Source organism: Rhinolophus sinicus, chromosome 13 (assembly GCF_057876585.1).
Source record: "Rhinolophus sinicus isolate RSI-liver-muscle chromosome 13, RSI-T2T, whole genome shotgun sequence".
NCBI lineage: Eukaryota > Metazoa > Chordata > Mammalia > Chiroptera > Rhinolophidae > Rhinolophus > Rhinolophus sinicus.
Window position 1 is genome coordinate 2947452 of NC_142513.1, and position 71639 is coordinate 3019090.

General features: G+C 49.5%; 1 protein-coding gene across 2 annotated transcripts; it reads right to left on the bottom strand.

Moving 5' to 3' along the window:
* Window positions 1-21114: 21114 nt before the first annotated feature.
* On the bottom strand, window positions 21115-43430 carry EDN3 (endothelin 3). Of its 2 annotated transcripts, none has more exons than XM_019757146.3 (5): window positions 42723-43430; window positions 41843-42107; window positions 25740-25910; window positions 24594-24671; window positions 21115-22791 (listed from the first exon to the last, which is right to left on the bottom strand). In XM_019757146.3, exons 1-5 carry the CDS (start codon window positions 42772-42774, stop codon window positions 22788-22790), a joined length of 570 nt encoding a protein of 189 aa, XP_019612705.2. In that variant the 5' UTR covers window positions 42775-43430; the 3' UTR covers window positions 21115-22787. The 2 variants fall into 2 exon arrangements, with proteins under 2 accessions (XP_019612705.2, XP_019612703.2); XM_019757144.3 differs by having other exon boundaries at window positions 21115-22787; window positions 42723-43428.
* Window positions 43431-71639: the final 28209 nt, after the last annotated feature.

Here is a 71639-nt window from a genome sequence, read left to right on the forward strand (position 1 = left end):
CTCTGGCTGGCAATTTCAAGGAAGGCTTCTTGGGAGACACGAGTGGGAGTCTCCCAAGCAGAGGTGAGTGGGAGTGAGCCAAGCAGAAAACATAGTCCAAGCACAGGTGTGTGCCCCACCTCCCCAGTGTCTAGAACGGTAGGTAGCACACAGCAGGAGCTCAGTAAGTACTTGTTGGATGAATGTTGGGTGAAAGTGAGGGAGAGAGAGTGATGGTGCCTTTTGGGAATTTAACAATCCTGGTTGGCACAGGGTCCCAGTCATGTTTCTAATGGAATGAAAGGATATTAGAAGGCACAATAGTTTGCCCATCTGTAAAATGGAAATAATAGTATCTGCCCCATAAGGCTGTGATTAGAATTATAGCTCTCAAAACACGAGTGGCCTGGCACATAATGGGACTCTATGCGACGTTACTGATAAAGGTTAATAACAATTAATCATTAATAAAAGAAATAATACAATGTAATAATACTACTTAGTACTCAATGATAGATACATTATTAGCACACAGCTATTATTACTGTCATAATGTATAGCCATTCACTACAGGGGATGCTTTTCTGCGCTCATGCTCAGCTTTGCAGGTGAAGTTGCTCAGGGGGCCGGGAACAGGCGCCCTGCCCCTGACTTTTCTCTGTCTCCAAACTGCGCCTGAGAGAAGTGCAGTGGCCCTCCAAATGGAGGACTCACGCGGCCATTAGGGGGCCTGCCATGTGCCTGGCCGCGTGCTGCTGGGGGGGTGGCTGCAGAAACGTGTGGGCGAGCAGGTCCCCACCTGACCGGAGGCCGCCAAGACCCAGTGGGTGCCCTACTCTCCCTTAATAAGGCCATTATGGCTGTTACCCATGAATTTTGCTAAAACCTTTTGGGAAATTGTTTATATTTTCAGCTGAATGACCTCCTGGGGTAATGAGTTTCCATAACAACTAATGGGTGGCCAGCGTGCTTCCTCCCTGGGCTGGGCACTGCGGTTCTCTTTGATTGGCATCAGCAGCTGTGGGTGGCAGTTCCTGTTTGTCAGTCTCCGGCAGGCAGGTGGGAGGGGGGCGCAGGGGGCTTTGTGCCCATGGGGAGAGGGTTTTGGGGGCGTTGCCGCTACCATCCTCTGACATGAGCCTGTCCCGACTTGGGGGCAAGGGGACAAGCTTGTGGCTGGCTGGAAGTTTACAGAAGGGAAGTGGGAGCACCTGGCCAGTGGTCACCTCCACAACCAAACAAAGGGAAAAGTTTGCAGCACAGAAAAAACAAGGACATAAATCAAAGTGTCAGCATCCACAGCTGGCATATTTCTCTGTCCTATACGGTGGTGGCAGCTGGGGCAGACGGCAGATGAAGGGACCCAGCTCTGGCCCTGATGTACAAAGGGGGGACATTACCAGGACCTGCCGGATTGCCTCAGGTGGGAGCTGTGCATTAAAATAGAACGGGTGTGTCTCTGACTTGCAGTAAACACACCCAGTGTTCCAAGTCTTTAACTGGGAGGCCCCGGGCGCCCCCACCCCGAGCCAGAGCACAGCCCCAGGGGAGGGGAGGCTGGCTTCAGGCTCTCACCAGCGGGGAGAAGTGATTCTAAAATAGTTTAAATGTGCAGAGATGAGCTGATGGGCAGCTCTTAATGAAGGATTAAGGGGCCCGTTTGAGAGTCTGGGAAGCACCAGGCAGATTTCCACGGCCTCCGAATAACTCGTTGTCTCTGACCTTTTCTATCTTGGGAAATGCACGGCTCTAGCTGGAGGAATGAAGCGATTGGCGCCAGTTTCAGCCCCTCACTTCCGGGGGCCTTGGTCATGGACAAGGCCAGGTGGTCCCATTCACCCCAGAGGATGCTTTTGCTGGACTCAGAGGCCACATGTACCAGCTCCCTTCTTTTCAAATCCACAGGTGCCTGGAGGTGCCCCCAGAGTGGAGAGGGAACAGCCTGAGGACCCCGCTAACAGCTGCGGGAGGAACCCCACGTTATGATCAACCCCACTGGGGCCTCTGCTTCCTCATGTGGAAAATGAGGAGCTTTGAGAGAGATGAATCCAGACTCATAAAATGTCACAGCTGAAAAAAAGCCCTTAATGAGCGTCTGGCTCTGCTCTAGTGCCTCTGAAATGCATCTGATCACAGAACGCATTCATTCATTCATTCATTCATTCGCTCAGCTGACATATCTCTGAACACCTACCACATGCCAGACAACGGGCTGCAATGAAAGAGCATTTCCTAGTGGAAATTCAGGTAAACAAACAAAACGAACAAAATTCCAGACCATAACCAAGGCCATGAAAGTAGTGCCAGGCTGCAGGAAGGAGATGATTTTAGGCAGCATGACCTGGGGCTGTGACAGCTGAGCTGAGGACAAAGGAATACAGTGGGGTTGGCCCTGGACAGGTCAGAGCAGGCCAGGCAGAGGACACAGCACGGGCAAGGGCCCTGGGGGGGAACCAGCTTGGAGAGTACCATCAACCGAAGAGGCCAGAGTGGCCTAGCAAAGCAAGAGAAACAATGCCTTGGGTACAGGCAGAGACAGAAAGGGAGCACTGTGGCCACAGCCCCAACTCCAGTTTCACTCCAAGTGAAGCGGGAGCCCCTGGGGAATTTTGAGCCGGGGTTTACACTTTAAAGTCCACTTTGGTAAAGAGCAGATGTGGGGGCCAGAGAGGCGTCCCCTGGAGATTCTGAGTCAGTCACCCCGTGCAGGGCCAGGCTGTTGATATTTCCGTACAGTTTAGTATTCAGCCAAAGTGGACCACGCTACAGCCTCCAACCCCTTGGCAGTGGCGATGGGGAAACCAAGATTCCAAAGGGTCTGTGACTTTCCCAAGGCCTGCCCCAGGCTGCTGACTTTTCAGCATTTCCTTAGCGCAAAAGTGAAGCTGTGCCGACAAAGGCAAGAAACTGGAAGCAAGAAACTTTCTGAGCCTCTGTTAATGGTGCCTCCAGCAGACGGGAAGCGAGAGCTCAGAAATGACGAAGGGGGTCGATGAGCCGCCTAAAACCGGGCTTATGAAAGAAAAATCCATTTGTGCGCCTTCTCAGGAAGAGGCCGCATGTGGCCTGAATCGCTCTCCAGGGTTATTTGGTTTTGCCTTCAAATCAGAAAATTGCAGTTATTACAGCCCTAGGATTGATTGGCGTGCAGGCACCTCTGTCTTTGTCTGCTGAGGTCTGAAGTGAGAGCGGTTCTCATTTCCTTCCTGGTGGATGGGGCGGCTCGAGGGTGGTAAGGAGGGAGGGCAAAGGGCTGGGCTTCAAGGCGCAGATGACCTGGCAAATGGCTTCCCTAATGCATCTGAGCCATGATTCTTCAGGCTTGACACACGCGCGCTGACAGACCGCATACTTTCGATGCTGGAAGGGGTGCGTCCCCACTGCCTGCTGGGCTTCCTGCAGCCCCTGCCCCCCAAGACTGCAGAATGCTCACCAGCCCCTCCAGCTCAGCGGTAATTGCCCATTGATCATGTCAGGCTTTCACCTTAATCCCCTTAAGCTTCAGCAAATAGCCCCTAATTCACAATCACCTGAAATGCTATTGATTTTTTTTCTTTTTAATTTAACTTGCCATAAGTTTTCACCCCCCTCTGCCACACAAAGGGAAGAAGAGGGGGGATTTCCAACCTCCTCGCTAGAGCCACTAGACATCCCCCCCCACCCCGTCCACGTCTCCCTACCCTTCCCCAAGTACAAAACAGACACTCTTTCCATTATTTATTATAGCTCGATGACCTTTTAAATTCCTAACAACTCCAAGAACAAAGAGAAGTCCCCAGTGTGCATTAGTTTTGCAATTTGTTATTAATTTGAAGTCCTCAGATCTGAACAGCTTTGGCAGGTGGGGGTTCCCGGTGTTGCGGGAGGTGGGTTTCCCGCATCAGACAGCCATGTGCTTCTGTCCACATGACCTGACTAGAGACAAAGGTAAAACAGCCCCTCCTGAGCGACTCACCATCTGCCCAGTCACATCAAGGCCAAGCAGAGACAGGAAGATACTTTGCGCCATACTTTTTTGGGAAAGCTCTACCCTTTGTATATTATCATTAGAGGAGGTCAATTAGCAAGAAGACATTTTTACCACCAGCTGTACACTAGCTGTGTCGTTTTTTTCAAGGGACACACACACACACACACACACACACCAGTGATATCTGAATAAGGGCTTCGGAGTAAACTGGTGTCAAATCCTCTGCTATCGTCACATAAGATGTCAGTCACCCTGTGGGGGGAACAGTGGGTAGCGTACCTGGGACCCCTCTGTACTATTGTTGCAATTTGTGAATCTATAGTTATTTCAAAACTAAAGGACGTAACAGCACCTACTTCGCCAGACTTTGGAAGGGATTCAGAGAGCGTGGTGTCAATATGAGTCTAATAAATGGGGTTTATTCTTCACCTGTCCATCTCTTGACTTAAACCCCCAGTGCCGCCTCTTCTTAGGAGAAGCCAGAAAATCAGAATGGTGTTTGTTGAAAGGGTGTCTGTGGAGTGTGGCAAAAGCCAGACTTTTTCTTTTGTGATGGTTCATTTAGTCTTAAGGTAAATTGTTGCTAATTGGATTGCCAGCAGAAGTGTCAACACAAACCCAGTTAAATGTGCTGGTGGTTGAGTGGTTCCAGCGAGGTGGGCTAGACGCGGATCCTGTAGCCGAGTTTCAGGTCAAGACTGTGACGTCTAAACCAGACGGGGGCACTGTGGCTGCTGGCCTTCAAGGTGTTCAGTTGTCTCGTTTTGCCTCTTTGCAAAGCACAGTCCATTTTGGACATAAATGAAGTTCCGGCATCATTTTGGCTCTTAGGCGTCTGACATCCCTTTTTGCAGAGAACTCCAGCTCTGCTCCTGAGTTCTGTGGTTGTGTGACAAGCACCTGCTCCTTCTTTTTAAGTCCTTTGATAGATAGTGGTTTACACTTGCAGGCAGCTGGGGTGTCACGAGGAAAACGGTGGGGTTCAAATCCCACCAGTGCTGTGTGACTTTGTGCACGTTTCTTAACCTCTCTGGGCCTCAGTTGTCTCTTCGATCAATTGTTGACTAGAAACACTTACTTCAATGTGAACACAAGGGAAAATTGGATGGGGGGCCTCCAAGGACCCTCTATACAATTTTTGCAACTCTTCTGTAAGCCTAAGTTTATCTAATAATGAGTAAAAAAAATGTAACACAAACACATACTCCCTAGGTTGTGTGAGGACTGGAGGTGACGAATGTGGAGTGCCTGGCATGGACTTGGTGTTCACTAGGTTTTACGTAGAGGCAAACAACCCAACCATTGCTTCAACTTTTTCCTTTCCCCCTTTCCTTCTCTGCGGCATCTGTGTCTCATATTATGGAAACAGACTCATCCAGCTCCGAGGGGTGATAGGAATGGGAGACGGTTATCGTGCGTAAAAGAATATTCTTGCTGCTATGGAGCAGGGAGTGCTTCTCCTTTTGGAATTACAATCCCAGCCTTAAAAACAAGCTCCGGGGACTGCAGGCTGTGCTTACTACCCTTTCTCTCTCACACTGAGGGTTTGAGGGTTCGAGGGCACCGCTTCCCCAGGGCCATGCAAAGCTCAAGCTGCTGGGACCCGCGCAGGCCCCATCCTTAGGTCTCAAGAAGAAAAGAAGGAGCAGCGCCCCCCTCTGATCACCCAAATGCGCCCTGGCAGGCTCAACACTTTGTGCCGCTCTGGAACCCAGGGAAGGTGACAAATATCTTGCATCCATTTTTGCTATTAAAGCAGGAGGAGGCTCGGATTATACTTACAGGGAGCTCTCCTTTCCAACGGAAAGGCAATTCGATTTAACAAAAGGCAGGACACTGGGGGAGTTTGGAAGGAAGGACCATGGCTGAAAGGTTTCATCCAAATACAGTTCCGTCCCCAACCTGGAGGCTGCATGAAAGCCGTGTCCAACGTAAGATTTACTGCCCGAGCATCGCCTCCGCTCAGCAATAAACTGTGTCTTCTGATCAATACTGGCTCTGGGCCGCCTGTCTGTAGCCTGGCCACCCATTTAGCAAAGTCACTGTGTAATGGAAAACGCAATCAAATTGTATAATGAGTCTGGGTAATTGGATGGACCGGACAGAATGGTCCAGCTAAATATATTCAGTCCGGTGTATTAATTAAAAGCTTGACACTCCAGGCACCATCCAAAGTGGCCCATTAATTATTCTTTGAATCCAAAGGTCAGAAGTAGTGGATGAGTTACCAAGACGATGATAACATTGCTCAACGCATGGGACTTTGCGCGAGCGCACTGTCGGGGCCTGGGTTTACCTGTATCTCCCACCTGTCCCACCTGTGCACCCTGAGCCTGCAGCTGCACATGCGCAGAAGAGGCTCAGCCCCCCAGCCCCGGGCCACAGCCACATAGGCAGCAGCCAATGATTTTTGCCCTTTGACCCCAGGGCCTTAGCTCCCATCTGTCTCTCTTTGAAGACACAGACAGGTGCCCCTGGAGCTCACCACGGCCCCCAGAGAGCCTGGGACTCAGGATCAGACAGGGTCAGTCCCACATGCCGGCTTGTTCTAGGTGCACCTGGCTTGTGGGACCCCAAGTCAGTCGTTGAAGTAAGTACCACCAGTAACCCCCATCCTCCAGATACATAGTCGGCAGCAGCCAGAAGAGCAGCTGGACCCCCTCCAGACTGACTCCAGAGTTTTGCACACACTGTGCCTCCAGGCCATGAGAGGGTTGCATGGAAAGAATGCACAGAACTTTGGAAAAAAAACAAAACCATGCCAGGAGTCAAGGAGGAGCTCTCTCCACAGACCGACCAGGTCAGCAATCTGACAATGATCAGAATTAACGACAAGTACCCTCTGCCTCACTTGTAGGAATGTCCCCTCCCAGTCCCCAGTGCATGTGCCTGAGATGGGGGCATTCCATAGCAGGGCTCTTCCAGCCACCCACACCCCAGCTCCGCGGGCCCCTAACGTAAGTGGAGGGTGTCACACCAGGAGAACGCCACAGCAGGTCAGCAAGGAGCCTGCTTTCTTTCATTCAATGCGAATATTTCCTGGGTCCCACGAAAGCCCAGGGACTGAGACAATGACTAAGGTAGGCGGGACCTCACCCCCCATGGAGCTGACACAGCAAGTGTCCGAGTGGACCCACAGGAGAAAAGCTACTGCAGACCAGCACACCAGAGGGTCCATGGCAGTTGTCCCAATACCAGGTCTACACACACGTGTGAGTACACGTGGAAAACTTCTGGGAAGGGCAACATCACGGTGCAGGAGGTGGGAACACTTTTTCTTTTACGGTATTTCCTTCCGTGTTTTTGCAGTGTCATAACCATATATCATTTTATAATTATAAAGAAAGAGTTGGGATTTTAAAACGTCCACGGCCGGCTCTGAAGTCAGTGGACGAGACGGAGTTTCTCGTTGCTCCTAGAACAGCCCCCCACCCCTGGTGCTCTGAGAGAACCAACCTCGTGCACGTCCGAGTTCAGAAGCCAAGTGCTGTGCGAGGCAGTGTTCTGGGGCTGTTTGGCCCTCGAAACCGCTAGACTGTTTATTTAACGGATGGCGGCTGTCTTCATTCAAATGACGTTCCCCTATAAGAAATGAACACCCACTGAATCTGTCCGCGTGACAAAGTGCACCTGTGTGTATCTTTCTACTGCCAAGCTGAGAGTTCAAGATTCTGTTCATTAATTTTAAACACCTTTTAAGAGACGGGCTTCAGTGAGGGAATACAGAGGACATCCCTCTCCTGGGTTTCGGCCAGAAGTAAGGCAGAGACACAATCGTGGGCCCTGCCATTCAAACGAAAGTTCTACTGACCCAAATCTCTAGCTGAACCAAGTTACTTTCTAACTGCAAGGCGACACCCCTGCTTATGCCCAGAGGTGTGTGGCTCCAGTAGGAAAGTCCCATTGTACTTAGAAAATGCCCAGACCTTGCCTAGATGTCTGGGCTGCCTTTCTCCCTTACTCATCTCACACCATTTGCCCATCCCCTAACCCAGCCTGCTCTGGCCGCACAAGTGCCGTTCTGGTTCCTTTCTTTGTCCTCTCAACACGTTCACTAGGTGAACTCATTTCTTCCGTTTCCATGAGGCTCTGCCAAGGTTTTCACTCCGACAAGCTCACACCCTACAGACAAGGACAGAGTGGCCTTGATTGTGAGTTCATTCATTCATTCATTCACTCATTCATTCATGCATCAACCCCTACTAAGCTCCTGCTGAGTGCCGAGTACATGCTGAAACTGGGGGATGTAGCGATGAATCCTTCCCCTAGGACCGTCCCCATGGGTCTCAGCTTAGTGCTGTTGCCAAGCAGGAAAGGTCAGATTTCCCAATAGGGTGGGCGCTCAAGGTGCCCATCCCCTCGTGGCACCGGATGCAAAATGGCGCCAGCACACACAATCAGGCGGGATGCGAAGGCCGGAGAAGACTGCCAAGGTGCCTGCCAGATTTTAACAGCTTCTAGGACCTGGGGCGCAGAATCCAAACCTGCGTGCAGCTCAGTGCTGTGTTTCTGCCATTGTCCCCTGTGCCCCTCTCAGGAAATGCGCCCCACTCCTTTCCCTGGCACAGGCCTGCTTTACTCCTTGAATCCTTGGGGCCTCCATTTTCTTTCTCCAGCGGGGATGGAACCCTACCACTTTGGAGCAACACTGTGGCCAGGCTGTCTCCTAAGCCCTGTCTGGCTTTACCCCTGGTGGTCACCCCAGTAAGCTGGGGCAGGCTCCAGGCTGTCCCCCACGACCTCAGTGGGAAACTAAGACTCAGAGAGCTTCAGGAATGGTCCACAGCCACGCGGCCACTGAGATTCAAATGCGGGGAGGTTTGATTACAGCCACATCCGCCTCGAACACCAATGCCCTTGGCCACCCTGCTTCCTCTCAGGATGGGAACGAGGATGTGCTGGACTGCTGTGTGTGAAAGCCAGGGCTGGGCCCAGCCAGGCTCAGTTCCTGCTTCCTTCCTTCCCTCTGAGGTCTGGCTGGGAGACATGCCTGCCCGGGCCTGGTCAGCATGAAATACACCACTGATGACCTCACCCCCAGCTCCAGCCATATCTGGGATGTACCCAGAAGGGGGTCTCCTCTTCAGTTCCGAGGCTATGCCACACCGTAGCCCCGGACACCAGGCTCCCTGAATTTTCCCAGAGCAGCTGCAAGCCCACGGCAGATGCACGGGACACCTCCACCCTCTGGAGAAACTCCTGGTGTTCATCACAGCATTTTGTTCCTTAAAAGGTGGGCCCTGGTCCCTGTGAGCAGGTTGGGGGCCGGGGGTGGGGGGCGGAGAGAGAGAGAAAGAGAGAGAGAGAGTTGCATCTGTCCCAAAGACAATGGGAAGCAAAGCAGAGGAAGCGTGACCTTGACTCTGTACCCCCCACCCCCAACTTCCACGGTAGCTGAGTGGGGTGGGGTAGACTGGTAGAGGTCAAAAAGGCCTAAGCAGCATTTCCCTTTTGCTTTCCTGGATCCCAGGAGCCACTTGGCAAATGTCCCTGAGGTTCTCTTGGAACCATCCCCGAGGCCCTGCAGCCAAGAGATAAACCTGTGACAATGGGGTTCCCCGGAGGCCTTCTTCCTTCTTCTCCACATACACTATGAATAATAATAACACTGAGGATATTAAAAATAGTCACTTCCTAAGCTCTTGGCATGCCCTGGGCATGGTAATTATCCCACTAAAGGCTCACATCAGCCCCATGGGAGAAGCTATGTGGTTACATCCATTTTTCAGATGAGCAAACTGAGGTTCCAGGAGTTCAGTGGCCCGCTGCCCGAGGTCATGTGGCAGCACTGGAGGGCTGCAGCTCGGAAGCCCAGCCGCACAATCGTTGGGGTTCATTCACTTGTTTCATTTGCTTTATTTGTTTGACTTTTACAAGACGCAAGGAATGCTGGGTGTTGTCAGCTCTCAGGGTGGCCACCCTCTGGGAGGAGACCCAACAGCAACACATATGTGAGCACACAGTGACAAAAATGCAGTAGATGAGTCCTCAGACCGTTTCATTAGAGAGGCCCACCTACCAGACTCGGTAGACCTACCTGAAACAGGAACCTCAGGCCCATGACCGCCCCCGGGGCCTGGCACAAGGAAGCTCTAGAAACCAAAACCCAGACTGTTTACATCCAATCTCAGTCTTATCAGGAAATACAGTACCTTTGTGTAATTACACTTAATTGAGAGGGGAAGTGGTTTTTATCACAAAAGGCATAGATCCGATTTTGCTTTTTAATTTTAAAAATTCCATTCATTTAAAAAGCCAAACAAAAGGTCTTCAGGGGGATGTTTAGGCTGAGACAGGAAGTAGCCGGCCAGGGGTGTGGGTGGGGGGAAAGCATTCCAGGCAGAGAGAAGAGCAGGTATGCATCTCACACAGGGCCTGGCGGGGCACTGGGACCAGGCCTCAGGTACCACCAGTCTCTGCCCTGTGCAGACAGAATGGAACAAATGCACCATAGCAGGTGGGCTTCCGGCCTGGCCCACGCTGGGGTCTGAATCCCAGCAGCATGACCTGGGGCAAGCTTCTGAGACCTGGTATCTTCATCTGTCCCCTGGAGTGGGCCCAGAGTGACACAAGAGAATGGCTGCCACCCCCATCAATAAATCAAGAAATGGCTGCCAGCCCAGGCAGACACGAGCCAAAGCCCGTGGACCACAGAGCGCAGGAGAAGTGGCCCTTCTGCTCCCTGGGGCTCTAGGTCCCTTGTAGCCAGTAAGAATCTCAGGCCACAACTCAGTGGGACAAGAAATGTCCCGCTTACTTTCGCCATCACTGAAATTCACTGCCATGTGCCTATCCTGCCAGCTGGAGGATACCACGCAGCTCCCTAGGGCTATGCTGAGGTCTGCACAGGTTCCAAGTGTAGGAAAGATCCCTTGGGCTGGGTCCACCACCCACAAAGGAGTCCATCACCCCAGCCAGTGAGATTGGGCCGGTGACCCCTCCAAGCTCCTGACCTCCCTCCTCTGGCCTGTCCTGGCCTCTGACTGAGGAACGAACGCTCACCCACTTTCTCAATCTCCCCTCTATCTCCACCAAATTGCCCCTACCCCTCTCTCCAGGACACCTAGCCTTAGTTCTGCAAATGTCCGTGATCAGGTGGGGCAGTGAGATGGTCTCAATCTGACCCAGACTCTCACACCCAACGTGTGCGTGTCTCCTGTTCGTCAGGGACATGCAAGGCCTGGGATGCGATGGGTTCAGAACGGATGGAAACCGGGAAGGAGAAGGCCCCATCCTTCACGTAGCGTCACGCAGGTGGGCAGACCTGCCCCACAGAAGGTGGCAGATGGACCCCAGCTCCAGCCCATTGGTGATAAATGAGGACACCCAGATTACCCAGTTCCCCCAGACAAACCAGGGTCCTGGGTTTTGGGTGCAACCTGCGAATTCCATATGGCCAGTTTGCAGTGGGCTGTTTTTATAGAGGGGGAGATGCTCCAGCAGGTGACTCTACCTGGGTGCTTCTAACATACATCTGCCAGGAGGCAAGGGATGCAGACGGGTCCAGCGAGCTGCCAGAAATGGGGTGAAATATGAGGAAAAACAGCTTGAGTGACTATTTAAAGAAACAACCAGCTACACTATCAGGGAAGGCCAACCCCTGTGACAAGCAGAGGAGGGGGACCCGAGAAGAGTCTCTGAACCATCATTGGAGAAAAACTAGAACTGTCCAGAATCAGGTGGGTCCGAGGGAGGTGCAGAGGGATGTGTGCTCTCAAAGGGGGATGAAGAAATTTCACCATTGTGGAGATTCTGTGAGTCCTGCCATCTTCTCCTGGAAACCAATGATCAATTTCCCTGGTCAGTCCAGTGAGACAGCCTCGAAGTCCTTTGACGATTCAATATGATGTCACGGCTCAGGTGGATACACAGCTCCCACCTGGGTAGGAAGGCACAGCATCTGCCTCTCTTCAGGTGAGACACTGACGGAGAGGTAGGGCATTGTCGGTGTCACCACGCTCCCTAGGTGAAGCAAGCTTCGGCTGTTCCAAGCCCTCGGGATTGTGACACGCTGCCCCAGTTTCAGAAGGAGAGGAAGTCATTTCTTGTTGATTTTTCGCTCTTAAAACTTAGTTTCACTTGGAGAGGCCTGCACTAGAGTTTCCTTCAAACTCAACAAGCCGGCACACAAGCACCACCGCCCCCGTCCCTCCCCAGGCCCCAATCACCTGTTACCACCCTTAATCTGACTGGGTTGCAATGCAGGTATTTATTTGATTATCTTTTCCCACCAGGGTCCTGGTCCCCTTCCTCCATAAAACGTACTAAAAGTATTTTACAATTGCATTAGTTTAAAAACTAATCTAATCCAGGCTGGATTTGTTATTAGATATCCATTATTATTATAGTATTTATTCTTCTTCCGATTTTAAAAGAAATGACAACATTTTTGCAGGACCCTGGAAGACCTTGTGCTTACTGGGTCTAGTGGGCAAGCTGGCTGTGAAACTGCTATGGGTTTGCAACACAGAGGAGGAAGGAGCCCCTCCTGACCCCTGCGCCTGCCCCTGGGTGGGGGCAAACCTGCATGAGTGGAGGCTCTCCCATCTTGTGCGAAAGGCACCTCCTTCAGTCCCTCGGCTCTTTCCTTGGGGGCTCAAGTCCACACGACAATGGGAAGGTAGGGGAAGCGGACCCCACACAATTCTCCTGCATTGTCCCTTCCTTTAGGATGCCTCCCTGAAACTCAGCCCCCCCCCCCAAAGGTCTGTGGGTGTCAGTTCACACGTGTAAATGTCCCACAGACTCAACAGCCCATCGGCTCCCCAAGTATCAGGCTGGGAATTCTATCCTGGGCTTACCTAGGCCACCACTCACCTACCTACCACCCCAGGGTCTGGCAAGCACACCTGGCTACCCTGGCAGAGAAAGAACAGCATGTGGTGCCATGTTGCGGTTGAAACCACCCCAGGCTTCTTGCAGTGTCTGGTTTCCTACCTGACCCTAAGCATTTCTGGAGCCCGTTGCATGACCCCACACGCTGTCAGGAGCACCTCACTTTAAGCAAAGATGGTATTCCTGCCAGGTGATATGTGAAAGATATTCTGTATGAACTCCGTGTTTCCTGAGACTTCAGTCTAACACTGTGACTGTGAGTTTCTCAGAGCACCGGGTCCTCAAAGCAACCAGAGCCGAAGGTCCGTGAGTCACCTCAGAACCGCAGACGCCGATGCCAGTGCCCACAGCGGCGGTCTGTGCATGCGCAGTGACCTCCAAACGTCCGCTCCAGGGATGACTACAGCCAAACGAGAGGATAACACTTTTATTGTTTATTTTTTGTCACTCCTCTGAGACCTTCAGTGACAGCCATCAGAGAACGTCTGGCTTCTTGCTGGGAAACTTAGGGGAGAATTTCAGATAATTTGCATTCCTTAAGCAATGGGTTTTTTCCCCAAGTATTTTGCTGTTTTAGGTAACATTGTAATAAATACCTTCATCATCAAAGTTTTGGGGATGCATGTGTTCAAGTCCTTCAATCATTTTGACAAACTGTTTACACGAGACTCATTTCAGCTTACATGTCTCCTGGAGATGTGCCGAGGATGACAACCCCTCTGTTGTCGCTAGGTACGGTAATTGCAAAAATAAGTTTCAGTACTCAGAAACTGCTTTTTTTTTTTCACTTGGGGAATAAAGGATGAGCCACACCAGAAAGAAATGTCTATTGGAATTCGACGAACTAAATCCCCTCCCTCTAGGATGGCCAGCTAAAATACAGGACACACAGTGAAATTCGAATTTCAGATAAACAATGGATCATTTTCCAGCCCAGTATGTCTGAACTATTGCATGGGACATACTTGCACTAAAATCTTATTTATTGTTTATCTGAAATTCAAATACAACTGGGTTTCCTGTATTTTTATTTGCTCAATCGGTAACCTTTTGTCAGCATGTATATTTTATCGGCGTGTTCCTTTTGCCCAGCAAACCTCGCCACGTCTATCGTCCGTGAGCATTCAGTAAATGCGAAGCCCATAGGAAACACTCTCTGTGCATCAACTCATTTCATCCTTAGAAGGACCCCACAGGTTGGCGCTCTTACTAGCAGGATAATTTTCCTTACCACAGTAAGCACTTAACCATCTTAAAAGTTTCCGCGAGTCAGGAATTCCGAGAGGCTGGCTGACGGGTCCTAGCTTGGGGTCTTTCATGAGGCTGTCGTCCTTGGAAGGGTGGCACGGGCCTGGAGACCCACCTCCAGGTGGTCCAGTCACATACCTGGCACTTGTGGTGCTGAGTGTTGGCAGGAGGCTGTGGGTACTGCTATCATCCCCATTGTTCAGGTGGCAAAATTGAGACTCTGAGAGATTAAGGAACAAACCAGGGCAGCAAGCGACAGAGCTGGGGCTGGAGCCCAGGCCACCAGATTCCAGGCATGAGTCCTTAACTCCCTCTCAGCTTCACTGTGGGCGAAGATGTATGCCACACACGTTATAAAGGACACAGTTGTTCTTAGGTACCTTAAACGCTACCGCATGTGACCTTAGGTATGACTTCAAGCACAGCAAAAACCCAGAAAATGTCCCCTGCAGAATGCTGGTAGACCTGGAAAAGAATCACTGGGCATTACCTTATTACTTTATGACATAGTGACAGATGTTCTGGAAGGTCATGGAGTTTGTTCCTGTGAAAAGGTTAGGCACATCCCACCCATTCAGGATTATGCTCTTAATTTGCTTTTTCATAGATAATTCGAAGAGAATATCCAATCCATGCCCTGTCAGAACGATCATAAACTCTAAATTTATGGAGTCCACATGACCAAGCGTTGACCACACGATTCTGCAGGTGCAAAAAATGTGATGTCAGAGGATGATTTAGTTGAGGCATCAGGGTAAACAGCACACATTTTGCTGTTCCTGGCCTTTCTTGGTAATTCACCCTGAGCCTCTGGGAGGTTTCCAGGCTGAATGCCCGCCTCCCTAATCCTTTCAACAATTGGACCCCTTTCCGTCTTCTTCCACATTCCTGGAAACTCAACTGAGAAATGGCTTGGCCTCCCTGACGAGGCTGGGAAAAATGTGCTAACTGGAACAGGTGGTACCACCTGGGGTTGGCTCCAGTTCCAGGCCCACAGCTGCTGCCCAGCTGCGGAGACCCAAATCCCAAAGATTTGGGAGGATTTTCCCACCATTTGGGCTCAGGAACTCCCAGGCCCAGAAGCATCCTTATGAGCCATGCTCTCATTTCAAATGCTACCAGTGCCTTTAGAGGATCCACTCACAGCCCCTTCTTTCCCTGAGAACAGTCTAATCCTCTCTCACCTCCTGCAGCAATTACGCCCATCTGTCTTCCAGCACTGGCTGTCCATCAGAAAAGGGAACCTCTCCAATAATATCCTGTCGCCCTTTGTGGCCTGAGTTCTAAGCTGGGGTCATATTTAAACTGCCTGAGCCAGTTGGAAGTACCTCCATTATTATATAACTTTGGAGAAGATTCAATAGCAATTCTGATGTATATTGGTGTGTCCTTATCGCTAACCCATGCCTATAATTAAGGCTCCTTGATCCCAAGGTAAATCAACTAATAACTAGGAAAATGTTTCCCTTGGTTTTTTTTTCTAAAAATCTAAGTGTGCAGATACTTAAGATATTGAAGTTTCAGCTTTGAAACTCCACACACTCTGACTGGGATACAGTTGTAAATGATGGTTTCCTGGGCATCCTTATAATGTTTTACACACACACACACACACACACACACTCACTCACTGGCCTCAGACATACTTGCATTGCAATTTGGGTGGCAGTCTCCTCTAATATATTTTTTAAAAGGATGCATATTTTCCCTTTGAATTCTCTTTCCCCTACTTATAACATTAGACTGTTTGGACCACAGAGCATGGAGAGAAATGAAGATGTCACCAGGTCTTCTGTAGTGAGCAATGCTGGGGAGACATGGACCTGGCAAGGAGTCTCTGAATATGCCTGTCAAGATACATGTCAGATGGAAATTGATGAAAACCATGGTTTCTCTCCGAAGAAGCACATAAGTCACTTAACCCGAGACAGGAATGATGTCTTAATCAAGGCCCTTGGGTGACTAGACACGCTTGTGGGGTTTGCTGCCCACCACCCATTTTCCCTTCTTCTGGAAAGAGCATCCAAACTTTCTCTGGTCTAAGAACTGAGTGAGTATCAGACCCCAGGCCCATGCTTGCACTGTATCCTCCTGGCCCAGTGATTGGTTCGGGGATGGACATGTGACCCAGCTGGGCCCAATCACAATGGATCCAGGATTTGTACAGGAACAACTGAGGACAAACCCCTTTCCCTTGGACTTGAAGCAATAAAAGCTGGTGTGACTGGATTCTCTTTGGTCAGTTAGAAGAGGGTGTTCACATAGAATGCTTACCCGTAACATGAGCTTCAGGCACTGGAGGGATTTTGCTGAGAGGAAAATGTCTTATTGCATGACATCCAAATATAAAGTAAGCCAGTCCTCACAACAGGTTAAACCAGAGATAAAAACGTCACCGTGAACCAGGCTGCACGCTGTGCAGTCTCCCTTCTAGGAGTGTAGCTTCCTCGTTCCTCTGGCTGTCTCTCAAGAATGGCTTCTTCAATGCTCTACATACGAGGCAGAAAAGGGAGTCCCTTCCTGAGCTGCTTTATCACCTTCAGCTCTCTCACCTCAATATCTGACCAGCTCACTCATGCCATCCACTTCTAAACTCCTGGCGGACATCTTGCTCAGGTACCCAGCGCTGGTACAATCAGGTCTGGCCAGAGCAGAGATCTACCCTGCAAGGAGGGGCTTAAGCTTTTAAAGAATGGGTTTGCAGACCCCCCAAAATGGCTGGCATACATGAATATGGACCTTGGCTTTTGCATTCTCAATGAGGAAAAGATTCTCATCTTGGTGAAAAGATACAAAGGCTATTTTAATGAGATGGGGGCCTAACGCTTCTGAAAATGGCCCCCGTCCTTGACAACCAAACAAATCAGTCCACTCTGAAAGAAGTCCCTCTGAGGGAATTCACTCAACAGTAAAGAAGAAGAAACACAATCTGGTTTGACTGGCTCCCAATGCCCCTCCCAACGTTACCAACATTCCAAAAAGGAGTCAACCACCTTCAGGAACATGGTGGCACAGGGGGAGATTCTCAGCAACCTTCAATGGCTCCCACTTCCTTCCGTACCAGTCCTCACCCCACTGGCTGTTTTCCATAATGTTCCAACTCATAAAACTTTCTTACCTCACCCACAGCATTCTTCATTCTAGTCCACCGCTCCCTGTCTCCTAAATAGCTTGTGTCCATTTTTACCTCCTTATTAGCTGGGACACAGTGGGATAATGACGTCACCTTTGGAGCCCCAAAATGTGATGGGTAAGGATAATAACAACACACGCCTCAAATCTGACACTATCTACCAAAAATGCAAAAGTACCTTTTAACACAGTGATATCATTTCCAGGAATCTATCCCACAGATAGACCCGCCAATGAGGGAGTATTCATCGTAGTATTATTTGTCATAACAAAATATTGAAAGCAATCCAATTGTCCACCAACGGGTATCTATTGGACAAACCATGGTATACTCATCTCCTAAATATATTAATCCAAAAGAGCAAGGCACGAAAATGTATGGGTTTATGGTATAATAAAAAATAAATACTTGGTCTTTGTTGCCAGTTCCGAGCACAGAGCTCCTAAACCTTGGGAATTTATTGTCTTTTGTATGCTAATGAGATGACTCATGATGGGGGCCTACATATCTTCAGGATGGGGGCTGATGCCAGAAAGACCAAGCCATGATTAAAGGGTTGGGACTTTCAGCCCCCCGTGACCTCCAAGGAAGGGACTGGGGCTGGAAATTGAGTTCAATCACCAGTAGCCAGTGATGTAATCAATTATGTCTACATTATGAATCCTCGATCAAAAAAACAAAACAATGCAAAAAACTCAAAACCCTAATGGGGTTTGGGAGTTTCTAGATTGGTGAGTACAATGATGTCATGAGAAGGTGGTGGGCTTGGAGAGGGCATGGAGCTCTGTGCTACCGTGACCCCCCACCCCCACCCCGCCCAGTAACCTGTCCTCTGCGTCTCTTCCATTGGCTGTTCGTGAGTTGTATCCTTTACAATAAAGCTGTAATCATACAGTGTTTCCCCGAAAATAAGACCTAGCTGGACAATCAGTTCTAATGCATCTTTTGGAGCAAACATTAATATAAGACCTGGTCTCTTTTTACTATAATATAAGACCAGGTCTTACATGAGACCTGGTTTTATATTTATGTTTGCTCCAAAAGACGTATTAGACCTGATTATCCGGCTAGGTCTTATTTTCGGGGAAACGCAGTAAGTACAAAGCTTTCCTGATTCTGTGAGTCATTCTTGCAAATTATCAAATCTGATGGGGGCAAGGGTTGTAGGAACCCCAAAATTTGTAGGTCAGGCAGATGTATAGGTCACCTGGGGACCCCATTTGCACTGGTGTCTGAAGTGGGGGCAGTCCTGTGGGACTGAGCCCTTAACTTGTGGGATCTGAGGCTCACTCCAGAGAGAGTGTCAACATGGAATTGAATTGTTGGACAACCAGCTGGTGTAACAGAATTGGAGAACTGGTATCGAAAAATGACATATTAGTTGTCACGAGAAAACTACACATTTGGTGTAAAAAGTGGTATCAGAAAAAAGTCACACAGTGTTGTATGCTAACTTTTGCCTAAGCAAATAGAGAGAAGCAAGACTGTGTTTGCATTTGCCTGTATTTTCACAATGAAACAGTGAAAGGGTAGACCAGAAAGCAATACAAATTATTACCTAGAGCAGGGACGCGGACAAGACTTCCCTATATATAATTTTTTTTGTAGTTTTAATTTGTAAATCATGTAAGAGTATCACTTCCACCCTCTTCCTGGAGCTGGTATACATCCAACACCAAGATAACCAAAGGGGACAGTCATTTGCTATGAGATTCACTATGGAGGAAGAGGCAGAAACCCTTTGACCCTCGTGACATGAGCAAAACAAGCCCCCAGGAAGGGTCTGATGTTCCTACAGATGGTGACTGTCCCCCTGCACAAGGTGGTAGCCGTTGAGCCAATACTGGGAGCCAGACTTGGGTCTGGTGGTTCTTGTCAATTGTGTAGATAAATGGGAAATTGACATCAAGTAGCCTCATGACGGAAGTCCATTCAAGTAAAGATGGAAGAGGAGAAAGGGAAGAGAAAGAGAAGGGGAGGCAAGGAAAATGCAAAAAGGAAGGAAGAGAGCGGAGGCAGCAAGCTCACGTTCATTGGCACCACCCGCCCCGAGACTCTTTCTGACATGAATTTTTAATACCTCCGCCTCCGCCATTTATCCCCCCACCTCTCGTCCTTTGCTTCAGGACTACATTGTTCTGGAATGCTGCAGGGATGGATGAGCCACGCCTGGCAGAAGGGCAGTGGCCTTCATTCATCCTGGTCCCTGACAGTTACTAGTTCTGATAATTTCCCTGCACTAAAAACCACACAGATCTCAACAACTCTGAGTATTCCTGCCAGCAAAGAAAAAAGAAATTGCATATTCAATGACTGAAAGACCCCAGTGGATTTATAATGGTCTGAATAACAGGTAACTTGATTTGCTTAAGCTTTGAAATACTTAAGAATTCATATAAAAGAATTTTAGAGAATACATGTCTTCCGGGGGGAAAAAGCGATTATCCTGACAATTTCTATAAATCAAATTCTATTACTGTGAGGAACATTCTAAGTTCAAAGATATGTTTCCATGAGAAACTTTTCGTAAAAATAGGAGCTGGTGACTTGAGTTCAGGGCAAACTTTGAAGACTTGAAGACTGTATCTGATGCCTTGCGTGAGTTCAGGATTGAAACATGTTTTCTACGTGGGTCGTTTCTTTCAACTTGACCTCTGGATAGAGCGATGAGGTAGGCAGGGCCAGAATTATCACATCCATTTTACAAATGAGGAAACTGAGGCTCAGTTTAAGGCTGGTCCCCCTCAGGGATTTGGTGACAAAGCCAGGTTTCTAGACTCAACAGCCCCTTCTGTTGAGTATCACAGGCATGCAACCTGGGCAGGTGATGGAGCCTCACACTCAGAAGGGCCAGTGCTTGGTTTTAATGCTCTGTGGCCGCCATCTTGAAATTCTCAATACTTCTGAACCCGGAGCCCGGCATTTGCTTCCTGCACTGGGCCCTGCAAATCCTATAGCTGGTCTTGCTCACAACTCCACGGACGCCCCTCTATTCCTCCACCCAGGTCCCAGAAATGCCCATCACGTCTGGGACTCAACTGCTCCCAGCTCCTGGAACCCCTCAGCTCTCCTCGCCCTTCCCTCTGGGTTTGCGGGATTCCAGGCCCTGAGCACCACCCAAGAACGCTGGCAGCTTCTCCTGGGCTGCTTCTCACCCTGCAGAATCAATGAGTACCCAACTCTTATCAGCTCATCAAAGTCAAAACTTTCTAAAATGAGTTTAATTAAAACAAGAGGCTCTTGGGTTTTCTCAGATTCGATGCAATGAAACCCCCTCAGAATACTGGCTTGCTCTTTGCTTGTTAGCTAGGTCTCTTTGTTCAATTCCGCGTCTCTGATGACCCCAGTTCTTGGAGAAAGAGGGAAAGAGGGAGGGAGGGAAGAAAATGAAGCAAGCCCACCGCCTCCCTGATACTCCCAGCTCCCAGAGATGTCTTACAAGTCTTAAAGGCTTAAGAACATTGCAACTGGTAGAGAAGATCAAACCAAATAGGGTCACTTATGGCTATTAATTCACAAGAACTGTGAGCAGCAAAGCAAGAGAAAATGCCCATCTAAAAGCTGATGGGGTCGACCGCTGGTTGCTGGCTGGGACTGTTCCCTCCCTGGATCCGCGCTCTGGCCCTTCCATGGCCTGTGGGGCCAGAACAGAAAACTCTGCATCTTACAGAGAACAGGACGGTGCCAGAGGAAGGAGCCAAGTCTCTCCCCAAATTTCCCTCTTCCTGACCACCTTGAATACTTTATCTTCCTCAGATGGTCCCCAAATCCCTCTCCTTCCTTAATATTCAAGCAACCCCTTGCTCATCTGGCTCCAAAATTGACTTTAGATAGATTCTACTTCCTGAACTATCACTCTCTTCGTCCCCTCAGAGGTCTATGAAAAGTCGATGTGTAATCAGGTATATAACACCAGCAAAAAAAAGACAAAAAAAAACAAACCCACAAATCAGAGCAAACGTTGACATCTTTTTATTATGCATTTGACAGTTAGTATTTTCTGAGTGTTAGCGTCTGGATTTCTCGCAGAGATATCATCTTGCCGTTGAGCCCAACAGCGCATATGCATTTTAAAAATGTAATTCAAGCTCTGAGGAACACAAGCTTGGATTTGGGACCCAATTTAAAAACTCTCTACATACAGTGGCTTTATTTTTCACAGAGCCACATGAAGCAGTTGGAGGAGAGAACAGTTTCGCAATAAATAATCGCTTCTCTAAACTATACACAATCCTGCCAGCAAATCCCTTCCGTTTCCTTGGGGTAGATATTCACTTTTATACCTGGAATAACTTATGAAATACAGAGAATTTAGCATTTGGTCAAGGCCAATGCTCCATCATTCACCATCTTACATTTCCCCACATCATGATCTCGCTCGCACTCAAATGCCACTTCTCCTCTGTCTGCCACGGGGGGAAGGGGTGGAATGGAAGGGAGTGGCCTCTGCCCCGTGATGACCTCACACACCGCTGCACTACCTTTTGACACTCACAGTCATTTCAGAATGGCTGCAAGAAGAGCACAGCTGAAAGGGACAGTGGACCGTCAGGCGTCACCATTCCCAGTTGGTGCCAATTATACAGATAAATAGGAATTTACATAATTTACAAAGACTGTGTGTGGCTTATTTTGAAACCATTGCTCCAAAGATACACATTTATTCATGAAAGCAAATAGAAGATTCCCTCTCATAGCCTTGAACTGGGGCTGCCTTTCCAGCGGCTTCCTGCAAACAAGGCCTGGGGGAGCAAGGCCTTTGGTGCACGGGCCTGGCCGTCTGCAAAGGGCCCGGAAAGTCAGTCAACTGGACAAGAACACGTAGGCTGCTTCCTGTCCCCGAGTTCAAAACCCACAGGTATGAATTTCGTCATTTTCTTGTCACAACGTCAAGGTTTCTCTTTTTTTATCCCTCTGTTTTTTGTTGTTGTTGTTTTTTTAGATATATTCTTCTGGTGGGTACAAGCAAGCACAGATGAAAATTTCTGTCTATATGCTCAAGCTCATCGACTCCTGTACATCTAGCATCTGCTTCTATCGCCGCTGCTGCCCGGCGGCCCACACTAGCCCACGTCATCACACCTATGATCTGTGAGGCTCCAGCCGTCAGCATGCTCCCGCTGCTCGCAGCAGCTGTTACAAGACAACATGTGTTTACATTTGCAAGGAGTTTGCAAATGTCTAGTCGAAAAGTCAAGTCGAAAGCCAGCAACTGGCTTTGCAATGTGCCGTACCTCTCCCGAACCAATTTCCTGCATGAAACCTGAGCCTCAAGCAGCAGGCCCCAGGGCACATCTGCGATCATTTTCCGTTAGGGGAACCGGACCTTTTGGATTGGGGCATTCTTGGTGTAGGGGTGAATTGTTAGGTGAGGACCCTTCGGGTGGGTTTTCTCCCCCAGGCAGAACTCATTCTTTGTCTTCAAAGAGGTGGGAATGTGAACCGAGTCAGAGCAGGACTGAGGCCTCCTAACACAGGGCGCTGCTGGCCTCCTCTCCCAAGGGGCTCCTGAGAGGCGGGAGCAACAGGCAGGCAGAGCTCAGGGAGGGGAGGACCACTGCCGGGCGGCATTGGATGGTGGAGGTCTAAAGCCTACTTGCTCTCTCTGCCCTTGACTTCAACCTATCTTGGAGAAAGGGCGAAAGAAACAAAGAGGTGTTTTACAAAAGGAGAGCTTTGCACCAGCTGAAAAAGGCGATTTCTCCCCTCCTCCCACCCCTTGCATGTCTAGCCTGGTCCTCGTTTTGAATTGAACCTCCTCACCAGTGCTTCTTGGCAATTTCAGAGCCTGCCATCCACCTGGGAAGGTGTGAATATAATAATACCAGCAGATGCGGCCACCAGGAGCTCTCCTGCAGCCTAGGCCCCCCTTTGATTGTCACAAGCTCAGGACAGCAGCAGCCTCCCCTCTGAGAATGTGAATCCAAAATTACTAACTCGAGTCTTGCAAGAAAGTAAGTAGGGACCGTGACTTATAAGGAAAAAGCTTTTCCTTCCCAAGAAAAGCTCCTGTAAGGAGCTTTCTGGGACCCAGTGGGACACCTGTGCCACCATTCTCATGTTCTCAACATTCCACAGAACACTAACAAAAATAGCAAAGTCAAGGTCATGCTTTTTCTGTGCAGGCTTCTCTTGCCGTCCTCGAACACACCCAGCACATTCCTACCCCAGGACCTTTGCACCTCTGCCTGAAATTTCCTTCTCTCCATCATCCTTCTGGCTCACCCCTCTCCCTTTATACCAGTGTCACCTGGCCAGAGAGGCTGCCCCTGTCCACCCAATGCAAAATTGCAGCCACCCCTAATACTTCCTCTCCTTGTTCTGCTTTCCTGTTCTACACACATCTCACTCTGTATATTAGGCATTTGTTTTCTGTCTGCTTCCCCCACTACTTAAGGTCCAAGAAAGCAGACTCTGCTTTGTGCCCTGATGTGTCCCCAACATCTAGCACACCGCTTGTGTCACAGGTGCTCAACAAAACTTTGCTGAATGAATGAATAAATGATGCAATGGATGGATGGTTTTAATCACATCCCTCCCTTGCTGAGAGGAGTCTGAGTCTGGGGTGACGAAGAGAGAAAGAAGAAAAAGAATAAAGAGGCAAATCGGGGACCAGCTGGGGCCTGACTCATGCTCCCCAGGGACCTCTCATGCCGCCTCGGGCCTCTCTCCCTCTGCTTTTTTATTATGGATGCTGACAGATCCCTCTCTGGGCAACTAGAAATGACCTGCCACTGATCAGGAAAGCCTCCTGTATACCGAGGCCGGTTTAATCCTCCCTTGATCAGTCCCTGTAGGAACCCAAGACACGTCCAGGCGACTCTGTGACCATAAATTACCATCCCATTGCAGGGGTGTAGGCAGGGCATTAATAATGAGTCCTGATTGATAGAATGACAAATAAACCCAGTTTGGCTGCAGGAAACCCTAAGGCTCTCAGACAAAAAAGACAAGCGGGTTAAAAAACATAATAAAACGAATCTGGGGAGACTTAGGGGGCCTGCTACCAAGATGCTGTAATTCACCTCTGTCCAGAGGCACTGGCTCAAAGGAAGAAATGACTGTTTTTCTATAAAGACCATGTTACTACGGGAGCAGAGGCAAAACGCAGGGCCCCGGCAGTGTGGGCTCCGAGCAGAGCAGTTGGCTGGCTTTGTCCATGCCCGGTGAGACCCAGGGCTGGACATCACTGCGCTAAAGCCACACGATGCACGTAGTCAGCTCCGAAGGCACAGGGCAGGCTAGCTAGGGGCAGGGCCGTGACAGGCCATCTACAGCTTCAACCTGCTCTGTCTGTCCTCCGAGACGATGTACCACAGGCACCACGGCCTGTTATGTGGCGCCCCACGGACCACCTCTCAGGCCAGATGCCACTCCCACACGTCCTACATGCCCCACAAAGTGCAACACCAACGAAAGCAGCTTCACCTCCTTGGATGCTGGCCTCCATTGGCACCGCTGGCAGTCACTTCTTCTCCGTCCAGTTTTTCTGCTGTCCCTGAATGCCTGTGGTGAGAGGGCTGGTTTTAATGAATCGGCCTGCATTTCCTTGGGGCTGGTTTCTCAGTGTCAGGTGATGACTTCCTCTTCCCCAGAACATGAGCGCATTCGCCAAGGACCACGTCTGGGGCACCATTTCTGAAGGCTGAGCACGCAGTCAGGGGACGCCTAATTGAGCCTCAGTTACTCATCGGATGTGAAAGAGACAAGAAGAAAAATGTGGTTGTCACTGGGGTTGCCAGCCAGCAGATCCTGGGCCCCTGGCCACAGTGGTACCTGTTCTGTCCGAGTTTCTTGTGCGTGCACAGGGTGGCACCTGAAGGGGTGCCACCAGGAGGGGTTTCCAGGGTGGCTATGCCTGCTGGGTTGGTGAGTTTCAGCCCAAAGCAAAGAAAAAGGGGAGCAAGCGGCACTAACAGGAAAACCCGTTAAACGAAAACTAAGTTAAACAGCCACCCCCGATCACTCATTTGAGTCCACACTGAGGCAGTCAAAAGCTCCTCTCCAGCAGCTGTGATAGACTGCAGGGTCTCAAAGTCGGGGGCCTCCGGGGGCCACAAAGTAAGATGATGAGGACAATGGATCCTTCATGTCCCCCTCAAACATGAGTGGACCCCACTCAGTTCCAGCCTATACTGGCAGGAGAGAATACGGGGTCGATGACCCCAGGGGATTCCATTGGTCGTTTTTAAAGACGTTAAAAATACATATTGGGTGGGGGGAATGGTGTAGGTAATTGTTCAATTTTGCATGTGTTGGCAATTTATTCAGGTTTTGGCAAAGCGCTGTGCAGTCCAGAACGAATAGTCTGGAAACCAGACCCGGCCGTGGCCACAGTGTGGCTCAGTGCGGAGAGGCAGCCAGGAGATGGGGACGGCCTCCCGGAGCTGAGGGCCCACAGCCCCTGTGTGCTCCGTCCCTCACGTCCCGGGCTGCAGGCCCACTGTGGTCAGGGCACGGCTGAGCCCTCCTGCACCACCTGGCAGTTAGACCAATGCCCCCGGCCCCACACCCGGCCTTGCCTGCCTCAGTACAACTGGTACCCGAAACGAGTACGCGAAGAGGTAGGTGTACCTGCCGACAGCCAGCGTCCGGCTGCAGAAGCGCGCACAGGCCCTGTCGTTGCCCTGCACACAAGTGCAGCGTGGTGTCCACTTCGAGGGCTGGCGGCTCCGCGGAAGCCCTGCGGACCTTCTGCCACGGGAGCTTCCTCTGTAGTTGGACAGGCCATAGGGCACAGTCTGCCTGCAAAGGACAGAGCAGTGTCAGGGCCACGTCTGGAGATGCATGCCTGGCCACCCTGACTCATGGGCACGGAGCTGGCGAGCAGGTGCTCACACAGCAACGAGCTGTGTGGTGCAGCGACGTCCCACGGGCTGGTGTCCACACCCTCCCCCTGCACTTTGGGTCTGAGGAAGCCTCTGGAGGGAGTCCTCCACCCTTCCTTTCTGCCCCAACCCTCAGAAAGGGTGCTGGGACCGAAGGGTTGGAAAGATGGGGAGGACCTAGGGGAGACGGAGGAAAAAGTCTCCACATCCTTACAGCAGGAGCCAGCAGACGCCTGGGTGTGCACGCGGCTACGTTCAGTCTTTTCAAGATCGAACCACGGTCCTTGCAGAGCAGTTGTGGTTTTTCTTCCTGTACCTAAACCCCTACACAGACATTCCCGTTGACCTGCACGCTGGTCCCAGCCTTTCTCCTTGAGCCAATGCCCGGGCCTGGCCATCGATACCAAAAGGACGTCTTCCTAACCCGGCAGCCCGAGGCGGGCCCTGGCTCCCGCCCCGCCTGTCAGAACTTCAGTGCCCACATGAGCCTTGCAGTCTGTGCTGATAGGCCTACAACAATGTAATTACATTCAGAGACACATCCTGGCCTGAAATGTCGCTTCCTTGAAGAGATAAACGCTCTGTGCCCTGTGAGGTGTGGCCAAAGACAGAACTGGCCTTGGGGAAACTCTTAGGAAGAAAAAAGTCTGAAACTGTTTACCAATTTTGTTTACAGTTGGAGCTGGGAGGGTGACAGTGTCATTCAGAGCAATAAACATTTAAATTTGTTTCTTATGCTCGTATATATCCAAACCATCGCTCTCCAGAGAAAGGAAGAGAGGATTGCCAGGCAGTTCAGTGGGAAAAAGTTAAAAGCATACGTTTACTACATTAGTACCAATGAACAGGGCTTAGGGGACAAATCACTAATAACCAGAGGAAACTTATGTGATGGAAAGTCACTTCTCCAATAAGTCTCGGTGTTCCTGCCAGGCCCCAAAATGACTGTGAGCCTACGCAGCACCACAAACACCCACCCAAAAGGGGTCCTGACATCTCTGTGTGTCCAAGTCATCAAATTGAATTTACTCTCATTTGAAACACACACCGTGGAGCCTTGCTGGGTGAGGGCAAAGTGGGGGTGCTCCACCGTGACCTGATGCCTGAACGGAACTTCCTCCCTACTGGGTTGGAGGAGAGAGCTAAGGAATGTCACCATATTATTCTATAGAACCATTGGGGTGCTCCCCAGAATGAGGCAGGCCCAAACGGAGCGGTCCGTGTTCACTGAAGGGAGAAGGCAAACAGGGTCCAGTCCTGTTCTGAGCTAAACCTTTGCTAAAAACCCCATTTTTCCTCAGGAATGGGAAATGGGGGGGGGGGGGTTAGCCAAACAATACAGACATTGTTGCGAGGCAGGATTTGGTTAAAGGTCTATATTTCCCGTAATAGGACCACATTAAATCTCTAAGCACTGACATTAAATCCAGTCCCCCATTTCTTGGTGAAAATTACACTGGAAGACTAACAACTCTCCCATTTTTCCATCAACAGCAAGACCTGCCCTTCTGAAACTGCTGTCAGTTGGTGATGCATTCATGTGTGCAGAGCTACTCAGCTTCAGCGAAAACATGCGAAAGTGTTTTAAGTAAGGCAAGGAGGCAATGTGGTATTTGTCAATAGAGAAATGCTACTCTCTTTCCCAGCAGCCAAGTGCAAAGAGCTAGTATGCAAACGAGCTTTTGCCATTTTCAAGAATGTTCACAGAGAGGTAGGGCCCCTCCCCTCCCCACTGTGCGAAGGCATGGAACCCCCCGCTCCAAGCCTGGGGTGATTGACGCATGGGCTCTGCTGGCTGACCTGGGCGGGTGGGGGATGATGGAAGCTGACGCACTGCAGGGCCGGCCCCTAACAAGAGTTCCAGCTCCAGTGGTGCCCACCTCCCATAGGCCGAAATGTATAGGTTTTCAATGAATCAGAGAAGCTCTTAGTTCTGCGCTTTACCTGAACAAATATGACTTGAAAACACCTGGAAGTTCAGGCTTAAATTTAGAATTCTGAGGCTCCTTGGAGTTCCGTGTTGAAACATGGCAGCCCAAGGAGATTCAGCATCTTTCCCTCTGTCCTGCTCCATCCCACACCAAGGGGAAGGCGGGCCTTACCCACCCCTGTACGGATACACCCCCCAGCTCCAGCTCCCCCTCCTCCTGCAAGCAGCCACCCTTTGGCCTTGTTCGGTCCCTGGTTTCAGACCTGGGAAGGTACATGAACAGCCCTTGAAGTGAACCCAGGAACATTTGGGTAGGAGATTCCAGGATCCTGAATATTGGAACACGGTCTAGAAGAAGGGCTACTATGTGGCTTTCAGCCCACAGACGCCTCGCAGTGGGTGGGAGACATGGTGAGAGGAGGAACAGAGGCAGACCTCTAGCCCACAGTGCCCGGACAGGGGTCTTTCTTGGCCAGCTCTAAGACTGCATTCCCAGCTCCTCAAAAGTAGGAAGGTCTTCTTTTGTATCTGCCATGGACCTAGCACAAGGTTGGACAAATAAAGACTGTTGCTTGACCAACTTGTAGTTAATTGTGAGATAATCTAGTCTAGCAATTCTGGATTCTTTCCAACCTAAAAAGTTCAATAACCATGAAATTTGATTACATAAAACTAACATTTGCCAAGTATCCACTCTCGTACATTTAGAGGAGATGGTGTGTGTACATGTATATATACACACACACACACACACACACTCACATATATACAGAGAGAGAGAGAGAGAGAGAGAGAGAGAGAGAGAGAGACTACCTAGTATTATTCTAAGTGTTATTGAGATACAGAAAGACATATGAATGTCTGATGTCTGTGCTTTCAGGACTTCACATGCTACCAGGGTATGAAAACAGGTAAAGGAAACATTACAAACCAATGTGTACAGGTATGTGCAAGGTACACAAGAGCACAGAGAAGGGTTATCTGGTAATTCCATCATTATGTTGTAAAGCACTTACATGAAGATCACTCCACCCTCTCAACAGTTTCCTGATCTACAAAAGGGTTGTTAGACTGGATAAGACATGGCACTGCCTGAAAAACACTTACCAAGAGTTAGCAGTAAGTTAATGTTCGCTACTGTTGTTTGCTTATTTGGTCTGGGAATTCAAGTGAGTTGTATCAGGCAGAAAAGTCCCACCGACCACATGTGCATTTGAGATGTGTGACTAAGCAATAAGAGGTGTAATAAGGAATCAGAGTATTAGGTTAAAACGTTGGGTGTACAGGGTGTACGCCGTTCTTTGCCACACTTTCTTGTGGCTGGTCTGTCATTCAACACTGCCCGTCCAATAAGCACTTGTATTTCAATTGCCTTCGTGCCCTTTGTCGTTTACTGTTTCTTGAATGGTGAAATGGAAAGACCTAATGGTGGAACCATGAAAATGAAGTTAAATCGGCCAAGAACCTTTGACTAGCACACACTCTGCACATATTGTTTTAGCCTATAGAGTTTGGAACATGCAATTTTCGTCAAGGAAGGCATCTCTTCTATCTATTAATGTTTCAGTTATAACACAGAGCTCCATACAAAAGAGAGGCAAACGAGAAGAGCAATCTAAGAGTCCGTCATCGGCTCTTAGACTAAAGACCCCTCCAGCACACCTACATATGTCTAGTGTCGTGTGTCTTTGAGTAATAAATTGCCCCTCAACATATGTACTCAGAACATTCATTATTTGATTGGGGATGGTGATGTCAGAATCTTATTTATCAGTGTTCCATATTTGCCACTTTTCCCCAAATGTCACCTATAAATGTTACTAAATATTAAGCCTCCAAATCTCTCATATTCATTCTTCATCTGCAGCATCACACTGAAAGCATTTTATTTCTCTCTACAAGAAGCTTTTAAATAAGGAAAGCTGACTTCTTTAAGATTCTGTTCTTAAATTCAGTATTGCCTGTTCATAGTGAATTAATGATCTCCAGCTTTCTAATGAGGAAACTTGCTTCTATCCCTGAATTTTAAAGGAGAGATACAGATATTCCCAAAGGCAGTGAAGGAGCTTCAGTGGCCAAAATTCTAAAGTCTCAGGAAAGTTTATCAAACTGTCACTCTCTTTGGTGGGCTGCAGCCCCTGCAACTAACAACGGCGACCAGACCTGGAGATGAGCTGCGCCTTCCACAACTAAGATTGAAAGGACAACTTGACTTGGATGGAGCTGATGAGTCCTGGGAAAACCACACCACTGTTCCCCAATAAAAAGTCCTGGAAATACACACTATTCCCCAATAAAGTCCTGTTCCCCTACCCCAATAAAATCTGTAAAAAAAAAATAAAAAAATTGTCATTCGCTCAAAAACCCAGTTCTCACCCCACCCCCATTAAATGCCATTCAATAAATATCTGCTGAGTGTTTCTGATGAGCAGGCCCTGGACTAGACTCTGGGTGAACATCCCTGAACAAGACAGACAAGGGACCCCTTTCACCCAAAGTTTTAACCTAATGCCGAGACCAGCAAATTGGCATTTGTGGGCTTCATTCAATCGACAGGGTTTTTTATTGTTGGTTTTGTTTTGTGGTTTTTTTACTCTGAAAATTTCACATAAACATCCCAATTTCCAGCTTCTTTTGAATAACTGGTAGTTATACTAACACCACACTCCATCATGGAGACAATTGTCCAGAGCTGAGTGATAGTCACGAGTCATTACCACTCCATTTGCCCCAGCCCCCACCACTCCCAGTTACTTTCCTCTTGTCCTTCTTTGCTCACTTTTGTTACCTTCACGGGCCTTTTGAGTTTACAGCCCCTGGTCTAGTGGCTTGTCCCATAAAGCAAAGCCAGACAGGTCATAGGACACTGTGACAAAATTGGTCCTTGATGCTGTTTTTATAAGTATAGTTGTTTTCAGTTTTAAAAAACCCAGTTCTGACTGACTGTCTCCCCAACAAATAGAACATTTTCACTTCACAATCCCCAATGTCAAGTTGATGACCGATCTCCGTCAGGTCACACTTTTCCTGCTGAAATGAGAAAGCAAGGACGATACTGCCTTCAGGCCCAGGGGACATACTGTACAGAAGGTGTGACGCTGCTGACCAGTCCTGTGGCCAAGAAGAGGAGAAACAAGTGTTTCCCACAGGCAGACAGGCAGGAGGCAGCCCCCAGCTGCCAGGCCCCAGTGGTCATGAGATACCGCCTCCTACCATTCCCCAGGGAAACAGCTTCTAGGCTCCAACACGCTTTCTAACTACGGCTCGATTTCAGGTTTTATTCAATTCCTTCCTTTGAAGGCACCACTCACCTGCTCCTGGAACTTAGAAATATCTTCTTGGGCAAGGGAGAAAGTGTAGGTCGCCTTCATTTATTATCTTTGTAACCTTAACCAGAAAGAACTTCTAGCTAAGAATTTTGTTCTGAAGACAGGGTGCAGTAACTATAGAAAGTGGCTGAATATGCAAAGGCTGAGAAGAGCGTCCATTCACTTCAGCAAACATCTAGGGGACCCCCACTATGCGCAAAAGCATGGGGGCACTGGGCGGGCAACACAAGCTCAGATAGGAGTGCCTCTCTCAGAGGACTTAAAAGCCTGGAAATCTCTAGAGCCTGGGGCCCGTGTAGGTTGTTTTCATCTCCTAGAATCCAATCTCTTACCTTCCCCTTGGGGAACTGTCCCTCCATCCTTGTGTGAGGTCTTGGTGAGACTGCCAATCAACGCCTAACCTCTGCCTGCCTAAGGACCCATCAAGCGACTCGAGCTGGACAACCAACCCTCTCTCTCCCAAGACAACTGAGTGGAGCAACTCAAGATCAGAAAGTACTCTGAGCCTCTCAGTGCCAGGTGTCCCATCCTGCCTTGTCTGTGCCACTGCGCCCTGGGACCCCCGGTCCTGACCCTGGTACCTCTCCTTTCTGAGCCTGGTGCTTTCCCTCTTACATGTGTGTGGGCTACCCTGTGTCTTTCCAATAACTCCTTTCATGCTGTTAGCTGGACTGGGTTTCTGTTGCTTCCGACCAGGGACTGCTAGCTGACCCAGAAGTCACTTTCTTGAGATTGATGCAACCATGATCTCTTGGGTTTAACAGAAAAACCTGGAGACTCTCCAGCTGCCAGGGACAAGTAGAGGTTTTCTTTGTTGCAACAAAGCACAAAAGAATGCGTTCAGAATCAGGACAAAACCCAGCACATTCAGCTGGCTGGAGTCCTTTCTTCCCAGGTGTGCCCACTGTGAAATGTTTGCTTTGGACCACACTGTCCTTTAGGCAGGTGGATGCAAGCACAGTCTTCCAAGACGTGCAGAGCCCGGCCCCCTGACACTAGCTTGACCACCTCGGAACTCTTCTCCTCCAGGGAACGTATTCCAGGTCCATTCATCAGACGCTTGTGAAAGTCTGCTGTAGACCAGGCCTCATGCCAGACAACCAGAGGGTGTCCCTCTAACGTCCAGGAAAGAAAACAGGCCAGGAAATCCAGCTCCTCAGCGACCTCATTATACAAGCAGAAAACACACATACTTTCTGATTCTAAAGACTATCACCCAAACCTTCGGCTCACAAACAATGTAGAGCGAACGGGCAATCGGTAGCTTTACTTCCACGGCAGAAAATTCTTGCATCTTTAGTTCAGAAGACCCCACGGCTGACTGCTCATCCAAAACCCGCCAATGTGCAAAGTCCTCCTCCCGTGACCCTCGAGTACCTGGAAATATCAGGCAGGAAGGAGCAATGTGCTATGCTTGGTGGTTACCTTTTTTTAAGACACCCCTCTCCAACCCCCACCCCCAAAACCCAACTTTGGGGTTTATCCAGGACTTAACTGTTTAGGAATTTTACCAGAATCATAACTACGTTCAGAGAAAGTTGAGCACTGACCCCCACCAATCAGACATAAGAAGAGGGGTCATGTCTTCATCTGTACTGCAGGTGTAGCTTCCTTTTTGTCCCTAGGGGTCGACAACAGCTAGATTTTGTCCAGCCAAAGTCACTGGTAGTTTCTGCCTTGGTCACCTCTGCACCGAAGGCAGCCGGAGTGGGAGCTCAATAATACCTCAATTACCTAAAAAATAAACATCTGTTACGGAAGGGAGGGACAGAGGGAGGGAGGGACAGAGGGATGGAGGGACAGAGGGACGGAGGGAGGGACGGAGGGAGGGACGGAGGGAGGGACGGAGGGACGGAGGGAGGGAGGAAGGGTCTAAAATAGCCATGACTTCTAGGTCACATTCAATCTCCCAAACGTATAGACTCCTTGGCTGATTTATTGGATTTCTACTACTGTCATCCTCAATTGGTGGATCTCTGAGGGTCTTTCTAGAAAGAATATGGGTCTCTAGATTACATGAAGCAGAAGAACTGTCTGGATAATAGCCCTGCAGGCCTCTCAGCACCATGGAGGAGAAACCAGAATGCACAGAGAGGCATCAGAGGTGAAACCAGAGGCTCCACGAGGGTTGCAGACACAGGTTTCTGGTCCAAATTGAAGACTAACTCACAGAGAACCCCTGGGTAGCTCCCCTCCCTCTGGGCTTGAGATGAAAGGGCTGGATTTCTGGAAAGGCCTGGCCAGCTCCAAATGCCTCCTAGAGATTCTCAAACATCCTCTGTCACTTGAACATCTCCACACAGCACAATTGCTGGAGAAGACCCAAGCCCTTCCTTCCCGCAATCAAGCCACACCTGAATATGGGGTTCCTGCCTCGCTCAAGTTAAGGGGTCCCCAGGACCCCACCAACTGTATTTAGAAAGCTTTGACCTAACCCGTTTCCACTCTCCCATGTCCTGTTACCCTATAACTGAGCTGAAATATTACCCCATGCCACACACTGTATCATCCCATCAGCTCACGGGGACACAGGCACAGTCGTCCCTGACCCCAGGCACACGTGTGCTGAGGGACACTTAGAGGAAGCACAGGGGTCAGAGAGAGGAGAGTAACAGAAAAATCCTTCTGTGCTTGTTGTGAGGCATGGGGTTTTCGAGAGTTCCGGCTCATAAAAACAGTGAGAGAAATTGAGCCGTCCGACAGGTGGGCAATGGTGCCGTCTACAGACTCGTCCAGATCAGCTGGTCTCCCCTCCATCTGGCCTAACCCAAATGTGTCCCTGCGAGTCAGGCTAGAGTTTCTCTCCCCAACCCCCAGTGACCCCAAAGAATTCCAGGTCGCATGGAGGCATGGGAAGCCCACGTCTGTTTGGCATGGCCTCATTAGGACTTTATGCAAAGCTGCAGACAGATGTGGCCCAAAATAGTTCCCAGCAGTGGAAACAGAAGGGGTGAAACAAGGAGCAGGGCTTTTTTTTTTTCTTTTTTTTTTTTTTTTAAGATGGGGTTATTTGGAGAGGGATTAAAAAATATATATACACCATCACATATCCATTTAAACAATCCGCAGAAAGCAAGAGAACATAACCCTGCTGAGGATCAGGACATTTCACCTTGGAAACTCCCACTGAACAACAACATACTTCCCTTCGCAACGATAATAAAGACACCCTCGTTTTCCCCCTAATGGAATTGCTTGCGTCCTTGTGTCATGTCCTTTGGGTAGCTCCGATCCATTAACCACTCACCCCAAACTTAGAAGACCTGAGCCCCCTAGAGATGCAGGCTTTAGCACCAAACCAGAACCCAGGGTCAGGGTGAGGGGGCAGGAGGGGAAGCAAATTGCGAAAGTACAGGTCGGATCCTGCCTTTATTAAAAATGTTGATATTGTGTCAATTACGACATGGCACTTATTTTGATTGTTTTTAACAATGTAAATAACTTATTTTTTTATTGCTGACTTTTCAGCCTCTCCTTAAAGTTTGCACTCGCTCTTTTTTTGTGTCACTCCCCTCACTCTATCCTCGACCCTGCAAGGACCCAGTTGGAAATCAGAGTCATTAAAAATCCAGAAAAGACGCATATACCACTGCTTTCCCACTGACTTGCTTCTGACTTTTGGCAAAGCTGTTTTATGCTCCCCAGGTCATGGGCGAAACTGTCCACCGTGGGCCATTCACACCATCGCAGAGAAGAAGCGTGACGTCTCGGCCATGGCGGCCTCCGTGCCTTTCTCATCAACTCCTGAAATGAATCTGTTTCTGCTTTTTAAATTACTGGGACAGGGCACAGGGCTCCCTGGCTGCCCTGTTCTAGAGTTACTGTTTATGAAGCCCTCCTGCTAAGTTGGCCCTGAGAAGGCCATAAAAGATGAGAAGGCCTGTGTTCTCCATAAGCTCTTGGCTCCTAAGACCCTCAAGCTGGGGCCGATGAGAGAGGCAACCAGACACCCTGTCCTGCCTGTCCGTTCCTGGGAGACTTCGTGGATGAGCAGGAGCTAGAAGCAGCCCTCACTGCGTCTGGACACACAGCTCATCCAAGAGGTCATTGTCTGGATTTATTTTCCTTCTAAGTAAAGCTGCTTCCTATTCCAAAGAGAGGGAAAGTGTGTGCTGTGCGGGTGTCCCATTCTGAAGAACTCTCTGTTTCCATCTGAAACATGACATAGAAGGACAGCAGGTCATTTCCTTGGTAAACATCCAATCTATTTGCTAGCAGTCGTTACACAGGGCTACCCGGAGGTCCGAAGGGGACCCCTCTCTAGCCTCCATCAGACGTGTTGAGATGCTGCAGACCCAGTGCAGAAGGGAGAGCCGGAGGGATGAAGCTGAGGGAGTTCAGCACGGCCAGTGGGGTCTCCTCAGGGAAAGCACTGTTTGCCTCCCAGATTCCTTTGTTTTAAATTCTTGCAGGAATAAACTGCACCAGAGATGTCACAGCCTTTTATGTGCCTTCAGATTTAAGGCCAAGTTCCTAGCTGCAAGGTCCCTTTCATCTAGCAGAAATCCAAATTCTCCCTCCAGGGTCACACAGGGTCACGACCTCTTTGTAGCAAACTTTCTTGCTGAAATCAAACATCCCCCAACTTCAAGTCCGTCCCTTTCTCTCATCCAGTTGGGATCAGCTGCTTCTCAACTGAGCCCATCTTCGCTCCTGGACACGCCCTCACCTACTCATACCCACTCGGGGGCAGAAAAGGGGGCTTTCGGGCCCAGCGACGCCAACAGGAAGGTCACCTTGTGTGAGCCGACCTTTCCAACAAACTCTGAAATTTAACCCCAAGGCCCTCAGATTTTAAAAGATATATCTTTCCTTGAAATGTCCTAAGAGATATGCTACTCAAACTCCAAATTTCGATCTGAACATGCACCGGACTTCCAAGGAGCACATAGAAATGGAGGAAGGGAGGAAAAGAGCCAGAGAGTAAAATCATGATCAGTCAGATACCTGAGTTCAAGGTCACTTCTGTCGGGCCGATACCATCTTCTCTTATGTGTCCTTATTTATTTATGTTTTGCAAACAGATGTCCATAGAATTTCCTGGCATTGCCTCCTGGTGACCCACACTTCCGGTCCTGGGCTGGGTGAGATTGGAAATGAGGGTCTCAGGGCCCCATGGGGTCCTCAGTCTGCAAATTGCAAGGCATTGTATGTTTCCTCTGATGGTCCAGACAAGACCATCACGCAGACAGACCCCTTCCCAAGATCTCATCGTGGAGCGTTTAACAAGAGGTTCTAAATAGATCCTTCAACTTACCCCGAAACGCCAGACCCTAGCCACTGCCCCTGCCGCCCCATTAACAGAGGGAGCCCCAGGCCAGTGGCTTCTGAGCACACCTGGCCCCTTTCCCCAAACATTCCAGTTGTGTACCCAGGTGAGTGGGAAGCAATAGAAAACAAGGAAGGAGGGACAGAAAAGGTGGGACCAAATCTCCTCAAGCCTGGAACAACCTTTGATCACCAGTGTCCTTATCAAGTGGCTTATCAGCTACAGCGGCAGCCTGGGCCGCCTTTCCCAGGATCTGTAATCCTTATGCCAACTGAGTGCTAATAGGCCATCCACTGAGCAGTGTCACTCCACGAGGCTGGGCCAGACCAGGGCCGTGGTCCAAGGAGGCCAACCTCAGCAGTACTTGAGGAAGAACTTTCTACTTACAGCGTCCTCCAACCACAGAACCAGATACAGCAGGCAGGAGGAACAGCCCCTGCCCAGAGGCTGTGTACTTATATTTATGGTCATGTCTTTGTGGTATAGTGTGTTCACCAGATTCCAGCCACTGTCAGAGCACGTCCCTGGTACCTTCTCATGTCATCCTCACATAGCTCTACTCGTAGGCATCACAGCCAATGCCGCCATCATCTGCACCACCATCGCCATCACCTGCATCACCATGACGACCAGAAAGACGGTCCCTCTGCCTCCCTGTCTGCGTCTCCAGCAACAACAGACGCCATCCTGGCTCACGGGTCGGGTACCTGTTATTGGGGTCCCTGAAATCACACGGTGGGTGGACAGCCGACCCCACGTCAGCAGGAGGCTGGGGTACCGGATCCCTCCATTCCACTGGGAGGTCCTACGGTTTGGAAGACCCCTTCTCGGAGACGTGCTGACACGCCTTTCTTGAACAACACAGGGGCAGAGATGCAGCTGCTGAATCGTCGCCTTCAATACAAGTTCCAATGTTTCTATTAACCATTATCACCATTATTATTCTCACTGTACTCCTTTGGGGAGAAAAAGGACCCCACACGAATGCCATTCCGGCTGGTTGCGTTCAGCACGGCATGTTTCGGAGTGGCTAGGTCCGGCACTGTCCTCGAGTTGAGCTGATGTCTGCACCTTACATGTAGACACAGAGAGAAGGTAGGACGACCCCCAGGCCATGCGGCAAGTCAGAGCTCCTAGGTCTGAGGTCGTCCCACGCGTAGGAGTTACAAAGCCCGGATTGTCCAGCATAGTCCTAACTTCAAACGCCCTGCACGGACCTTCTCATAAATCCATCCCTACTTGTCAGCCCGGGTGGGAAACGTGCTCACCCTCACAGCATCACGGTACCTCCTTCTTACACCCTTGGCAGGATTAACAGATGGCAGGTTCCCTCAATTCTTGGGAACAAAGTGGAGAGGAAGGCAGGAGGGCTCCTTCTGGGTGTCCTGCAGCTCCCTGGGCCATTTGATGGGCTGGCTTAACTCTCCAGCCAGGGGGACGGTGGCAGGCATAGGACGGCAGGCCCACTGTGGGGTAGGACAGCCTGTGTGGTTAATTGTATGTGTCCACTTGTCTAGGCCATGGTTCCCAGATATCTGCTCCAACACCAGTCTAGATGTAGCTAGCTGGGAAGATACATTTGGGGTGTGATTATTATTTAAATCAGCAGATGACCCTCCATAATGTGAGTGGGCCTCACCTAAGCAGTTGAAGGCCTTCACAGAAAAGACTGAGGTAACCTAAAGAGGAGGCCATTCTGCTCCAGAATGCCTTTACATTCAAGACTGCAACATCAGCTCCTCTGCGTGTGTGTGTGTGTGTGTGTGTGTGTGTGTGTGTGTATTTGTATAGACATGCATATCTACACACACAGGTCTTACTGGTTCTCTCTGGAGGCCCTGACTAACACAATCCCCCACTTGGTCACGGGACACATCTGTTTTTTGTGTCCCCATGGAGAACAGCCCCATGTGTTTAAGTACAGACGCACATGGACTGCGTATTCACTACCTCTCCCTTATCTTATTGTTGGCCAATTTTCTATGACCATGAGATGGGATGTGCTTTTCTCTGATGTGGGGTTTTGCTTTTATTTTATGTCAGCAATGGAGGGTTGTTGGGGGAGGGGAGGGCTCCCTAACACGGCCAAGGAAAGTCATGAAAATCTCATGGTCCCATGGACTAGCTGTGATCTCAGCCACCTCCACGGGGGCAAGAACTGCAGACACCCAGGACACACCTGCGTCCTCTTTGGGGCCATGCAGGATATAATGGACGTTATGGGCTATGTTCTTGGAGAAATCTGCTCTTCCACGGCCATCTGCAGGGTGTGTGGCCTGTGGAGAGCATCCACACACCCTGGAACAAGAAGCCTCACTTGTGGGAGAAAGCCTTGGCGACCAGAAACTCGGTGACAACAAAAACAGGGAACCATCACCAGGCGGCAGGACTCAGCCACAAGCCAGCCATCACGACGGCTCTGCTGTGTGCTGTGTGCTGACCAAAAGGGCTGACCAAGCTCAGGTCCAGAAGAACTAAGTACGGGGAAGAACGTGGGAGAACCAGGGACCCTCATATCTTATACCCGGAAGATACTTCAGGGAGTAACTGGTCTCTCGCACCTGAACTAGACATTAACTTTCCACATGAGAGGCAGGGCAGATCTGAGCAGAAACTCCTGCAGCTTTTAGGTTCTGAACTGTGGCATAACTGGCCGCACTCATAGCATGCCCTCAACCTGGCAAATGTTCTTCCAAAGGAGATTGTTGAGTCCATCTCCATGTGACTGAATGGGCAGTAGGAGGAAAGATAACCAAACCCCGAAAATCATCCAAGTTCAACATTCTTGGTTTAGGCATGAGGGTCAAGGCTCTTTGCGTTCCCAGAGCAGGCAGCAGCAGGGACAGTGGAGAAGTTTCAGAAACCAGAAGGATCTGCTAACGGAGAGGGGGTGACAGCTAAGTGAGAGAAGGAAACACTCAAGAGGTGGTGCTGTGACGGGACCTGGAAAAGACCTCAGTATGCACTTCCGTTGTCCCTTTAGCACAAATCAACCATATTTCAGATTCTTTCGTTTCTCCAAAGGCCTATGTTCCCTGTCCCTAGAGCCCATTTTTCTCACATTGCAACTTTGTCTGAGATATCTTGAAGACAGCAAATGGACTCGTCTACCTATCAACAGAGAGTTTTAGGAAGAAAGGAAGACATGAAAGAGGGCAGGAGGGAGGGAGGGACCGAGGGGCAAAGGAAAGAAAGAAAGAAAAAGATAGACTATCCCGAAACATCGTCCTTATAGAAATTATTTTGCTTGTCTAACTTCAAAACGTTCAAGTCTGGCTATTGTCATTTTTGTTTCCCGAGTAGTTCACGGGCCTCCCAAACACCATATTTAATCCTTCTTTCCTAATGTTTAAAATGAATCAGGGTCAGGGAAGAAAGGAAGAGGTAAATCAAGCTGTGAGAGGAAGGTTAGCTAGTTGTCTGCCCTAGAAAAAGTCCAAGATCCACGGCTTTATCTCGGACCATACAAGACAACTTGAAATTATGAGACAGGATTTCAAACAGATCGCGGGGTATTTGCTCAGCCTCTCGGATGCATTTCATTTCAATCACTTCCCCGCTTCCTTGGGAACTTGGGAACAGGCAGAGAACTGAGGTGGTCTTCAAATCCTCTCCTTGCTCCCCCCTCACTTCCTCTGTCCCCGGCCCCCTGTCCCTAATTTGGCTGGTTTCTTCTTTCTCCTTCTAGATCCACCGCTTGGGGTTCTTGCCAAGGCAGGACTCAGCCCTGCCGTTGACCTCCCTGAGTCCTGGGTTTGGTCAGATCACAATGCCAGGAGGACAGGAAGGGGGACAGGTGTCAGGGTGATGGGGGCTGTAAGGAAAGGTGACCCTGATCACTGTCTGAGAAGAAGGCCGTCAGTCGATGCTGGGCCTGTCCAGGAGCACACACACACCACCACCCCGCCCCGCAACCACACATCCCTGTATCTTCCCCACGAAGAGCTCACTGTGTGGACAAGCCTGAGCAGACACAGCCTGACACGTCAGTTCTGCAATCAGCATCAATGGCATAATCTGTGAGGCCCAGGACAAAATGCAAACGTGGAGACTGGTTCAAAAAGTATGAAGACTCTTAAGATGGCAACAACAGAGAATCAAACTGAGTGAGGACTCTTCTGAGCTCTGACCCTGAGCCTGTGTCCAGGTTGCTGGGTGAAGCTGCCCTGTCTGCCATTCTGGCATATGGGTGACTTTCCAGATCTATCCCACATGTAGTTAAAAGGTCTTGTCACCTAGTTTGAAAGACATTCGACCCCTTGGTTTACCCTACTTTTCACTTCATTCTCCAGGTGTCCATGGAACAAGGTGGGAAGTGAGCCCATCAAAGCTGTCACCCAGAGTGCCCAGAGGTTAATTGGCTCGGGGATGAAGGAAACCGTGAGGGACACAAATTAAGGTGGCTCCCAACACGGTGACAAAGGTGCCTTTCCAAGCCCAGGATTCCCATTTATACCAGTTCCTTGATCAGAAGACCCGGCAGGGTGCTGGGAGTCCCAGGAGACCTCCAGAACACTCAGCGAGCAGAACGTTGAGACATCTGGTCCAAGTCCCAGATTTTGGAGGTCAAGGAGGCAAAGGCCAGATGGCTGGTGACTAGCAAGGTGGAGCCCTCTTTGCTGCTTGCAGGACGATGCTTACGCACAGGGGGTCCTAAACTAGGACGTGAAGGAAGCCAGCAACCCTTCACACAGCACAGTACCCTTTCCAGGGGTCTGGAGAGGGTAGACTTCACAGCAAGGCAGGAGACAGTTCTTAGGGACTGGAGCGGAGAAGGGGAGGCCATCTGTGGCAGTGGCAGTGGTTGACAGTGGGCAACAGGAGCCAGCCCCTGGGAGGAAAGGAGCCTAGCGCCCATGGAATCTCAGCCTGACAGGCAGGTCCTGCCAGGCCCTGCCAAGGCCACCCCAGCGCTCCCTGGAGAGCAGGTTGCTTTCAAGGAATTTGAAACTCCTTGGAACCTGGCAGGGTCAGGAAGGGGGATGGCCCACTTAGCCCCTGGGGCAGGAGATAACTTTCGGGCCTTCTCCATCTCAGAGGGACTTCTCAGGTATCTAATCCCTCTGGCCGGCTCATTTCGCTGGCTAGCAGGGAGGGCTTCCGTTCCACTGGATCAGAAGCTCTGGGATTGGGTTTCTCCCTGGCCAGGCCATCCAAGGGGTGGGGATCACACCGGGACCTGCAGACGGGACCTGGGCTGGCAGGAGGCCCAGCAAGAGTCCAACTGACCCGGTGGGACCAAATCCTGTGGGAGTGGGGAGCTGGGGGCCTGGCCGGGAAGGCCCCGCCCCTCAGGCCTGTCCCCACCAGGGCTCACTCACTCGGGGGTATTGATCCAAATGATGTCCAGGTGGCAGTAGTAGACGCATTCCTTGTCTTTGTAGGTGAAGCACGTGCAGCGCCGGGCTCTGCCGCGCACCGGGCCTCCCTCGGCCGCCTGCGCCTGCCCAGGGCTTTCTGGGCGTGGACCCTGCACTGCCTTCGCCGCCGCAGTCTCCTCGATGTCCCCTTCAGATCTGGCTGCAGGAGTGGCCCGGGGTACCCCGCTTCTGCCAGCATCTCCAGGCTGGGGGCGAGGCACCAATCCTGTAAGAGGCAGATTGAGGGGCTCCTGAGCTCCTGGGTGTGCATGCCCCTGACACTCACCCACCCCGAAACCAGGGAGAGGGCGACCACCAAACTTTCTGCAAAAGTTACAAGCTAGGTGCACTTTCTGTAAGGGCTCCAAGCTATGCCAACTGTTCTGAAAAGTTTACAAAAGCTACATGCCCAGTTTCTGAAAAGTCTGCAAGTTATGTGCATACTTGGTGGAAAGCTTGCAAACTATTTTCATTTTCTGCAAGGTCTGCAAGCTATTTGCGCCCCTTGGAAACTTGCAAGCATTTCTGCACGCTTTCTCAAAACTTTGCAATCATTTTACACAGTTTCTGAGGAGTTTGCAAACTTTTTGAAAAGGTCCCAACTTCAGGAAATATTGACCAAGCTGGCCCAGGCTGCTGGTCTCGCGTCTGCGCGTGGGCAGCAACCTCCAGAGCCCCCGCAGTAGTCCGGGCGGCCAGCTTCTGCCCCCCAGGAGGTGGCGAGCCCAGGAAAGAGGCTGTGCTCCCGCAAGGCACCCTTCCCAGAGTCCCCCCACTCCCCATTCCAGGGTCCTTTTGTGTGAGCTCCCGCCAGGAGAGGCGCGCCGCTCCGCCCGCTTACCTGCGGCGGAGGTCACTGTGAGCCCGAAAAGGAGCCACAGCCCCAGCTCCATGAACCCCGATCAGGCGTGGGAGCACCGGGCTGGGAGGACAGGCGCCTGTGGCTGCGGAAGGGCGCTCCAGCCGGACACAGCGGGCCTCGCCCTCCAGCTGTGGGGGTTCGAGGCCGGCCGCTAGCTCGCTGCGTCCCGGCTCGGCCAGGAGTTGGCTGCGGCGGTCACAAACTTCAGAGCGAGCTGCCCATCCCTGCGCAGGGCTGGCTGGCTGTGGGCTCCAGCTTTTCAGGCTCCCGCACCACCCCCCTTTGCCTCCCCGCCCCCTGGAGGGGCTGGAGCTGCGGCGCGGGGCCTTTGAACCCGGGGCGCACCGAGGGTCGCCTGGCAGGCGCGGGGGGAGCAGGCTCAGAGAGCAGTGGCCAGCGGCGGCGGCGGCGCACCCAGCACAGCGAGGGGCGGGGGCGGCACGCTGGCCCGGTGCAGTGGGGTGGGGGCCAAGACAGCTGCCGAGAGGCCACGCGCGCGCGCGCACACGCACACGCACATTCACTCACACACGCACACGCAGGCACTCACGCCCCCACCCGCTGCTTTGCTGCCCCAGAACCTCCAGTCCCCACCCCTGGAGTAATTGGAGAGATAAGAGGCAGCGCAGAACGGCTGCTATCTTTCATCTCAGGGGCTCAGGGAAAGCAACCTTTCTCAGTGTTCACCTAATGACACCTTTACCCTTAAGACCCGCCTGCCAAGGCCCAGCTCGCACTTTACACTCTACACTCGTGACTCAAGGCACTGGCTCGTCTCCCTGCCTCTCCCAGGAGCTTAGAGCCGGTGGGTGTGGGCAGTGGCCTGGGAGCAAAGTGAACCAAGAAGCAGGGTTAGCGGTCCTAGGGTGTCCCCGGGGTTTGCTTATACCCCTTGCACAGAGGGGTGGCTTCCACGAGAGACAGCTTCCTCTCCCAAGGCAAGGCCTCAGGTCTCTCCCTGTATTTCCTTCATGGTCGTCGGAGTCCACTCGCAGCTCACCTGAGACTTGTCTTCTGCACGGATGCCGCCCAGAAGAGGAGGGCTGGTCTATTGTGTTCTTTACCAAGGCCATCTGTGCAGAGAACAGTGCCTGGGCACATAGGAAGAAAGATTTGTGGATGAATGAATAAATGCTTCCCACGGACTAGGTCCTGGACTGCTGACCTCTGAGGACGCCAAGGAAGCCTGGCGGCCCCTCTCTGACCAGAGTTCCCCGACCGGAGGGAAGGATGGTTAAGAGAGGCCGTGCTCCAAATGTCATTCGGCAGGTCCCTCCCGCCACTGCCCACCCCATCAGCTTGGGTTGGGTGGGAGGTGGCTTTCCCTGGGCAGCCAGAACTCAGCAGGGAGTCACAGCCCTTCCTTGGGGAGGAAGAGAAACAGGTCTGAAGCCCTGGAGTTGCTCCTCATGTCTTAGGGGACTTGTGACATTCCTCCCATGAAAGGTGGAGTTAAACAACCCTTCCCCCACACCCCGTTAGCCTGAACGATCCACTTCTGAAAAACTGCAGCAGAAGTGACATGAATGACTTCTGAGGCGAAGTCCTAAAAGGTGCTACAACTTCCACCTGACTGTCTCTCAGGACACTTGGCCTCTGGACACAGCCACCATGCTGGGAGGAAGCCCCAGCGAGCCCACGTGGAACCATCACATGGAGAAACCTACATGGTGAGAAACAGGCCTCCAAGCCAATAGCCAATGCCAACCACTGCCGTGTGTGTGTGTGTGGATGGGCCTCGGATGACTACAGCCCCCAGCCTTCAAGACTTCCAACTGAGGGCCAGCTGTGCCCCGGTGCCCTGTCTAAATCCTGACCCACAGAACCCCTGAGCATAATAAATGGTCATTTTACACCATTCGATTTTGAGCAATTTGTTACAGAGCCATTGTAACTAAAATAGTTCTCAGTCCGCCCCTGCAATTCCCCTTCCATTCTGCCAGGTCCTCAAATCCAAGTCTAGGAGTGGAGAGTGAAAGACACCATCTTTTAGGGTCACTGGCCGTCAATAAGGACCAATGCTCCGTAGGGGACTGCTGCTTTATTTTTTGTGCTCCATGCTTTGAAAATTAGGAAAATCCGAGACTAGGATTATCTTCTGTTCCCCCTGGGCTAGGATTTACATCACTTCAGGATTATCTATTTCCTTGGAATTAAAATATCCATCACCTATAAAATAAAAAATTATTGGAGGATGGCTGGAAAAAGAGAAAATATGCTAATCCACTAAGAGGGAGAAAAGAGTAGAAGGCAGTTTCCTGGTATGTTCAGACGCATGAAACGTCAGAGCTGCTGAGACCGCTCCCTGGACCAAAACCAACACACGCGGGATGAGCCTGTCACGCACCCGTAGGGGAAGGATACCGGTATACGCTGCCCTTGCCCTCGGATTCTTCTAATCTGGTTGAGAGAACGAAGTGCAAAGACAACCAAGGATACAGGGTGCTCAGACCAGAAGACACCAACCACACAGAGCTGAGAAAAGGAAGTATGTGGTCAGCGGGATAATCAGAGGAGCAGCGTTTAACTGGCCAGTACTGCACCCAGAGCACCCCGATTGGCCGTGGCACCCTCCGTGACAGCCAACAGCACCCACTCGCAGGTCAGAAAGGTCTCCCCTTTTCTACTCTTCTTCAGTCCTTCTGACGATGCCAGGAGGACCCCTCAATTGGGTGTCTTTAACAGCTCTTTCTAGCAATCCCCCTTTTTTGTGCTGAGAGAGAACAGGCCATAGGCGTAGAGCCTTGGATAGGCCACAGAATCCAGCTAAGCTTTTTTCCCCATTTTTTTTTATTATTGTAGTAAAACACATATAACATAAAAATCACAAAGCTGGTTTGCCTATAACTGAAGTTATGGAAAGCTCAGATTTAAAGAGAGCATTAAGCCAGACAGGGAGGAGGGGGCAGATGGAGGGGGGAATAGGGAGAGGGAGGAAAAGGGAAGAGATGGGGAGAGGACCAGGACTAGAGCAGTTTCATTGCCAAGTCCCTGAGGCAGAGGACAGAGGACAGACAGCACCAGCAAACTCTTGCTTGCATGGCGAAGGGAGAGTCTCATCGGTCCTGAAAATAGCTTTTAGAAAAAAGTCTGTGGAAATGAATAAAATACATACACTATATTCTGGCAAACTGAAGGTACAGAGGAACTTCAAAAATCTAAATCAGTGATGATTTCTGAGGACTCTTACTGTAGTGAGTGGCGAAAGGAGCCAGTGGCCCCGGGGGAGGTGCCTCTGCACATGGCTGGTGCCGCCTTGGGAACCTGAGGGTTAATCCTGGTCATCTTGAGTGGGACCCACCTGGTCGGGTGTGGGGAACAAGGAGCACGAGGGGAATCAGGAGTGGGCTGGGAATCAACACCATCAGCGCCCTCCTGTTTCTGGTGGCCCAGTTGTCTGCTTAATGTTGCACTGATTGATTTGTTTCCTAGCCTTGAAGGCCACTGTGGGAGACACTGGCTATTGTTGCCCACTCAGCATCCACTCCCTGCCTCCTGGTCACAGCACTTTGCTTCTTCTTTGAGGACTCACCCAACCTTTGTCCACGTGGTCAGTGGGTTTGGCACCCGTGTGACCGAGATCTGGCCAGTTGATAGATCCCATCCACTTGGCCACAGTGATTGGTTCAGGACTTGGCCAGGTTGGACGAATCAGAGTCACCCTCAGGACTTTTGCTAGAATACTTGAGAAAGAAGTTCTCAATGCACTGGAATTGTGGAGAAGAAAGGAAATGTGCCTGAAGCCACTGGTAGCCACCTTGCCACCATGAAGCAAGACTCTGCCTGAAGATGGACCCAACACAGAGGAGAATGGAGTCAAGCGCTGGAAAGACTGTGTTGATGTCCTGATTTGAGCCCCTGGATTCAGCTAGGCCTGAAATCCACACTATCTGTATACTTTTCACTTGTAATAGCTCATAATTTCTTGTTTAAGCTTATTTGGGGACTCTGTCACTTTCAACTGAAAAGTCCCTGGCGGGAACACTAGCTGTCTTCCTGGGCTCCGCGCTAAGCAGTGTGCACAGCATACATACAATTCACCTGATTCGAGGGCAAGCTGGTGATAAGGGTTATAATCATTGTTTGGCCCTTCTGACAACTCAACAAAATTCATACTACCGTCATCCCCATTTTATAGATGTGAAACACGAGGTTCAAAAAACGTTGAAGTGACCAGTCTACAGTCGACAGCTATTAAATGGCAAAGTCAGGATTCCCAGTAAGTTCTACCCAATTCCAGGCGCAGAGTTTATACCCAAGAGGCAGCCCCGCCTCTCGAACTCACACCCTGGCTTTATAATGACCCTCAGTTATTTTCTATGTGTCATCGACGAGTCACTCCTTGCCACCAGTCTAGTTTCATTAGTCCCCTAATCGCTGATGAAAGGTCATGTGGAGGAATGAGGACGTTTCCTCTGCAGAGGACTCCAATACATGGTCCTGCTCCTCCCCTCAAGTCTGCCAACTCTCTTCACCATCCTTTACTGTCTCTGCCATCAGCGGTGCCCCTAAGAGACGTGATAGATCAGGACACTTCGGGGCCTCGGCCAAGGGCACGGCAAGGTCATTCTGTTTATTTTTCATCAACTTTTTCCAGGCTGACAGATGTGCGGCTGTATCTTGGAGACTGTACCTCTCTCTCACTTCAATTTTGATTCAAAATCCAGCCATTAAGAATATTGCGATTTATCTAGATAAGCATCCCCTCGAGTGGCCTCTTCATGGGCTTTATGACTCTTTTGAAGATTGTTTCCCTAAAATTCAGGGGATTTATTGAGAGTAACATAATCCATTATGTAGTTTCCTATTATCCTGGAGTTTCTTCCTCCCATCCACCCTCATCAGCGGAAACCCTGGACTTGCTCAGAAACCGAGTAATTAAGTACTTTTCCATGTTGTCCCCGTCTTAGCCGTGTACCTCCTCTTGAGTCCATCACGTGGTTCATTGGAAGACTCACTGGGGGAAGAACCAGGCTTCACATTATTTGCTTTAAAAGCTACATCAATTATATAGAGAGTCCCAAGTGAAATAAATTATCACAATGCATTCCACACATCAGAGCACATGCCAATTACATGTGCTCGAGGGCTAAAAGAAATTGGCTGATCCCAAAAATAAATCTGACAGCAAGTCTAACAAAAATTGTTTGAGAGAGCGCCAGTGGTTTTCCTGTTTTCTGTTGTGGACACTGGCTGTGGTTGGCCCTGTAGCACCCTGTTCTTCCAGGTCTGGTATACACTACATCGTCCCCTGGGGAACCGCTTCTCCCCCCCACTCTCCATGGTTTGGGTGGGGCTTCAGGGCCAGGCTTGTGTCTCTGGACTAACCAATCACAGCGTCACATCCTGCGTAACATAGGCAGACCTGTGGGACTTTGAATGCGAGGCTTTTCTGTTTTTCCAGGGAATTCCTGAGATGGTTGCATGGGAGCTTGTGGGTGTTGGCAGCCATCTTGTCACCATGAGGAGAAACGTCTGTTCAGGAGTGGAGCTGACACAGGGAAGGCAGAAGGACAAAGTAGATGTAGGGAGATGAACCAACGTGGCACCCCGACTTCTCACCTACGTCAGCCAGTACGTTCCCTTCTTTGTTGAAGCCAGTTCAAATTAAGTGTCTGCCACTTGCCTTCAAAAGCACCCTAGTATTTTGTCTCACCTAACTGTGACACTGGGTAGGCAGTCAAAATGACGGTGCAGGGGTGAGGGGTAAGCGCCTACCGGCTGTCAGTAGACACCGCTGATGGTGGCTGTCTCAAGAAACAGCGCCAGGAGAGTCATACTGGTTGACTTACTCAGGGGATGACAAATGCTACCAAAATAAATATTTAAAACTATTCTAGAAAGTCTGAGGTTCCACTCTTCCAGTAGGCAAGACATGAGGATTCATTCATAAGCCATTTCTTCTGATGGCAGAAACTACCCAGAGGTGGGAGGCCACCCGAACTGTGAAGCAGTGTGTTATACAAACATCAAACGTGACGCCAGCCCGGAGCCTGGTGGTGGCTCAGCAGAAGACATAAAGGGACTGTATCCTGGTGGCAGGACCCAGGGCTCCATTTTCAACAGAGTCAGCCCCTGGCAGAAGACAGTTTCATTTGAGAATGTCTATCCTTACGTGTGGTGCCTGTTTTCCTCAGAAATGCCTCCAGTTCGCACCTTCCCCATTTCCTCCCAGGAACCCCCACCCAGACAGACCGCTCTCACACACACACCCTCTCAACTTCTCTCCAACAACAAGTGTGCATTTCAACTGGCGCCTTCAATGACGTACCTAAAGGGGGGAATTTCAGGCATCCTAGCAGATTAATGGGAGAGATACTTTTGAGCAAGTTAAGTCAACATGCCACAAACACACCTGCCCGTCTTACCCACCTTGAAGTAGCCTTGACTTTTATCAGAGGAATTTTTTACCAACTGTATCCTTCTAAAGCTCATGTACTAGTGAGTTCCTATGTCCAGCAAATGCAACCGGTCGCCGGATTTGGGAAACCTGATGCTAGCAGCTGTCGAATGCCTTGATCTGTTTGCAGAGTAAAAATATTCACAAAGAACTTCTCCATTCCCTTCACCTCATTGTATGAATCCTGCCCAAAGCCACTTCAAAACTCAACTGCTGCCCCTTCTAGAAAGTTCTACCTGATTTGCTTGTTTAAAGGGAATAACTTCTGACCTTATGGCTGCCAAACCATTTAGACGTGCAGTAAAACCCAATGGTAACACTTGTGGGCACATTGGACTCGAACAGACCTGGATTGAAATTCTGACTCCCCCTAACCTTGCCTAGCTGTGTGACCTTGGCCAAGTTACTTCATTTCTCTGAGTCTCAGTTTCCTCATCTTTGAAATGGGGATAACAGTAGAAACTACCAAGTAGGGTTGCTGTGTGGATTAAATGAGAGGACGTAAGAAAATGTTGACTATAGGGCCTGGCACAAAATGAATGAGCATTTAATGAATGTTATCTACCACCTGTAGTAGCTGTATGAATTACAGTTGTGAACAAACTTTTTTCTCCCAATAGATGGAAGTCCTTTGACGGTGGTGTATTCATCATTTACTGCCACAATAGTGTGCACAACGAACATGCCCCCAAACAGAACAATGGGCCACAAAGCATTTGTTGGCGAGGCAGCTCTGTGACCTTGCTGGGCTCACTAATAGACCCAGGGGTCAGCTGGCTATTGAGGAATCCAGACCGACCTGGGCTGGGACAATGCAAATGACTCAGCTCTGCTTCATTCGTTACTCAGACTCTAGCAGGCAAGCCCACGCATGCCCTCCCCATGGCTGTAGACAGGGCTCCAAAGGCAGAAAACCTAGTGCATAGACCGTTTTCTGTTGATGTCTCATCTGTGAACAGCCCATGGGCCAAAGCAACTCCCATGGCCCAGCCCTTGTGACCCAGGAGGGCACAGCAAGTTTACATGGTCAAGGGCATGGAAAGGGAGGCGTGAAGAATTAGACTCACCTACTACAGGCAGGAACGTCAATGCTACGACCTGACTTAAAGGGCATCGTGATCCTGAGAAATCTGTTTGTAAATGTTGGCTGAGCTGAACATGAATTTGGGCTCCATACCTAAGTTGCCTATATCGCCAAACATCAAAATCAGTGATTAAAATAGAAGAATTTATGGAGTGCAGGTGACTCGTTGTTATTGAGGTTTCCGGGGGCCAGGGGGGCAGGGGAGGAGTCCCCCAAACAGCCAGTTTTATTCCTTTACATGGAAATTTTCAAACTTTTCTTCCCAGGGTCAGAGAGAAAAAAAGATATTATACATTGCATTTGCCGAAATACCTCTGATGTGTCACCCACTTTTTCTCCTCATCTAGGTCTCCCTCACACATGGGAACTGTCCAGACTTCAAAGTAAAGTAAGGAACTGAGGGGTGAGAGGGACATGGAAACAGATGGAGTGAAGGAGGAGAGGTTGTTAGGGGCCAGGGGTTGGGGGTGGACAGAATGCTAAGGGGACTGCCTGATTCTGGAACTTTCAAAAGTTACAATAAGGAAGGGACTCCTTGGCACTTCTCAAGTGATGGCACAGACGCATTTGCTTCTGAAAGAAATTGCATTTGCTTCTGAAAGAAATTTCTCAATCCTGTTTTTAATGAGCTCCACATTTTCTCCTGTAAAAACAGTTCCCTTCTAAAAGACCAGAGAAGCCACCTCAGCAGGACACCCGCTAAACAAAAGAGTAATGCAGTGGAGTCTGGAAGTCATAACTCAGGGTGAGAAATCCAGAGAGGGCAGGATTTGACCTGATACCTTCTCAGAGACACGGGGCTCGGAGACGAAGCAAACTCTCCTGCCAGAACATGGTGATGGATTAGGGGAGGAAATGGAAATAGTGTGTGGCTATTTTCTTTTTAAGTTTAGGATTAAACTCTTGGTTTCCAGAGATGCCAACTGGTATCACAATGAAAATACATTTAAAAGGGTGCTAAGTTTGTTCCTTTAGTCACTCAACAACTATTTAAGCACCTGTCAGGAGCCAGACACTCTTCTAGATACTGATGTTAGGTCTGTGAACAAGATGGATGGCTTCATCATGCCTACGTGCTATTGGTGAGAAAGACAATAAAACAATAAAAACACAAATCATTAATTAATATGATTTTGGGTTGGGATAAGTGCCATGAAGAAGAATGCACAAATGGAAGGGGGCTAGGGAGAGGGACCCCATTTTGAGTGGAGTGGAGAGAGAAGTCTCTCCAAGGACATGCCATTTGAGAAGAGACCCAAAGATTTGAAGGAGAAAGCCAAGCCATGCAATCCATGGGAAAGCAATCCAGACAGAGGGAATCGCGCAGAGGGAATGAACTTGGCATCTCCCAGGAAGAGTGATAAGCTAGGTCAATTAGTTTCTCTTCACAGTATCATCTGATCTCCCTGCAGATCTCAGATCAAGGGCAGCTCACTGCCTGGACTTCTCAGGTTAGGTTGGGTCTCCTGGGAACATTATTGGTGCTGCTGGGAACACTGGGGTTCTCATTTATAGGATTTTCAGCATTGTGACAAAATGCCTATTTCTGTAATACTCTGGTGAGTGACTGTTGCCCCCTACAACATACTGGAAAGTATAGACCATGTCTCCCTGTTCACCCCGGTGGCTTCAACACCTATACCAGGGTCTCTGCCACTTAGTAGATGCTCCACAGACACATTCAGTGCCTTCCTTGCGTCCTCTCACTTAATCCTCACAGCTTTGCCAAGTGGGCACTGCCATCATCCCCATTTCACGGATGAGGAATCTGAGACAGAGGGGAAGTGATTTGCCAGTGCCCCCCCCCCTCGCTGTGGGAGTTGGTCATGATTTTAATCTAGTCCTATTTGACTTTAAAGCCCAATTAGCACACCCCACCCTCTGGATAGGTGATTGGTTCAAGGATGGGCACATGACCCAATGAGAGCCAATGACACGCCAGGCAACATTTGCTGGAGCTTCTGGCTAGACAAGCCATCTTTCTCCCTGTGGCTCGCCCTGGGGAAGCAACACCATGAAAGACAAAATGGAGAGACAGAGAATCAGGTCCACCTGATGTCATTTAAGGCATTGGCTCAAGCCTCCCCCCAACCAGACCTGCACCTGGAGAGCCAAGTCCTATGCTCTAAGGCAGTTGGAATCTGTGTATTTCATTTGCAACATCGATCTTTTCTAATTAATCCAACATGCTGGCCGTGGCATCACCATCACTGCTGGGCTATTGTTTCGTGGAACAAACTAAGATATAAACATGTATATATTTTACCAGAACTGGCTACACATCAAGTTTTCTAGACAGGTCACCATTTCTAGACAGGCTGCATCCCCACCCATGTTCTCCAACCTTCTCAGCAGCTCAAAGTTCCCCATGGCAGACCAGCCATCCCCACTCCCTGCTATGGCCACCATTGCCCAAGAAGGAATGAGATGCCTGGAGCTGCTTGTGATTTAAAAATTCTGAGCCATGTCTGTCTTTTCCTCAATACCATGAATAAATGATTAATTTGTGCCAAACGCTAAAGTCAGGTACAGTGATGTGAGAGCAGTTAAGCTGGGAAGAGATGAATCCATCAATCACCAACAACCCAGGAGCATTGTGCTTGGTGCCCAGGAGCTTACAGAAGTGTCACACAGCCTTTGCACCTTAAAAGCCTGTGATTTGCCAGGGAGATAAAGGAAAAGGCAGGTAATTGTTAGAGCACAACGCAAGACAGATGCAGTCAGGGCTAAGCTATCCTGGGGTCTGATGGGGGATGGGCAAGACTCAGCAACTAAGTCCAGGGAGCCTGCAGCACAGCTGTCACACACATCCTACCACCCTGATTTTTGCCATAGCTGGGTACTCCCCTACTGTTATTCACTTAGTATTTTTCAATTACCCCATAACTTTTTTCCTCACATATTTTGCTTTAAAAAAAGATGATGTCAGTTGCACAAATGGAAACAAGTCTCACGTGCCATTAAGAGAAAGTAATTATAAAATTAAATATGATGAAAGCACAAAACTTGATCGTCAGACGTCGAAGCAGATATGATTGTGCGCTGGATTCGCAGCTCTTGGCTGGCCTTCTCTTTCTGCAAAAAACGAGGTAAGCAAGTGTCAGGGAGGCGTTCAGGGTATGCTGGTGACGGAGAGGACGGTCCTGGAGGCAGTCAGGATTGAAACGGATGTAGGAGTCGCCGTGTCATTATGAGATTAGTGTCGATGTCAGGTCCCTGCACCTCCTAAAACTCTCGTGCACCCTGCTTGAGCACACCTGCAGGGGAGCTGCGAGCAAGGGCACTTGTGTCACGGCCGGGGTTCAGATACCACTCAGCATGGTGGCTGTGAGCACACTGACCAGCTCTCCAAATCTCAGTGTCCTCCTTGAAAAAATGGTGACAGTAATGACACCTAGCTGGCTCGCAGTGTTGTTGGGAGGATTTTAAGTGCTTGACTTACATGCAGTGATATACACATCATAACAAGGATAAGCTTTTGTTGTTTTTGTTGCAGTGACAATGATGATAATGATGCATTGGAGACCCACAGCCCGCCTGTGGGTGGAGTGGCCCACACTTTACTCAAGGTTTGTTTACAGTGACAATGGCTGCAAGGTTGAGCCCAAGGTGCTAGAACAAGGCAATCCAACCTTGTCTGGAGAATCAGAGAAGCCCTCCCCAAGGTCGGGTGCAGAGGTCTGAAGGAGAGAGAGGAGATCAGGTCAAGGGAACACCCCTGCTATGCAAATGAGCAGGTCTGGGCAGCCAATGGGAGAGGAGCTCCCAGCACCTGGCAGGGGCAAGTCTCAACGTCAGTCCTGGGGATTTCCACCCAGTGTCCCTCTGGGTCAGAGCCAGACGGGCCTCACTGGTCCTGGTTGATCATCAGTGAGGGTGTGGCCAGACAGGCCTGCTGTGTGTTCACTCCAAAGGGCTGCCTGGGTGGTGTCTACCGTTGGCCAGGTGAAGTGCTGTCACCACCCCTCCATTCCCATGGCCCGGCAAACCGTCTTCTCCCAGTAAGAACGCCTCGCTAACCACGTAGCAACAGACCTGAGGCCAGGCGCCCCCAGACGTCGGCTCTGTAACAACCCCGGAGTCACTCCTTTTGCTGAGTGTAGGAATTATGTATAAAGTTGAAAACTTCAGTGTGTTGGGTCGGCTTGAAGGAGACTTAGGGGCACTGCTGGAGACAGTCAGGAGATAACTCGGAAAGACAGGCCATCTCAAGACCAAGAATTCTACAAGACCAAGAATTCTACAAAACCAAGTGCATGCCTCCCCACCACAGCGATACTGAGTGAGCTGCACACACAGGAAGGGATGTAGTTTACCCTCCGCATGGCCAGATATGAAACAAGGAGGTGGGTTTCTACAAGCTGCATGCAAATCACTTATTATGATTAAAAGCTACTGTGTATGTATTGAGTCTCTGCTTTGTCCCAGGCAGCATGCTAAGTAAGCTCTTTCCATATCACATCTCATTTCATCTTCATGTCAACCATGGGTAAGTATCCTTAGGGTCCCCTTTTCACCATCTGGGAAACTTAGGCATGGAGGGATGAAATAACTGGCCATAGGTCATAAAACTAAAACTAATGGAGTCCTAGGGGCCAGGACTGAGATCTGTGTGATGGCAAATCCAGGCTTTTCATCCCATCTCGTATTCCCTCCTTTGTGGGACCTTGCCCTGGCACAGCCCCTCTGATGGACGGGGAGCTCCATGTCACTGTCACCTTCCTATCCTTAGCATCTCACAGGACCTGGCCGGTGTGGGCGCCCAGTCGAAGCTCGTCCAAGGAGTTGGCTGAGCTGAACTGACGTCTACAAACATGGGAATGAGGAAGGCTTGGTGTACAATGTGTGCTAGTATCTAGGGTTTATGTTAAAGAGGAGAAGGCAGGAGTTCCTGGCCTTGGGGAGCTGTGTGCCTGTCTCCCCCTGGAGCTCACTCGGATGGGCATCATCTCAGATGGATGATGGCAACAGGACCCGATGGCAATGCCACAAGACCTTAGGAGGGTCTCTCCAGCCACTGCCGCCTGCCCCTCAATTTCCCCAGGTTCCTCTGCTCACAAACAAGGCAAACCACCCAGGGGCCAGCTACCAGCCTGGGGGCACCAATGGGGAAAGCTGAAATTCCATTGGTCTGTGAAAACCTGAGGGCCCGTCCCCCTTCCGCTAGACTGGGGTCTCTCCAGGAGGTAGAAGGTGGGTGAGTCGTGACTTTTGACAACTGAAAGGCATGCGTGCCTCCTTTCTAAACCCCCATGGTATCTGTTCGTGCTGCTGCTGGTGGGCCAGGTGACTCGTTCATTCCCTTACGCGTGTGCTCAACCCAGGTTCCTGACAGTGGCCCACCCAACACGGAGCTATACCACCCGAAAGAGAACGGCCCTTGATGGTTATGGGTTTGCTAAGCTGCACTAGGTGTTCTGGACCCTGGAGAGGAGATGAGAAGGCAGAACAAAGGGATGGAGGCCAGACAGGGTGAAGAGCAATGACACACATGAGCTCCCTGGGCCCTGCAGCCCGAGTCCAGGGCAGCGGTGGGTGACAGGGGCACAGGACATGCAGGGACCAAGCGAGACGGAACCCCTAGGTCCCTGAATAAGTCTCCAGCCAGAAGAAGAAGGAACAGTGAGGGGCAGAGTCCCTGCCAGCCCTGGCCTCGGGGCACGAGTGTGAGCCCTCCCTCCCGGAGCCCTGCTGATGGCCGGGAGCCCCAGCTGTTTCCTGGGTGAGACACGTGAACTCTGCAAGGGCAGGAGCCCTCTCCTTCTGCCTTTCATTCATTCACTCACTCACTCATTCATTCAGCAAATTTCCTAAAGACTGTCTGGGACACAGGTACCATGTGTGGCACTAGGGAAAAAGGTCCCGCTCTCACGATGTTTATAGTTCTGTTGGGGGGGGACAGAGAATAACCAGGTAAATAACATGGAACATCATAATTAGACTGCGAAGGGGGCAGTACAGAAACTGGCAGGCTGAGGGGATATTGAGTAACTAAGGGGGACACTTATGACAGTGGTTGGCAAAGGCCTCTCCCAGTGGTTGACATTTGAGTGGACCCCAGTAATGGGAGGGAGCCGAAACCCAGATACCTACATATTTGGGGAAGGGTGGTCCAGGCAGAGAAAACAGCAGGTACACAGACCCTGGCAGGGTGGAACCAAGCTGGGCATTTGCCAAACGGAAGGGCAGGAAGGCTGCAGGGTCGTGCATTAGTTTTCTATGTCTGCTGTAACATTGCCACACAGTTGATGGCATAAAAAAACAGAAAGTTATTCTCTCACAGTCAGAAGTCTGAGATCAAGGCGTCAGCAGGGCCACACTTACTCCTGGGTCTGGAGGAGAATCCTACCTGGCCTCTTCCAGCCTCTGGGGCCCAGGCTGGGGGCAGCAGCACTCGAATTTCTGATGGCCTTCTCCTCCCTGTCCCCTCCCATTCGGTCCTCTTATAAGGACACTAGTCATTGAATTTAGTAACCCCCGCCCCCGCTCATCCAGAATGATCTCATCTCGACATAATGATATCTGCAAAGATCCTTTTTCTAAACAAGGCCACAGGTTCTATGGGGACATATGTTTGCGGAAGGGTCACCATTCAACCCACTAGTCTGGCTTCCAGCTCCCCCCAAATTCACATCCGTTCCACAGGCAAAATACAGTCCCACCAATCCAAATCTCCGAAAATCTCAACCCACTGGAGCATCTACTCTATGTCCCAAATCTCATCACCTAAATTGCCTAAATCAAGAATGGGTGAGACGTTAGGTAGGATCCATCCTGGGGCAAAATGACTGTTTATCTGTGGACCTATGACTAGGAAACAAGTTATCTGCTTCTGGGGCACAACAGTGGGGTAGACATGGGGTAGACACTGCCGCTCGGAAAGAGAAATTGTAAGAAATGAAGGAGCCCCTGGCCCCAAGCAAGTGAGCAATCCTGCAGGGCAGCCCCGTTAGGTTGCAAGGCCTGAGAATAGTGGTCTGTGGCTCTCAGCTCCGCCCCCTGGGGCCTCCAGCAACGTGCACAGAATGGAGTGCAGGGATCCAGGGCAGAAGCGGGAAGACCCGTCAGGATGCTCGTGTGGACCAAACAGGAGATGGATGGTGATGACTTAATCAGGACCGTGGTGATGGGAATAAAGAATCACGGTCAGGTCAGATTCAGAAAATATTTTGGGGGTAGAGCCAACTGGATTTTGCAACACATTGAGTTTGAGAGGCAGGAAAAGGGTTGGAAAGGACTCAAAATGCCTTCTAGGATTCTGGCCTGAAGCTTGGTAAGGGGGAATGGATACTGAAGTGTTTTGAAATGTACAATGAGGTTCTGTCTGAATGAAGGGAATTCTTGCCACCCTTTCAGCAGCTGAAACCAAAGTGTGGGTAACCCCTATACCCCAAAATCAGAAGGTCATACTGCAAAGGCCTTTGCTTTAGCACTCAACCAATTTCTTTTATCCCAACCGTTATCCCTTCTTCAAACTTGAGGCACACCTCTCAGAGAAAAGTATTAGGGGTGAAGAAGATGAAAGAGTTATTCTTGGAGGCCGCTCCCGTAACCCAGAGTGCTGAGAGGGCTTCCCCCGAGTTCTGGTGCCCCCTACCTGCCCCTCTTCATACCCATCCCTGGACACACTGTTCTGGGTGGGGCCACCCAGCACACCTCTGTCACCCCACCAAACGGACAACCAGGCACTGGTCACATGTCCGTTTGTTCTCACTGAGCCACCTGTCATCGTTGCCTCAGCCCCACTGTCATTTGTCTGCAGCTCGAAATAGTCTTAGAATCTGTTAACATCACTGCTTTGAACTGGTTGAAGACAAAAGGAGGAGACAGATGAAAACCCTTTGGAAAAACAGACGAACAAGAACAGGTACACACAGTACACACACTTCACACGTGGAGGTGAGCAGGGGTGGCTCTGAGCGGCCTACCTTGTGTGCAGCTTTCAAATAGCCACGTGATGCTGGGAGCTACCATATTTTAATTCTTGCTTTCATTTTGTCCCCCAGAGAGTCTTTATTAAGGAACGTATGGTAATTAAGTGATCTTGGGGGCTTCCTACAGCTGAACCTTAATAATAAACTGAAAATAAAGCTTTCCACTTCCTAGGCTTCTGCTGGATGCCACACACTGACACACAAAGCCTGACACACAGCAGCAAGGAAGGTCATTTTATCCCTGTTTACAGGTGAGGCTCGCAAAGGTTCAGAGACTTAACTGGGTCTTACAAGGGAGAGGGTGGGCCTGGAGATTTGAATTTGGGAGTTGTCAGCAGATAGATTACACTTAAAGCTTTTGGGATAAGCTCACCATGGAAATAAATGTGGCTGAGGAAGACATCTGGAGACTGAGACCTGGAGTGATCCAAAGGTTAGAGCTGGGAAGAGGGAGAAGACCCAGCAAAGGGGGCTGAAAAGAGAATCCAACTGTGATTCAACCCCACAGGACCACTGCTCCCCACTGATAATGGGGCGGGGGGGGCACATCCAGAAACCAGTGGTCACTCCCATGTTCCCAACAGCCATTTTCCCACTGGCTCATCTGTTCACTCAGCAGTGCTTATTGAGAAGCGAGTAATGGATGGGGCACCACCCAGATGTCCCCTGGCTAGAGGAAGAGGCTGGCAGGACAAAATCATCAGAATGCCTGCCTATTCTGCGACGACACACCCAGGAGAGGCACGTTTCAGACAGGCATCAATGTAGACCCACCCACCAGGTCACTGAGGTCAACAGGTGCCCCTGACTACATTGAGCAGGTGAATTCCAATTTTAAAAAGCCACTAGGCAACACCAAGATACAAAATAATAAGAAATTCTGGGAGCCATTCTCAGACAGTTTATAATCTACTGAAACTGCTGGACAGGACCCGAAACCACACGGATGTGAACGGCAAGCCCAGGAAACAACCCTTGCATACATCCAGGAGTGAGTTTTCAACACAGGCGCCAAGACCATCTCGTGGGGAAAAGACAGTCTTTTCAACACATGGTACTCAGAAAATGGGATAGCCACATGCAAAAGAATAAAATTGGACTCCTATGCAACAACACATATAAAAATTAACTCAATATACGTGGTTCAAAGACCCAAACATAAGAGCTAAAACTATAAAACTTTTAGAAATAGACACAGGGGAAAATCTTCATGACATTTGATGTGGCAATGACTTCTTGGATATAACACCAAAGGCACAGGCCGACAAAAGGAAAAAAACAGACAATTTGGAGTTCATCAAATTAAAAACTTTTGTGCATCAAAGGACACTATCAACAGAGTAAAAAGGCAACAAACAGAATGGGGAAAAAATATTCGCAAACCATAGATCTGATAAGGGATTACTATTCCCCATGTGTAGAGAATCCTAAACTCAACAACAACCAGCAAACAGATTCAAAAATGGCAAAGAATTTGAATAGACATTTCTCCAAAGAAACTATACAAATGATTGATTAGGCATGAAAAGAGGCTCACATCACACGTCATCGGAGGTGCAAATCAAAACCACAATGAGATGTCAAGTCACACCTACTAGGATGACTATTATCAAAAAGCGGAAAATGACACTTGAAAGCAGAAACACAAACAGATGTGTCTACACCCATGTTTCGAGCAGCATTATTCATCATAGCCAGAAGGTGGGAGAAACCCAAATGTGCATGGATGGCTGAATGGATAAACAAAATGTGGTCTATCCATACAGTGGAATATTATTCAGCCTTCGAAAGGAAGGAAATTCTGACACAGGCTACAACATGGATGGGCCTTGAGGATATTGTGCCAAGTGAAATAAGCCAGTCACAAAAGGACAAATACGGTGTGATTCTACTCATATGAAATGCTTAGAGCACCTACCTTTCTAGAGACATAAAGTAAAATAGTGTTGCCAGTGGTTGGGATGTTGTGGTCTGGGGAGGGTCAGTCCTGGGGTGTGAGTGTTTCATGGAGACAGAGTTTCAGTTTTGCAAGATGAAAAAAGTTCCAGAGATGGATGGTGGTGAGGGTCACACAACAATGTGAATTCACTTAATGCCACTGAACTGCACACTTAAAAGTGTTTCTAGTGGTAAATGTCATGTATATTTTACCACAGTTTTAAAAAACACATTTTTAAAAACAGGGAAAAGGTCCCCCACTCCACCCCCCAAAAAATTATCAATGGCACTAGTGGCCGAGTGGGTTAGTTTTTGGAGCTCTTTAATGCAAGACCAGAGGGAATAGCAGCAAATCCCGGAAGCCTTTGAAAAAGTCATTAAGACAAATCATTTCTTCCTTCTTTTAGCTCCTCTACAAAGCATAACTGGTCTGCAGTGACCCGCTCAGAATCTGTCTCCCACCAACTCTTGAAAAGGAAGGTGACGCCAAGCATGTGACCTGGGGAGGGGCCCTGAAACGCGATCCTTGTCCCATTGCCACTGTAATTGTGCCACATGATGCCCAGTACGGAGGGAGACACTTGGAATGTGATCCGTAAACGGGGTTTGACTGCTGTGCCAGGGTCAGCTGCCATTTCTCCAAAGGTAGTTTAAGGGAGGGTGGAGGCGGGAGTTTTAAAGATAATAATAAAAGGTTCAAGTGAAAGCAGCGTTCCCCATCTCTTACTTAAAAAAAAAAAACAATGTCCGGAGGAAGGAAAGGGAGGAAAGGTCATGTGGTAACGAAATGGGGGGGCACAAACCCAGTGTGGCTTTCATTTTTCATTTAAATCCAATAGATCGCTAACCTCGGCTCTCTGTGAATGATAAACAGACAGTCCAGAGGTGGCTGCAGCCCGGATCGTCAAACTGCACAGTTTTGCTATAGAACCAACTCTTTCTTTCTCTGGGTGGAACACTGAAAACCTGGGTCACAGAGTTTCAATAATGCATGGAGGCTGATCTCCTGGGGGAGATGGTCTCTCTACACAGAGGCAAGAAAATGCTTCCATCCCATTCCATGTCTTCGTGGAGAGCATGCAGATCACCTGTGCCACTTTGTGGCCGAGAGTCCCCTGGCAGGTTTCATTGCCCCTGCTTTGACATCACCCGAATGATAATTTTTAAGGTCGCCTGACCTTTGAACAGACCCAAGCTCTCTCTGACAAGTTCCTCTCTCTTAAAGGGAATTTTAATGCACAACACCAATAGAATAGGTATGTAAATGAAGGCTTCTGTTCCAGCAGGGATTTGGTTTGAAAGAGACACATTATTTAATGCCATTTTGGGAAATATTTCAAACCAAGGGATTCTTTTGATGTTCAGACAAATTTAAGGGTAAATTGCCCCACAGAGCTGTCAGTGACAGGAAACAAGATTATTTGCTATTTGCATGGTTTTTTGTTGGCCTTAAATAGTTATTCTGTCTCAGTCTCTTAGATTTCTTTGAAAAAATCAGGTTTTAGATGGAAGTTTACACAGGTTCACCCAGGGAGGACCTTTGTCTGCAGCGTTCATCGATGTGATCAAATCGGTTTCAAAACCTGGCATATTGGACAACTGGTCCTGCTGTGTTTTTTTCTCCCCCCTGCATTGGCTAATTAAATTAACTTAAATTCAGCCTGCTAATTTGTCATTGAGGAACATCCAATTGTCCCCTTCAATTGCCTGACATTTTCTCTAAACCACTGCCTGCTCCTTCCCCCAAATTTGTGTGTCTGGGATGGGAAAGAGGTGGGGAAAATCACTGGAAACTCATCTCAGGGGATTAAAATTTAAAAAAAAAATTCCAGGCAAAGCAGGGAAAATGAAATTAAAGGGTAAACAAAGCTAAGCGACGAAGAGCAGAGTCGCCTGCAAGAGTTTTCGATTGGGTTTTGCATGGGTAAACTTCCACAATAGAGTCAAGAACTCTGACACCGTTTCTGGGAAACAGAAGAGCATTGTGGGAAACAATTGGAAGAGTGTTGCTTTTTACCTCTGATGAGGTTATGTAGACTTTGTTCTGTCTCACAATAGAATTATGAATAAGATTTCATGGTTCGAAGTAGCCTTAGACGCCCCAGGAAACAAGGCTCATGAGAAAATACTTATATAAACTGAAAGGGAGGCCAGAGGTTGTCTAAATAAGCTTTGAGAAATAATAATTCTGAAGTAAGCTGAGACCAGTTCTGGGGTGTAATGAATGTTCAGTCTGTCCAGACGCAAAAGAGGAGATGGCTTTGTAGTAAGGACGAGCTGCTCCACGTCAAAAGCCAATGAAAAAACTAAGGTGCTGAAAGGTGGACCTACACAGTCTGGTCCCCTCAGGCAAACGTGAGTGAAGCTTCCCCTTGCAAGACTATTTCTGAGATTTTTCACACCTGCACACCTGAAGAAAAGAAAAGCATGCATTCTAGTGACGCAATCCAATTAATGAGAGGATCTGTTATAAACATTCAGCTGCATAACTTTGACAGAGAGCAAATTTGTCATCTCGAGAGGAATTCGACATTCTAAATAAGTACGGTTAGGAGGAGAAGCAAACTTCTACCTATTTGAAACCCTTTCATTATTAATAGAGAGAAAGACAGACGTAGGGTGCAAATTTGAGCAAGATGAGAAGTGTTCAGCAAGAAATTAAATGACTCCAAAACGGACCAGGGCTGAATGGTGACTGATGACCTCGGATGAATGAAACCAATTTACCTCCCAGAAGCTCCTGGAATGTAACTGGCTTGGATCAGCTTCGGCAGGTGCCTCTGAAGATGACGCACCTCTTCCAAACCAGAAGTAACACAAGAAGCAAGATCTTGCCTTTCATTTCGTTTCACCTCATCTTATTTGTTGGTGTTCTCACCCAACCCACCTGCTACTTTTGATAGGAGGGGTCCCTTCAATTCTCCCAAATAAGGTATTGTGGGTTTGTTTACATAGTGGCTCTCAATTGAGCGTGATTTGTTCCCCAGAGGACACTTGGCAATGTTTGAAAATATTTTTGATTGTCACAACTTTCAGGAGGGATGTTGGTTACTGGAGTCTAGAGGGTGACAGGGCTGGGCCATCTTACAATGTGCAGGGCAACCCCTACAAAGAAGCTCTTGGCCCCAAATGTCCATATGCCAAGGTTGGGAACCCTGGTCCTCCAGACTGTACATTTTAAAACATTCAGTCGCCTGGACAACACCCCATTAGCAAGCATCCCTTTGCACTCCAGGCTCTGTGTACAGAAATCAGAGAGGATTCTTTAGATAACAAGAGACAAAACCCAGCTCATCTAAGCTCAGGCAGAACAGAGACTCCCTTGGCTCTCATAGCTTAAAACTATGCCACGACCTGTAATAACTTGAGTAGAGTTAGGGCTCTCGCACGAACTCTGCTCGGACAGACCAACATGTCTGCAAACAGAACTTCAGCTACACATACATTGTACGTGCTTCATCCTCCTGAGGCCACCTGCCTGGTTCAGGCAGGACTTCTGTTTCTGGTCAACGGAGGGCGGGAGGAAAAAGGAGCCTGGAGCCCTTGGATTCTCTGTGGTCTTGTAGATTCAACTCTAGGACGAGGTTGGTATTGCTCTGGAGTTTGAACTTTGCCCTGGTGAAAATAAGTGCAATTTATACACGGCATAAATTTAAAGTTGCCAGAGCTCAGGCACATACACGTGTAACACATGTAACTTTGCATTGCTTGGCACGGCCTCACCCACCAGCACCACGTGAGAGGGTGTCTGCTAAACTCTGGAGCACTCATAATCCTGAGAGACTGGGCCGAGCATAGCACTAAGCCAGTGCCCGCCCTTCGTACTTAAAAATAAAAATTAATTGGATTCCCCTGGTACCCATTTTTCATCCATGATCCCAAGTGTGCTGAGAACCCTTTCACGATGAGGAGAATCTGATGAAAATGTTTCAAGAATTGCAACAAGCAACAGGCAGATGACATACATACCCATCATTGTTTCTTCCTCAGCCAAAAAAAAATAATAAAAAAAATTGAATACTCATTAGGGTTCAATTGGACATTCTCTGTAACTAAAGAACCCAAGACTGCCAACCTTGCTGGGAACTTTTTAGATGTCTCCTCTGAAAACCATCAATTTAGCTGAACTGAAACAAAGTTGCTGAACTGCTTCCTACTAGACTTTCAACAGGAAAGAAGGGATGGGTTTGAGTTTCAGGGAGTCACAATCACCGTGACAGGACCTGGTTGAAAGATTGTCATTTTAAAATTCCCTATTTGTTACAGAAGATGACCGGCCATGCAGAGGCAAGGAAACCTCCACAGCAGCGTCTTTTATATTCGAAGATCGTGGTAGCCATGGGATCTCCGTGCTGGTGAGAAAGCGACTCGAAAGACAGAGGATGCCCATTCAGCCTTTTATTCAAAAGTCTTACATTTGCATTGCACTTCCTCGTTTTGAAGCACTTTGTATATGTTTTGTCACTTTTGAGTCTCACAATGTTCTAAGACTGAGCTTTCTGAGGACCGGGACTTTTTTGTCCTTGTATCTACGTGCACCCGAGGCTAATCACCTTAAATCGAAGAGTACCTGGTGAGAAAGGCCAGTCCACTGTCGCTGCACCATGTTGAAGCGATTCTCCGAGGTTACATGGGAAGTTAGTGCAAGAGCCACGGGGGTTGGTTCTCTTGGCCACACAGTTTTCCTGAGAGCTTTTTAAGAGACTCTCCATCCTTCTCGTGACTCACTGTCCCCACTGCATGCTGAGCTGTTGCTCTGTCCCTTTTCATCCAGGGCCAGAACTTGCCGTCTTGGTTCACATTCTGGTTTCCTACACGTCCCAGTTGCCAGCGCTCCAAACCTAACTCTGAAGCAGCTGAACAGAGCAGAGTGGATTGGAGGTGGGGGTGGCTGTCCACACCCCAGCCTGCGGGGTCCTGGAGGGAATGAGGTAAGGCTGATTTGTCTTTGTCGGACACAGACACACAACCTGATAAAGTGAACACTCCTAACCACCGACTCATTAGTCCATCTGTCTATTCATCACAGATCTGCTATGAGCCAGCCACTCGTCTGTGCCTCTTACAAGTGTGACATCATTGAGTCCTCAAAATGATGGTCTACGATCAAGCTAAATGATGGCGTGAACCCCCATACAATGCCACGAGAAGGGCACTTCTCCTGTGTGGCCTTCCTCCCCAAAGCCAACCCCAGCAGACAAATCCACACTGAGGGACATTCCACAAAACACCTGACTGGTCCTCCTCCAAACTGTTACGGTCATCAGAACCAAGGAAAGTCTGAGAGTAGCCTAAGGAAACATGACGACCAAATGCAGTGCAGTGTCCTGGGTGGGTCTCAGAGCCGAAAAGAGAAATTAGGAGAAAACTAGTGAAACCTGAATACACCGGGGAGCTTAGTTAACAGTAACATGGCAGGGGAGGGGGAAGGGGTCTCTGTAGTTGTGGCAAATGGAAGATGTCCAAAATGGGGCAGACTGGGGCCCAGCTTTACAGGTACTATCTTCACAACTTTTCTGTAAACCTAAAACTATTTCGAAATAAAAAAGTTACTTAAAAACTTGCCGAAGAATATAACCCTCTAAGGTAGGCACTATGAATTGCCCCAATTTGGTGGGTATGGGGACTGTCCAGGGGAATCATTGTCTCCTAATCTGATCATTCTAGCAGCTTCTCTAAGGCTGCTGTTTACACTGCAAGAACCCTCCCAGGGCTCCTGAGAATTCAATCACGAGAGGCGGCCTCATGGGGATCATTTCTCTGCTTGGAAGCGTGAGTGACCCAAAGGGCTCTGCAGGGAAGACAGCGAATGAGCCTGCGAGGTCTGGGTGCTGGGAGCTCGCACAATAATTGAATCGTTTGAGCAGTCGCAGGAAAAACATCGCAAGACTGATTTAGATGGATAGTCGGAGACCTCCTCAGAACCCCTGTGAGTCTTGGATGTCTGAGCAGGTTGAAAAATGGTTCCAATTCGGTGGGGCCTGGGTGGCAGGAAATCATCCGGGGTAACCTCTAACACCATCAACACACCAAACTCTTTGCCTCGCTCCAAACGCAAAGGCCCACAGCTGCTTCCAATCAGGGAAAGCCAACTGGCCGCTCAGAGCACCACATTCCCGCACACACCATAGCTGGCTCTTCAAAATATAGCTCCCTCGCTCCGGTGCAAGGAACAAAACATGCCCTTTCAAGGTCCGGGACTGATATTCCCTTTCTCCTCCTCTCCTCACTGACCCTCTTGCTTTTCTGAGTCCTCAGTGGCCTCCAGCATTACCCACGGGGGTTTCTCTGAAGGGACGCTTCTTCCCCTACTTGCCTCTGCCCCTGAACTTCTCCCAGTAGGGTTCAAGTTTAGACACTCCCAGGGCTGCACAAGTACGCGGGGGACTTCAGTGGGACATGTTGGTTCTACCTTTCCAGTATCCATGCTCCCTTCTACGCATACAGCTTGGGCAATGCTCTGTCCCCAGAGGATGGCTCTAGTCCCCAAGGTCCCCCCCCCTCATCCAGGCCTGGCTTAATCACAGTCCCACTGAATGACGGGCTCGGGGAAAGGGAATAAGAGCCAAGTGGGTTTGACTTGGCTTCTGTCACTAGCAAACAAGAGCCTGACTGCTCTTGGTCACACAGGAAAGTCCCTGGGGTGGCCCCAGATGGCTCGCATGGCTTCTGGTCCATGCCTGCGGTGCAGGTTTAGCAAAGCACCCTCGTTGACTCTCAGAAGGGCCCATGTTGGCCAGTTAACTATATGACCACGTTGCTTATAATACCAGCCTCCCGTGAGAAGGTCACCATCAACTCTTCATACATATTCTTCTCACTGTTTTCTTCTAGGCTCAACTCTAACGCATTATTCCTTCTTGCTTATTTTGACAAAAACACAGACATCCTATTAACATGGTCTCACGCCTTCCTCTTGGACCCAGTTGCCCTTCCCAGTCATATGTACCAATCTACTCACTCTTTCTAATGCGCAGAATAGCCACTGAATGGACACACCCTGGTGTATTTCACAGTGACGGTGATGGACACTGAAGGTGTTCCCATCATGTCACAGTGCTGTGTGACAAACAGTGCTGCCCTCTCATAAAAACATCTTGCTGCATGAGTAAACGTGTTTTTGGAGGACGAGTATCTAGCGGTGACTGTGGGGACAGAGCCCCAGAGAGCGGTTTCCAGGTTCTTGGCCTCACATGGAAAGGTGCTGGCTCGGGTAGTAGAGGGCCGTCAGATGTGGCCCTTGAGCCATTGGCCACTAATATAACTGCCGCAGCTGCGTTAGGGAGGGAAGTCGAGGAGAGAGTTGGTCGGTTGGCAGAAAGCAGACAGCAGGTCGCACGTCGTGTGACTCCAGCCTCCAGCGAGAGTATAGTGGTGTGACTCCCCTACCTATGGCTCCGTGGGTGTTCCTTTTTGGCCTCACCACATCCTGCGTTCTTATGTGGGGAGCGGGAGCAGAAACCCTGCAGGCCGCCCCGCACGACAGTGACCACACCATGGATAGACCTCAATGGCTCCACTATCTCACTTTGACCTTGGCTCTCCGTGGCGACCACTTGATGGAACCCTGTGGTTTGTTCTGTGAAAACTGAGCAAAGAGCTGACATTAAGGGAGCTCCTTGTGGGTGTTGATCTCTGGTGTGCCTCGCAGCGTTTCTACCTTGAAGCGCCTGTAAACCCTGTGAAGCAAGAACAATTACTGCCCCCATTTACAGGTGAGGAAAGTAAGTAATTTTCCCCAAGTCGTATAACTGATACATGAAACAATACGGATTTGGCGCTAGTCCTGCCTCACTCTGGAGTCTGTGGCCGACACCCTCTCTGCTCTCCTTCCCAGTGTCTGGGAGCTGGGAGCACTTTCACAGCACACTCTTCCTCCTGGACTCTCTGAATGCCATTCCCGCAATAATCGATCAGAAATCAGAGCGACTGGTGTGGGGTTGGCTGTGATGTGCTCTTCATCTGGTTTGAATTATTATGAAATCAGGATTATGTGGATACTTTTCAGGCCACACCCTGGAGGACAGTGATTATTTTCTTTTATTCATTTATTTTCTTTTCCTACCCACTTCAGCTACTAAATCCTCCCCAGTATAACCTTTCCGATCTTCTCGAAATTGCACAGGATGAGGAGGCTTTACTGTATCCTGAGCAAGTCAGCTCCTCGGGGTGGGGCAGGCGGCCTCACAGGCAGAATGGCGCTTTTCAGGCCATTTTGTCCCTAAACTTTTGGGGAAAACGTTTCTTCCACACCCCCACCTACAAGCCTCCAGGAATTTCTTCACAGACAGAAGGCAGGTGAGACCAGATACAAATGGGCCATGTCTTCCAGGCCGGTGGCCTCCAGGTTCCTCAGCCGTTGGCCCGACCCTAACACACAACAGAAGACTTTATGGACAAACGTTTGCTGTTCTCTCACTCTTGCTCCCTTCCCTGTGACCTCCTGCAAAGACTCCTCTTACAACGTCTCGGCTGCTGAATGGCAGGCAAGCTGGCGAGCCTCACGGAGTGGCTATGTGAGCTCACCACGATGGCCCGTGTCACCCTAGCAGAGCTAAGAGGTGCTGAGAGGCTCTGGTGAGTCAGATTAGCCGATGAGGAGAGGAGGGTTCTATGTCCCAGAGGGGTGGCCACATCCCCCTTGTCCACAGGGAGACACTGACAAATTTAGCAAAAGCATCAAGGACGTAACACACGCAAAAGGTTCACTTGGTAATTCCCCACCCCCACCCCAAGGTTGAAAACTTGACCTTCTAAAGTGTCAGCAAACTGAGAAACCTGGCAGATTCCCATGCACAAACACAGTGGGGACATTCGCCGTGCCATCCTCGGGAGCTGAGGCCACCCGAGAGAGGGCGGGTACAAGCAGGTCGGGCCATCACGTGAAGTATTCTATATGAGTTCGAAATGATGGGTGCAATGAACACCTAGCAACACGGATGGATCTTAACAACATAGGACTTAGTGAAAAAACTAAGAAACAGGACAAGATACATAACAAGACCATTTATGTAAATTGAAATCACATGCACCAAAATTTATCCATGATGATAGAAGTCAGAACAGTTGTTACCTTGGGGTGAAGGGGATAGTAATTGGCTGAGGGGCCTGAGAGAGCCTTCTGGGTTTTGGAGGTCTTCTGTATCTTGAGCTGGGTGGTAATTATATATATGTGAGGTCCACTGAGCAATATACTTAAGATTTGTGTGTATACGTGTATGTGCATACAAAGCAACATACGTATTTTACAAAAATACAAACAAAATGATTAATGCATTTGTATGGTGGTTAACGGTACTGGAGGAAAGGGAGTGGAGTGGTAAAGAAGAATGAATGGCTGGATGGATGGATGATGGATGATGAATGGATGAATGATGGATGGATGGATGATGGATGGATGGATGGATGGATGGATGGATGATGGATGATGAATGGATGAATGATGGATGGATGGATGATGGATGGATGGATGGATGGATGGATGGATGGATGGATGGATGGATGATGGATGGATGGATGATGGATGGATGATGGATGGATGGATGGATGGATGGATGATGGATGGATGATGGATGGCTGTGTATATTAAGAGAAAGATTAAGGGAAGATTCTGCACACAGAATTCCCCTGCCAGGTGCTGAGTGGGCTCTAATGGTCCCGAAGTCTTTTCGTGTCTCCCTGAAGATTCAGAGTCTTGGATGAGAGCACACAATTGGCCGGGGCCAGAGTCCCAGGGGGTGGGGATGAGGAACGTGCGCCTTCAGTGCTCTTTGGCTCCTGTAACGATGGAGGAGGACCACACTAAGGGGGTTTCCCCCAAAGAGAATGGGTGTTGTGACGCCAGCACCTACCCCTGCCCCACTGCTGTGACAGAGCTGGGAGGAGGGACAGAAGGGAAACAGGTCTTGGGTTCGGACTGTAGGGCCAGTCCTGCCAGCAAGCCCAAAAGTACTTGTGAAATATTAAGCTCCAGGCAGACAGCAGCCCTGAGCAAAACTGCAGAGATGAAGGAAAGGGCCGTCTGTGGTGGGCTCAGAGTGTGTGACATGATCAGGGATTGTCAAGTGTAGGATGACCAACCTTTCTGACTTGCCCAGGACTGAGGGTAATCCTGGGACACTGGGCTTCTAGGGCTAAAACTGGGAAAGTCACAGGCAAGCCAGGCCAAGTTGGTCGCCCTAGCAAACGGCTCCATCAAGGTCAGGATGGGAGAACGGAGGTCACCGAGACTCAGACTGGACCACTCACCAAAGCTGGGCCTATGGCCCTTCATTCTCAAAAGCAAGTTCTGAAAAAAGTATGATTGAGTTTGGGAATGCAAAAAGAAATGATAAATATTAATGATTCCCCCCTCCCATCCCCAGGCACTTCTGACTGAATCCAGAGTGTTTGTCCATGATTTGTGGCGTGGTGGTGAGGAGGTAAAAGGCCCCTGCTACCACCGTGTTTCCCTGAAAATAAGACAGGGTCTTATATTAAGGTTTGCTCCAAATGATGCAGTAGGGCTTATGTTCAGGGGATGTCATCCTGAAAAATCATGCTAGGGCTTATTTTCCTGTTAGGTCTTATTTTCAGGGAAACACAGTAGCCTGCTCGTTCCACCCAGGACAGAAACTGTACTCCATGCAGCTCTCAGAGTTAAGCCCGGGGAGTATAGGGCAGGGCCTTGTAAACTGGGAAGCGTTATGCAAATGTCAGATATCATTATTATCCTGGATTCTGAAGGTCTCTTGTGGTATTGATGAGTTTTCATATGACAAAGACCTATGCTTTTTCTGTGCTGAATTAATAATTCACTTATGCTAATCAAACAAAGAAATCCAGTTGCCAGGGTCTCAAAAACAATCTCATTTCTTCCCATGAATTCTAATGTTGTTGGGGTTTCTCTCTCTCTCTCTCTCTCTCTCTCTTTTTTTCCCCTTTCTTTTTAACTGGCAAATGGGAACAGGTGAGTTGCAATGTCTGTGGACTATTTTGAGCCAAAAAGAGTAAATGGTTCATGAAAAACAAAAAACCAAAAAAGTATGGGGACCATTCCTGTGTTTTTACTAGGCCACCGAGTGTACCCCCAACTGCAAGTGGTTTGAATCAACTACCCACCTTTTTGGTCAAAGTGAGACCTGTGCTGACATGACATTTTCTCCCCTGTCCCTTAAGTATGCCTGCGTCATGTGTTCTCCACAGACGTGCACAGTGGGGTTGGCCCCACCACAAAGTAAGCCAACTGGAAGAGAGCGGCTCTGATGGCTTGGGGACTTTCTATAGTCTCCCAGGCCATCAGACAGACAGTTCTTTTTCTGTGAATGGTTTCTAGTTCCTGAAGATGTTCTAGAATGAGGACTCGGAGGATTAAAGAATATTCAGATTCTTAATGATTATTTCCCAAAGCTTCGACTCTCGATTCCAATGGGTTCTCTCATTCCGCCCCTCCCTCCGCGCATTTTTCTGAGCACTGAGATGAACTGGCCCTTGGAGGATGGGGTGGGATCAGCTAGGCAACAAAAGAATGTCACACCACCTCATGGCTGTCCCTGCAGCTC

Excerpts from the sequence above, each read along its gene's own strand:
- EDN3 (XM_019757144.3), bottom strand. The coding sequence starts at position 42,774 with ATGGAGCTGGGGCTGTGGCTCCTTTTCGGGCTCACAGTGACCTCCGCC. Across the intron at positions 42,108-42,722 it reads CACAGTGACCTCCGCCGCAG|GATTGGTGCCTCGCCCCCAG; the intron begins GTAAGCGGGCGG and ends TGCCTCTTACAG. Across the intron at positions 25,911-41,842 it reads ATTTGGATCAATACCCCCGA|GCAGACTGTGCCCTATGGCC; the intron begins GTGAGTGAGCCC and ends TGTCCTTTGCAG.